The following is a 60,948-nucleotide window of genomic DNA, read 5'->3' as shown; positions in this document are numbered from 1 at the left end:
CTCAAAATTCTTCTGGAAACCAGTTCGCTACTCTTCCTGTGGACGTGAGCGAGAAGGAAGAAGTTGAACGACGGGAAAAGTTGGCACCCATTTTTGTGAAAAAATCGTCATCGGATTCTGTGCAAAAGTGGCTGACCGGGTTTATCAAATCTGGTGCTTTACGAGCTTCCATTCGCTTGTGTGCTGTTGGACTTAAAATTCTACTACCTACCAGAAAGGATTACAACTACGTTCGGGATTTCCTGAACAACACAAAGATTGAATACAACAGTCATGACGATCCAGGTAAACGCCCCATGAAACAGGTCCTCCGTAGTCTGTACGACATTGATGTGAGTGTGCTGAAAAAAGAGCTCAAAACCAAGCTCAAAACTCTTAAGTTGAACGTGATCGAAGTCTTCAAGATGACGAGACACAACACGGACATCATCCGATGGAAGGTTGGAGCAGATGGGAATCGAACCCAGAATCATCCGCTTACAAAGCGGACATGTGAATGTGAACAGTTAATAATAAAACGAAAAATACAACAAAGGTACCACTTAAAATGTAAATGAAATGTTATTTTTATAAGAATGTTCAATAAAGACATATTTAATTTCAAAAACAAAAACATATATGAAATTCAGTATTTTAGTAAAATTTCACACCCCTCGTCAATTACAGAGCTGTGCGCTATTCTTTTTCCCCAGCCGTTGTAAGGTTCCCTCCCTGCGGCTGAGCTTGCCACTTTTTGACATTCCGCGCGTTTCTCCCCATCTTCTTTGCCTCTGCTGCGACAAAGTTCGTCGTTCGGGCCCGCAGCGCAGCAGCTTCGCAAAACAAAAGAAGTTCGCTCCCGGAAAAGAATCCATTCGTCATCGTCGGATAAATACGTAAGTTTTTGGCAATTTTCCCAGCTTTAAATCGGCGCAAAACGCATTGTTTTCATTGAACTCAAACCGTAACGATGTACTCCCGGCAGGATCTCCTACTTCGGCAGCCCAAAATGGACGTGGACGAGGAAGAGTTCGAGCAGCCCACTTCCAGCAGCAGCCGCGGCGAGCGGAAGCGGTTCGAGGTGAAGAAGGTAAAGTTTTGATGATTTTGACCGGTTCCGGATGTTAGCTTTAATGTTTGTTTTGCTTTTCCAGTGGAACGCCGTCGCACTTTGGGCCTGGGGTAAGTTTCGAAGAGGTCTAACCTCGAAATTTGCGCTTCCGGGTTCGGATCCGGGGACGATTCAAAATGGCCAACAATTTACTAACAATCTCGAACATTTTGTTTCAGACATTGTGGTGGACAACTGCGCCATCTGCCGGAACCACATCATGGACCTGTGCATCGAGTGCCAGGCGAACCAGGCATCGGCCACCTCGGAGGAGTGCACCGTGGCCTGGGGCGTCTGCAACCACGCATTCCACTTCCACTGCATCTCGCGGTGGCTCAAGACCCGGCAGGTGTGCCCGCTGGACAACAGGGAGTGGGAGTTCCAGAAGTACGGACATTAAGCTGAGGCGCCCCCGGAATCTGTTTACTAACTTATGGATCTTAACGGAAAACACCTTAAATTGGCAGAGCTGGGGAAAATTACATTCAAAACTTTAGCTTGAATAACTATTTGAACCGGGTTGGTACGTCTTCTTTCGTGGAATTTCTAAAGTTACATTTTTGGATGCAATTTTCTCTAGTATTGCTCTTGCTTGGCTTTGTAAAAGAAACAAATTTTCAAATGAAAATGATACGAACGAAAAGGAGATTCAAAATAAAATTGCTAGCCTTAAACAGCTCTGAAAGTAAACAGCGTTTCAATTTATCAAATGTAGCAACGAACGAAAACTTTCAAAAACTTAAATTCACCGAGTTTAACCGAGTTTGATTTAGAATTTAAAAATACTCAACGAGCAAACGAGTCTGCCTTAAACAACTCTGGTAAAGGTTTGTTAATTAGCTTAAGCGTAAATGTCTTGGAAAAACTTTTTGCTAAGTGCGTTTAGCCTGCTGAGTGGTGGGTGTCTCTACTGGAAAAGCTTGCAGAGTGGCAAAAGTTCGGTGTGGCATATAGCATATTTTCAGGCGTTTTCTTAAGTAGGGGAAATATACTATCCTCGTCATATGGTGAGTTTGACGCTCGATTACAGCTCCAAAAATACTATTTAGGCTATAAACTTACCAGCAACAGCACCGTTTCAAGTAAGCACGCAAATTTATGCCATTTACTGGGCAAAAAGATCAAATTTAATGCACTTTTGTTCATAATTTTTATATTGCGAGACCATTCCTCATCATTTTGTTGGCACACACACCCTGTAAAAAGTTTGACAGTTCTCAATCTGATTACTCACCCAAGTGAATCGGTTGGCTATTAAATCGACTAACCAAAAAGTCGACTGAGTCGGGTTGAATAGGTCTTACATTCTTCGAAACGGCTATTAAAATCGGTTTTGGTAAAGCATGATTGGAATCCGAGTGAATTGATCGGTTAGCACGTATGCTAAAATGAGTTGAGTTAGAACGATAATTTCTACAACATTTCGTCGGTTTTAGTTATGTAAACAAACAAGTTTGGATTTTCTGTCATTCTGTATCAGCGGTAATAATTTTTTTCAAACAGTTTTTCAAAGAGTGTGTCCTGTTCACGCTAGAGGATGTTTACATTTGGCATGAAAGGGATACACTCTTTGTTTACAAACCCACAACGGCCCTTTGGCATTGTTTTGCTAGAATTTAGCTTAAGAAATTACGTGATGATTTTCGAAATCGAACATTTCCATTATTATTTAAGCTGCCACAATAATGATGAGTAGGTGGACCACGTGACGAAATAAGAAGAGAAAAATTGAGGAGTTCGACGAACTCTACCAACATCATTTGAGCGCAATTCAAGTTTCGTTGAACCAACCAGAGGTGAGCCATGCGAGAAGAAATTGTGCTTCCAGAGAACCGAGATGACGAGCAGGAGTCTGAAGGAGATGAACCCGTCGACCACAAGCCTACGCTACCGTTTAAATACCGTTTAGCACAGTTTGTTTCTGAGTTCCGTCTAAGGGCCGGTATGCTCTTCGAAAGAAAGGGGGTCAAGAAACAGCTTTACGAACGGCAGAACAAAAGAGAGGGAACGTTTTCTTGGGGCTTTTCTTCACCCTCTCTGGCTTGCTTTCGCTCCCGCTGCTGCCCATTTGAAATTTTTCTTGACCGGTTTCTTCCGAAGTACATACCATACATAAGTGTTGAAGCCACCCGAACGTTGCTCGTGATACTGCGGGAAGAAGGCCTTGATGTTCCTAGAAGCCGTATGACCCTGCTCGAAACCCCACACGAATCTATTTCTCCAAAAAGATATACTACAATTTCGGGATTCAGGAGTGTCTGTCCCGTCTTTCCGAAGACAGAAAAGTTTCAGCGATGCAGAAGATTTTGCTGGACGTGAACATCGATGGTCTCCCCCTAGCAAAGAGTGGCAGATGCGTGTGCCCGATTCTCGCCGCGTTCCCTAACGTACGGGACATATCACCTTTCGTAATTGGCTGCTATACTGGTCTGAAAGAACCCGCCAACTTTGACACCTATCTGAAAGATTTCGTTACTGAAGTGAACCAAGAGACGGTGTCGTGATGAAGCGTGGAGACGGAGCTAAACGGGTTGAATTCAGCATCCGGTTATTTATTTGCGACCGTCCAGCCACGTGTAAGGTTAGCAGCGTGGTTTCCCAAGTTAGTAAACATGGCTGTCCGAACTGCGTTCAAGTTGGTCAACGAGTTAACCAAGTGACGGTCTATTCTACAACAGCATGTACCCCGCGGGACGATCATTCGTTCCGAAGCCGGTCAGACCCCGATCACCACAAAGTGCAGACGAAAAGTGGTATTGAGAAGATCGAGGGTTTGGACATGGTTGACCAAGTGGGCGTCGATCCTATGCATACCTGTCATCACGGGGTGACGAAAAGGATCCTGGAAGGTATGTTGTGAAAAACGAAGAAACCGGGATACGTTGGCGCAAGACTGGCCAAGGCAATCCGCATTGAAGCTGGAACTTACATTGACAATTTGCGTGCCTTTCTACCTTCGGAGTTTGCCCGGCGTCCGCGATCGTTCGAAGAGTTACCCAACTTCAAAGCAACCGAGTTTCGTCTATTTGACTCATACGTTGGACCCTTGGTAACGAAACAAATTTATCCTGCACAACTACATGAACATTTCATGCTTTATTTCTGTGCCAAAACTTAAACTTCATGAAACAAATAATGAGTGAGTAACGTCATGATTCGAAATCCGGACACTTAGTAGCATATCATTTTTGTTATAGCTGACAAAAAATCATGTAATAAGTTAGAAATGAAGAAATATCATCAGGATGTAGTATTAATAGTCAGTTTTAAGAGCATGCATGCAAAATATGTCTTTTCTAAAAAAAAATTCATCGGAATATGAAAATTAAAATGACTTGTTGTGCTTCGAATCCCGGACACTGATAAAAGCTGATTCGAAATCCGGACACTTTTGCTTCGAATTCCGGACACTCGTTTTTGCTAATGAATCACACAAATTTGGACTGAAATGTTAGCGAAAGGCATTCTTTAGGTCTCAAACAAGCTGTTAACATCAAAACAATCCATATTTTATATAAAAATTTGCTTGAATTTAAGAAATTAAAACCATAAATTTCTGCTTTGCCTCCCTGATGCTTCGGACGCCTATGAAATATTTCCCGTGAAATGTTTCGCATTTTTGGTAATCTTATAATTTTATTTTATTAAATTTTTTGACATTAACTTCAGCGTTCAAACAAACTTTAAATGAAAGTTGATGTTGGAATTCATCAAATAACACAGTTTTGACATTTATAATGCGAACTTATATCCAAATAATTGATAAAACAAGATGAAGTGTCCGGGTTTCGAAGCGTCCGGGAATTCGAATCATGACGTTATATTTTTCGATACAATTTTCAAGTCATCTAACAATATTATTCTATAGACGATATTACATTCACTCCGAGCACCAACTCCGCAAACATGGTGTTCCTCGCAAAGATCAGGATTTACTCTGCACGTAATCGCCAAAACAAAAAGCTGGAAAAGTCAGCCGCCGTGCCATCCGCAAAGAGAGCGCGTCTGGAAACTGTTGAGGAGGCGAGCTGAAGTTTACTTGTTAGAACTCTCGTTTTAAGTTTTGTTAACGTCTAATCCAGCAACATTGAAGGCACCGTACTACGCAAACCGATGATTTTATGTACAAGATAATCGAGTAGAAGCACGAAAGGAAAATCGGAGTTGATTGTCCATTCTGTGAGCTTATCCTAGTCACATTCACATTTGGGAATTTAGCTGATGGAGTTTTCGGAGCACTATACGATCAAAAAGAACTGCTCTTCCGCCGGGTAACCTAGCCAGCTCGAATCGATAAGACGGATTGGTGCTTTTGCTTAGGTACTTTTATTGTTTGTTTAAACTTAACCTTCTCTCTCTTTTAGGCCCCGATGGGGTATACGATGGAGGGCCTAAGGAATTTGATCATTAATGACGCTATAATTCAACAGCTAATTGTGCTCTAAGCTATCCATTCGTCGTTTTGATTATAGTTCCGTATATAAAAACATCTGGGCAAAACGGATGTCCAACATCTGCATATTTGATACATGCGGACGTTCTTCAAACTAGAGCTGGACCTTCGGATTTCCGGATAATTGGTTCAACTTTTGTTGATCACTTCAGAGAAAAGGTGCAGTGTTACAAGGATTATCATTATTACGTCCCGATTTGGGAAAAGGTGTTTCATCTTCAGTCGTTTATTTGGATTGCTATACTACGTATATAGCTTTTAACTTTTTTATTTCAATTTGTGGAGCAGACTTGACCAACTTGTTCTTCTGGGGACCAGGAATTATTGAAGGTTAAGGTAGCTTGGATGCGGTAAAGACTGCAGCGAAGAAGTTCGGAGGAAGTGTCCTGGTGTAAGAGGTTCCAAGTCGTTTAGGTCGTCTGATATTTGTGTGATTGGTCGAGAATTCATAATACCTTCGACCTGAACCAGCAATGTTCTCATGTCTTCGATGGATAGAGTTTCCTCCCCCAACACTCGTAGCAGATGATTTTGGTTACCAGATCAGTCCTTTAGAAGTTTCTTTTTAGCTATTTCGGTACCAAAACATTCTTGCTGCTAAAAAGGCTCAAATCTTATTCCACGGTGCTTACGCTACTATTTACAAACGCACAACCACACTGGTTTACTATAAATAAGTTAATTCTAACAGTTAGCCGGAACCCTAGTGATGGTCCCCACCCTTGACCTTGTACGTTGACTTCCACACTTCGAACAGACAGATCGTCGAGTGGAACCGGTAGAAAATGGCCAGCGGCATCGAGACGTGCGTGATGACGGTCCACGCCCAGGTGCCGAAAAAGTCCAGATGCGACGGCCGGAAGCTCGCCCGGCCCTTGATCAGCGTGTTGATGAACCACATGGCCATGTTGGCCACGAGCAGGAAGGTGACAATTTCGCGACCTGGTTTGGTCCGGTGTTGTTGCGCGCCTCGGCACTTGCGCCACACGGCGTTCAGGATGAAGAGCGTTTGGATGGAGGTTTGAACGAGGCTGAACAGTTCCGCGATCATGCCCTCCTGGGCACCCGGGACGTTGTTCTGGATCGAGAAGTAGCTGCCGACGATGCTGAACATTCCGTACACGTACACTCCGGTTTGGGCCAGCACCAGCAGCGTACAGTCCAAACTGACGGAGCTGGCGTGAGGATCGTTATGCTTCTTGCAGTACTTGAGGTCGCGCATCTTGATCATGGCGGCCACGACCGCTGCCGCGGTCACGGTGTAGAGCAGCGTTTCGGCGATGGTGACCTCTTGCAGCGCAAAGTACTCGTAGCCGGGTTCGTCGTGCAGCACAAAGTACATGATCAAGCAGATGATCGTGAGAACGGTGATGATTATGCCGCCGAACATTCCGCGATGTGCACGAGAGCAGTCTACCGAGAAGTGGTGCGCACTCTTGCCGGTAGGATGATGATGGTTACCCTGGTGTCCATTGGTGACCACACTGTGTAGCCGGTGCGAGGTTCGCCGGGTACGATCAATCTCCGCGATCGTTTTGACCTTCTTCCACATCTCGTACAGAATGACGGCGCAAATGAGCGAGTACTCGATCGTACAGGGGAATAGGAAAGGCGAGGCGTTCTGAACTAACGAGCCCATGATGTTGGTCCGCTGACAGTCGATGTACTCCGAAAGGTCAGTGGAGCCCACGGGGGATCGCTTGGAGTGGCGGGCTGTTCCGTTGGCTAGCAGGAAGGCTCCGCCGAAGTCTTCTTCGCTACTTTCCTCGCTGGAATGAGCAGGAGAAGCCGTGGTTGTCGTTGTAGTCGTGGTTGACAAGATCTGGTGGGTGATGTTGACCATTGCTGAAACTGGAGGATCGTTAGAAAATTGTGATCTTCATGAGAAGTGACCACCCCGCACTTACCAATCCTCGGGTGTTCGGCCATGTGGGCCAAGTGGTGAATCTCGTGCTTGGTTTCCTCAACCAGGATGTAAAGCCACTCGCACAGGTTGGTCGCGATCATGTGCATCAACCCGAACCGAGCAAACACCTTGTGGCGGGCCATGTCCAGCTCGGATGTGTTTAGGAAGATGAACTGCATCTGCACGATCGACAGGATCATTCGGGCGGCCGGGGTCAGGGCCACGAAGATGCTGTGACAGCCGGGTGAAGCGTGCAGCTCAAAGTACTGACCCAGCTCCAGGCCCGAATAGACCATCGTGCCGATGCCGAACGCGATCGCTCCGACGCGCAGGTAAAACGAACCGAAGTGAGGGACACGCTTCTTGACCGGGAAGGTGTTGGTTTTTTCCTCTGTGGACAAGAGATTACATTGAAGAAACGATCAACCCGTTCACCAAACACCAAACTTACGATAACTCTTAATCAGCGTCATCACCGCCCTGCGTCGCATATTCGACGCGTATACAAAGATCACGAACGTGATGCTCACACTGTACAGGTACAGGTAGAAGCCCTGGTACACGTTGGCTGGGATCTGCGACGACAGGATCTCCGTCACGGGAAGTGCAATGCCGAGGATCACGATGACCTTGGCGTACAGCGCCGACAGGGCCGTACTCAGCGCGTCACTGCAGGGAAAGAAAAAGAACAATGGTTGAGCAAAGCCTGCGCGTGACTTCCTCACAGCACAGTGTACCTACTCTCCGATTCGTCGATTCTTGCGGCGGGACTCGAGGGCCAGCTCGCAGTGGGCACCACCGGATCCGTGGGGCACCTGGCTGAGCGAGCCCTTGCTGCCCATGTTGGAATCGGCTCCGTCGTGGCCTCCCTGATGGGACGAGGATCCACTCTTGCCCCGGCCGGGTAGCCAGGCTAGCGAACCTCGCCGCAGGGCGGACATGATCGTGGAAGGTCGATGGGTCGAAAGCATTTCCTGCATGGCCACCGAAGATCGGCGCCGTCCGTTCGAGTGGTTTCCATTGGAATGGTGCGGCTTGCCCGCGGAAGGTTGCTCATTCTCCGGAATCTGGTCCAGAATGGTGGCCGAGCCGTGGTGGTTGTACTTGATCGGCATTGGGGTCGGCGATGGGGAGCTTTTGGCAGTCAAAAGAAGACCAGATTCATCATCGGTTCGGCCGCCGCTGGGACTTGAAGACAGGTTGAAATCGGTGTCCAGCGTTTCACTAGAAAGAGGTAGAAAACAGAAGCTTATAACAATCTGACTTATCTTGAAGAGAAACCGGTAAACAACAAGTGCACCGTCTCGTGCAGGCACAAGTCTCGTGATAACGGCCTCAAGGCTTAAGGTGAGACAATACTTGGCAAATATGATAACCGTCGTATAATCGCAAGGAATTGATTGTTCCAGTGAGATATTTTTGGAGCATGGGCGTTACGTGGCAGGAAAAAGTACTGATATGGCTGCTATCGCGGTATCTGGACGTACTTTATTTACACGAGTAATGCGGTGACGAATGCGGTGTTGTTGTACTTTGTGCCATTCTAGACCCGATCACGAGTGTGATTGATTGCCGGCTTGATGGCACGTACTGCCGATACTGAACGGTTGGAGATGGTGCAATAGTCAGCATCTTTTGCGTAAGGGAGATGATTTTCTTTTAACCTGTGGACCGCTTCTGAGGTGTTCTGGTTCCATCAAGATTTTTGAGATGCACAAAAAGTGTTCCAAAGAGTTCAAAGTGTTGGCAACGGGTCAGAAAACTTGGTAGAAATGTGTTGTTACGACGGTAGACTCCAAGATCTATTTTCTTTGATACTTTGGAGGGTCCAGGACTTTTTAAAGTGGTTAACAGAGTATATAGTGTAGGCTCTAAGATCTGTTTTCCATGGCACTTTGGAAGTCCCAGAATATCCGAAAAGTGGTTCAAAGGGTTCAAAATGTTCCCTAAGGAACTTAAGGAGATGCAACTGAGAAAAAATCGATTCAACATTTTCGAACGTTTTTTGTGTTTCTCCTCTGGCCCTACCCCAATTAGAACGCTCCCTAATCTAAGCTGAGAAATGGGGTACCTTTCAACAGCGGGGTAAGGGTTTACTGGTACATAGGAGAACGAATTAAGGGGTTTCATAAATGTAAATCGGCAAAAATTTCAGTGTTTTTTTGAGCACACACTCAAATTTTTATTGAATCTGCCGAGATATAGCTACCGTTAGTGGGGGTGACATTGGGTCAAATGAAACTAAAATGATGCTCAAATACAAAGATATGGTAAAAACAAGTCACCCAACAGTGTTTATTGTTCGAGGGAATCGTATTGACATGCTACAATGTTTGAAGTAGATATTTTCAAACATTTGGGTAGTTTTCGAGCAATTCTAACAAAAATATTAGAAAAATGATTTTTCGAGAGGTCATATTAGGCCAAAAACGTACCCCAACTTTAGACATCTGCCAAAATTACAGGATTTGTTCTAGGAACGAGATTTTTTCAGCGAAGTCATCTTAAGATGTCCCCTACACAACCCTTTTAACAGAATTCAGTTGCATTGAGAATAACCTGAGAAATTGTAAAATCCGTAAAAAACACTTTGACCTAATCTTACCCCCCAGACCCAATGTCACCCCCACTAACGGTATTTGAAATTTGCAGTTTCAAAAAACGGGTGCCACGATATCTCAACACTGCTTTGAGATATCGTGGCTTCCGTAAATCAACTAGGTGTTAAGAGAAAAACGCCCACAAAGTCTGACAGATCGCTTTGCGTATGGCAGATTTTTGGAGCTTAATCGTCTCTTACTCAGTCAAATCATGAAATATCTTCATGAAACTTTCAGGAGTGCTTGAAATCATCTTTTTAGTGGATTTAATGAATTTTCTGTAACATGAAATTTTGTGATTTTCTACTTGTATGTAACCCCTTAAGCAGAAAAAGGAAAAAAAATGCAAAATATTCTTCGAAATAGCTAATAGATGAGGGATAGTAATTCCAATATAACATGACAAATTCTCAAAAATTTGGCTTTTTTTCGAGATTTTTTATTTCGTGTTTTTTTAAATTTTGATGGAAGTTTATTCATGCCTTTTTTCGTAATGAGTGTTTCCATATAATTTTGAAAGTCATATAAAATAAGAATGCCCGAAAATGTGTATCCGGAGAGGGGATTTTGTGTCTTCAGCAACTTTATAGATTATGATTGGGACCATCCATAAACGACGTGGGAACTTTTTTTTTAAATGAAAGCCCCCCTCTCTCTCTCGTGGGCAATTTCCATACAAAACAAATCTTTCTTATATGTAGCGTGGACAATATTTTTTTCTTTGTCTAATTTTTAAAAAAACATTTTAGTGAAAAAAACATATATTCATCAAAAATTCACTCAAATTCAAATCATGTTTATTAAACCCAAACATGCTTAAATGATTCTAACCGCAGAGGAATGCATTTTTAATTGATTTCAACTGATTGCACTAATTTTTTTTTATTGATTTTTGAAGCTTTTTTTTTTTAAAAAAATGCTTGCTCCTTGAAAAATCGAGCCATTTTTTTAAAAATAGGGTAGGGCTTCGGCTAAAGCTTTGTAATATTTTTGTAACAGCCTTGATCCTCCGATTTCAACATTTCGACGTCGTCGTGCTATCTTGTCGCACCCGCCATTTTGACGTTCCGAGAAAAACGCGTTTTAATGTTTGACCTTGAATATTCAAAAACGAGAGCACGCAATGTAAACAATAACATACACGTTTTTTTTGGCTCACCATTCTGTGCATTGTCCCAAAGTTTGGTTGAAGTTGGTTGCTGGAGTCCCGAGTTATAATTATAAATGTTTACGGTAGTCTAGCTTGAACGTGCGACAAACGCATCCTGACTTTCCTGGCCTGAAATCCCTTTGGCCTTTTGTCGCACTTACATGAATTTTCATGGAGTGACAAGATAGCACGACAAGATTGAAACTACTTTCATATGTAAAGTGACAAAAATGCACGGAGTTTTTTCGGTTTTTGTTGAATATCTCAGGATTGAAATCGAATTTTGGGGATCTGTGAAGGTCAAAAGGTGAGGCATTGTGAGCTGCACAAAATGGCGTTCTTAACTCAATTTGGCCCAAAATGCACGTACGACAAGTTAGCACGATGGCGACGATTTCGTCTGCCTGAATCAGATGGTAGTCAATCAGATTCGTAATCTAACTGTAATTAGTTCGAATTCCTAAGGAAGGTTCCTAACTGCTAAGTGAGCAATTCTCTACCAAAACCGGAAATGGATTTTATTTGTATTTTTTGATTTGGCTCAAACTTTGTGGGGGCCTTCCCTATGACCAAATAAACTATTTTGTGTGATTGGTTCATCCATACAAGTCTCCATACAATTTTGGCTGCTGTCCATACAAAAATGGTATGTAAATATTCAAACAGCTGATCAATTTGGTGTCTTCGGCAAAGTTGTAGGTATTGTTAAGAACTTTTGAGAAAAAATAGGTACATGGAAATTTTTTATGCAGATTTTTTAATCAACTTTTTTTTCACTAAAACTCAATTTCCCAAAATACGTATTTTTTGATTTTCGAGATTTTTTGATATGTTTTAGGGGACAAAAATCCGCAACTTTTGAGCCATAGAGAAACATGGTCAAAAAATCTGCCGCGGAGGTTTGAATTTTTGAAAAAATAGTGATTTTTGGAAAAATCGAAGTTTCATGCAAAAACAAGTTTGACATTATTTTTTAATGCAAAATTGAATTTGCAATCGAAAAGTACTATACAGATTTTTTATAAGGGGCTCCGATCTCAAGATATTGCCACCGAAAGTTTGATTTTAGCGAAATATTTGCAGTTTTTCAATTTTTAATTTTCAATTTTTTTTCAGAAAATTTGCTATAAAATTGTCTAATGGCCTATCTACAATCACTTAGCTTAGAACATCTAAGTAAAGTAGTTACTTAGGAAAGTCTGCAACTTACGTTCGTCATCCACAATCAACTTAGAAAACTCGCTGGGCTGATATACGTTGCTATGCAGTTGTTTGTTTACCTTTGATATGGAAACGTCAACTTACCGTAGATTTTGAAATTTTCCAAACCAAACGTCAGTTTCTAATTTGATTACTTTTCCATTGTAGAAACTCAGATTCATTTCCATCGATTCAAATTCCTAAGCTAAGTGAAATTTTCTAAGCCAAGTGATTGTAGATAGGCCATAAGAGACATTGAAAATTGGACCTCGGGTTGCTGAGATAGAGTCGCTTTAAGAAAAAGAAACACGAAAATTAAAGTTTTCTTCATCTCACAAAAACAACCCACCATTTTCTAATGACCATATCTCAGCAAATAGGTAATGGTCCGATTTTCAATTTTAATAGATTAAAAATTTTCCGATCTTTTCGAAAAAAATATTTTTTTTAATCAAGACCAGCATTTTAAATGGGCTTAATATTCAATTTTTGTTGATAAGTTGATACATTTTTTTGTAATTTTTTTTCCGTGTACTTATTTTTTTTCAAAAGTCCTCAACAATACCTACAACTTTGCCGAAGACACCAAATTGATCAGAAAATTCAATCAAAAGTTACAGCTGTTTGAATATTTACATACCATTTTTGTATGGACAGCAGCCAAAATTGTATGGAGACTTGTATGGGTGAACCAATGACGCAAAATAGCTTATTTGGTCATAGGGAAGGCCCCCACAAAGTTTAAGTCAAATAAAAAAATACAAAAAAATAAAAAATGCTCGAAATCGGCCGATTTCGTAGAGAGTTGCTCAAGTAAGTTTTAAGGTCAGTTCATAAAAACGTAACCACGACGTTCAAATTAATATAGAATACTTATATTTATTATTATTTCCAAAAATGATTTATTAGAGTTTTGATGATATTTACAAATTACTCACATTGAAACGTTTGAAATTGTATTAATTATTTAATTTTTTTGGACAAAATATTTTTGCCCTAAAATGGGAATCGAAATACAGTAGTTGTTCGGTAACTGGGCGTTGTTTAACTGGGCTGCTTTTTAACTGGGCGCTCGATAACTGGGCTGTAGCCCACTTAAAAAGCAGACAAACGTCAAAAAACCAAAACAAACAGAAATGACTGAGGGGTTAATGGATGCCAAGAGCCTTTTCGACCAAAAAAACTGTTTTCAAACATTTATTTAATTTAAAGTCACAATTAAAGAAATATGAAAAGTAAGCATTGTAAATAAATTTGAGAAATTTTTATTTTTATGATTCATCAGGAAAATATTATGCATCGGTGGTCCCCTCGTTATTTTTCGTTCAGCCCAGTTAGCGAGCAGCATTCGGTGACTGGGCTACGTTCTCAGCCCAGTTACCGAACAACTACTGTATTAATAAACTATTATTTTTTTATTTACAGAAATAAAAAAAGATCAGTTCAAAAATATTTAAAATCAAGCTTAATTTTGAAAAAGTATAAAATCCCTTTACAAGTGGTCGACGGGCCATTTTACATGATCATTCAAAATGGGTCTGCGGGCCACAACAAATCACATCGCGGGCCACATTTGGCCCGCGTTCCATGCTTAGGTCACCCCTGTTTTAACCTCAATGAAATATTGTTTTTTTAATTAAATATAGTTTATTTAAACTTTCTTTTTATAATAACATTTGATTTACATAACAAGTAGTCAGTTGTTGTTCTCCAGCTTTACTTGGCTTATCTTGATTTTAACACTTTTAATTTTTATAACTATTAATGTAAAAAAAAGCCTATTTGAATTTCATTGTTGTGTATTATCAATGAACTTTTCCCCCGTTTCACAGCTTCCTGTTAGATAAAATCACTCAAATTGATTGATTCGTATTTGTACTGATAAAAATAAAATCCACTTCATTTGCATCCCAATCGCAGCCTCTCGAAGTGCTTTTGTTCTTAAAATCTCAAGTTGACACCGTTTTTTTAAATTTATCACCAAGCTAATTGAAAACGAAACACTCCACTTAGCTCCACTCCACACTCGTAGCTGAAGCACTATACTCAATCAACACGACAAACCAGACTTGACCAGTTTTTTTGCGCCACTTTTAAAAACCAAGTGTTTTTTGTATCATTTCTATACTTCTTTATCTTATTGCAGAACCAACCTTGGCAGATAGCTTCGTTTGTTTAATTTTTAAAATAATTCACTTGCAAGAACTTCCGCACTTTAAATCACTTGTAAAACAATTAAAAGTGCACTTTTTCTAGTCTTTTTTTTTGCAATTCGAGAACCTTTCTCAGAAGTTAATCCTTCACGCGTGAGACCTAAACGGACACTGACCAGCCGACTGCACGTTTCGGGAGTCTCCAGGTGTGTGAGGTGTGCTCTCAACTGCTGAATGAGACTCAATCAAGGTGCGGCGTGGAAAGGGGCTGCCCAGCAGTCGTTTGGTGTGTGATACCGGTCACACTGCTGTCATGTTTGATCTCTTCTTTTTTTTCGTACGGTAGTCAGTCAATGACGCACTCGTAAGTAAGTAGCCGTAAGATAACCAAGAAGTTGAATTGGTCTAATCTAGATTTTAAGGTGATGTGAAGCGTTTAAAATAGGCGAGGCTTTTAAAAGCAAGCATTTTGCAGTTTTTACAGTAAATTCTTTCTTGAATTAAATCGTCACTTAAAGTAATATTTGTTAATTTAATTGTAAATTTAGCCAAGACACCCACCGACACGTTAGTTTAACATTGCCGAGACACAAACTAAGCAAGGTCCAACTGACAAACAAACTTTTTCCAGTCTCTTCTGTTTCAAGCTTCATAGATTATCTCTTCAAATTTGTCCGTTGATTCCCGGTATCGCTGTCGCTTCTGAATTGTTAACTGTACTAATTCTAATCGAATTGATCTGTTCGACTTCTCCGAATGCAATTGTGATCCATAAAATTAATAGCCACCGCTGCTGTCATGTGCTGCTTTCTTGGGAGTCTAAGCTGTAAATCTTTACCACCGTGTGCAGTGATAAATGGTGGACAAACAAGAATGACGGCGTTGCATTGATCATTATTTATATTGGACTGTGTGTTAAATGGCAGCCACAGGATTATAAGTTGATCACGAGGATTTGGGTAGAATTAAAGGTTCGTTCCTAATAAGGTAGGTGACATGTGCCAATTTGCTGCTATGGTAGTAAAGAACTAATTTGTGCTAATTTATCAAACTCGGATCTTTTGAAGCAGTTTACATTTGTAATGTTTTCTTTACTGTGCTCGACAATAAACTCCAAATTAAAACTAATTGTAGGTAATTTGTTTTACATTTAGATGTTAGAAAATAAAGCAGTTTTTGAATTGTTTGTTGTGACCTGGAACTTTGAGTGATAAATCAAAGTGATCTATTAATAATCCTCGTGCAATACTGATTTACGGTTCAAGACGATACATCGTCGTGATCGAACTAACTTCGCATGAACGACGTAAATTTCATGCTGTAACGATTAATTATTTGTGTTTTGTTTTTTTTTTCCAGGTTTGATATACATCAGCTATCATCAAGAAAATCTTCATAAAAGATGAGATTCACAATGGAAGACCCAACGATTTGGTTTTTCGTAGAAGAACAAAAGAGGACTGAAAATTGCGTTTTATTTTTGAACTTTTTTGTTTTCAAAGTAAACGTCCTTTTCAAAAACATATCTCTAGATTTTAAATATCTTGAAATATATTGCAAATTCTAATACCTCAAAAAACTATTTAAAACTACTGATATACCATTAGTGAAATGATGAAATCTTTAAAATATATAGCCCAAAATAATTTCACAAAAACTTATATAATCCACCTATGTGATTCGTGCCAAGGTTGTTAATCGATAAAATTGTCGTCGATAATATTATCGCCCGACGATAACAATAAATATTATCGTTATTGTCGGGACGATAACGATAAATTATCGTTTCGTGAGGTTAAAATCTTTCTAAAATCGATTAACTCAACCGTATCATGTTAAATTTTCTATGCTTTCAATAGTTTTATTTGAAAAATATTAAAGTTTTCACAAATTACTATATTTTTTTCGAAAATACTCAAACAGTGTTGCAAAAGAGTGATAGAAAAGCTATCAATAGATTATCTCTGCACCAAAAATATCCGAGAGTATAGCAGCCGTCACTATAGCTTGTGAGATCTCTTCTTGTGTCTCTTGATTCCCAGCGATGCCATTCTCTCTCTATCACTCCTTCCCTTTTCCTCGACTATGCGCTCTCACCGCTGAGTCTCTCAATCTCTCCGAAAACTGCAATGAGAGAACGCGAGATGGCGATTAGAGCCGACCACGCATGACGCCCCTTCAAACTGCGTTTGCAAAATTGGTTTTGTGGCGGCTTTTGTGGTTAAACGCTGTTGCGGTAGGATGTTCGTGGAAGCGAGAATGAGAGAGAAAAGGAAAATGTCAATCGCGAGTGGGTAAACACGAAAACGTGTTCGGCTATGTTCGTCGCTGAGAGTTTCAATGAAGAGAGAAGAGCAGTTGTATTTGAGGCATGAATATTCAGGCGAGATAATTGTAGTTGCTGAGAGCTGATATTTTGATATTTTAACAACCCTGTACTCAAATATAAAAAATTTACAATATGGGTATCAAACAAATTGAAATTTCGTTTGCTTTTGAGCAATTCTCTACGAAATCGGTCTTTTTTCTTCAATTTTAATTTTTGTATTTTTTAATCCGGCTGAAACTTTTTTGGTGCCTTCGGTATGCCCAAAGAAGCCATTTTGCATCATTAGTTTGTCCATATAATTTTCCATACAAATTCGGCAGCTGTCCATACAAAAATGATGTATGAAAATTCAAAAATCTGTATCTTTTGAAGGAATTTTTGATCGATTTGGTGTCTTCGGCAAAGTTGTAGGTATGGATACGGACTACACTGGAAAAAATAATACACGGTAAAAAAATTTGGTGATTTTTTATTTAACTTTATCACTAAAACTTGATTTACAAAAACACTATTTTTAATTTTTTTATTTTTGATATGTTTTAGAAGACATAAAATGCCAACTTTTCAGAAATTTCAGGTTGTGCAAAAATCACTGACCGAGTTATGAATTTTTAATCAATACTGATTTTTCAAAAATCGAAATTTTGGTCGTAAAATTTTTCAACTTCATTTTCGATGTAAAATCAAATTTGCAATCAAAAGTACTTTACTAAAATTTTGATAAAGTGCACCGTTTTCAAGTTATAGCCATATTTAAGTGACTTTTTTGAAAATAGTCGCAGTTTTTCATTTTTTTAAATTAGTGCACATGTTTGCCCAGTTTTGAAAAAAATATTTTTGAAAAGCTGAGAAAATTCTCTATATTTTGCTTATTCGGACTATGTTGATACGACCTTTAGTTGCTGAGATATTGCAATGCAAAGGTTTAAAAACAGGAAAATTGATGTTTTCTATGTTTCACCCAAACAACCCACCATTTTCTATCGTCAATATCTCAGCAACTAATGGTCCGATTTTCAATGTTAATATATGAAACAATTGTGAAATTTTCCGATCTTTTCGAAAAAATATTTTGGAATTTTCAAATCAAGACAAACATTTTAAAAGGGCGTAATATTGAATGTTTGGCCTTTGTGAAATGTTAGTCTTGATTTGAAAATTCCAAAATATTTTTTCGAAGAGATCGGAAAATTTCACAAATGTTTCATATATTAACATTGAAAATCGGACCATTAGTTGCTGAGATATTGACGATAGAAAATGGTGGGTTGTTTGGGTGAAACTTAGAAAACATCAATTTTCCTGTTTTTAAACCTTTGCATTGCAATATCTCAGCAACTAAAGGTCGTATCAACAAAGTCCAAATAAGCAAAATATAGAGAATTTTCTCAGCTTTTCAAAATATTTTTTCAAAACTGGGCAAACATGTGCACTAATTTAAAAATGAAAACTGCGACTATTTTCAAAAAGTCACTTAAATATGGCTATAACTTGAAAACGGTGCACTTTATCAAAATTTCAGTAAAGTACTTTTGATTGCAAATTTGATTTTACATCGAAAATAAAGTTGAAAAATTTTACGACCAAAATTTCGATTTTTGAAAAATCAGTATTGATTAAAAATTCATAACTCGGTCAGTGATTTTGCACAACCTAGAAATTTCTGAAAAGTTGGCATTTTATGCCTTCTAAAACATATCAAAAATAAAAAATTAAAAATAGTGTTTTTTGTAAATCAAGTTTTAGTGATAAAAGTTAAATAAAAAAATCACCAAATTTTTTTTACCGTGTATTATTTTTTTCCAGTGTAGTCCGTATCCATACCTACAACTTTGCCGAAGACACCAAATCGATCAAAAATTCCTTCAAAAGATACAGATTTTTGAATTTTCATACATCATTTTGTATGGACAGCTGCCGAATTTGTATGGAAAATTATATGGACAAACTAATGATGCAAAATGGCTTCTTTGGGCATACCGAAGGCACCAAAAAAGTTTCAGTCGGATTAAAAAATACAAAAAAAATCGAATGACCGAAATCCTAGAGAACTGCTCTTTTACAAAATATTGGATTTTTTTTGAAAATACTGAAATTTTCGCAAAATGCCTTATTTTTTCGAAAATACTTATATTTTCAAAATATGCAATACGGGTATCAAATGAAGCGAAATTTTGCATGCTTCATACATACATTTGAATTGTGTATGCTTCATATGATACAAAATTTTGCTTCGTTCATACCCAATCCCATATTGCAAATTAAAAAAAAATGAGTTTTTTTTTTAAAAAAAGGTATTTTGGAAAAAAAAGTATCTATATCTATATATAAAAAAAATTTCGACGGTTTTGTTCGAACGCGAATCAGTTCAATACGGAGCGTCGTATCGAGGTGCTTTTTTTGCGTTGAGTTTAAAAGATCCAAGGAAGGTTCTTACGCCAAAAAATGACAACTTTGGCCACTCTGGAACCGATTCCAGAAAATCTGCAGATTGTATGGGAAAAGCTGCGTAAAATCAAATTTTGATCGCAGGAGGCTAAATTAGCAAACAAGCAAGAAACGTCAGGAAACCAAAAATGGGCAGGACGAAGTTTGCCGGGAAGAGCTTGCTTAACAAAAAAAAAAAATAATAATAAAACACTCAAACAAAATTTCGCTTTATTTGATATCCATATTGCATATTTAAAAAAATTGAGTATTTTTTTTGCAAAAATACGGTTATTTGTGAATATTTTAGTATTTTCCATAAAAAGACTCTACTATTGTGAAAAAGCATACAAAATTTTGGTTTATTTGATACTGCAAATTATGAAAATTTTGGTACTTTCGAAAAAATACGATATTTTGTGAACAATTTTGAGTAATTTATTCTTAGTGAAAGCATTGAGCATTGATATGGTTAAATTAATCAATTTTAGAAAAAAAAAATAAAATGGGTTATCGTCCATTATAGGCGATAAGATTATCGCGGATAGAATTATCGAAATAAATATAATGATAACGATATATTATCGTTATCGTCCCGATGATAACGATAGAGCTATCGTTATCGTAATAGAGCCTCGATAATTTTATTGTTAACAACCTTGGTTGGTGCCTTCCTTATTTTATTTGAGTAATTATTTTGAAGATTCTGGTTCTTTTCCGATATGTGGTCCCAAAATTTGTAAAAGTGCATTTTTTTGTTTACAAACATGAAAATTAATGTTGTATGATGCAATGGTCTGCATTCAATTGGACGATAGTTTGACAAGAAAAAAGTTTTTTTTTTAAATCTCGATGAAACCTTCTGGTTCGATTCCTTCGACAAAATTAAGAATCTGTGTCAATTTTGAGCTGTACACGGAGAAAAAAGAGTTCCCAAAATCGTGAACAAGTGTTCATGAAAATGGGAACCACGAACAAAGTGTTCAAATGCGTACGTTTTTCAAATAATTACTGCAAATTTGGCGGAACCGAGGTCACATCTAAGGGTTAATCACTTCGAGTATACTGCTTACGGCGTATCATACGCGCATAATATTAATCGAAATATTAGCATGAATATCATACGCGAATAATAAACACGTAGTATGTCTTCACACCGTATGTACTCCAATATTGGCTTCATTGGTCATCATCAGAGGTGATTTGACCATTGGGTCACATCGCTTGTTTGCTTATAATCTTGTCAGAAGATTTGGCCGCTCAAGTTTGAAGGTATGGAAAAAATCTTCTCATGATCACTTGTTTCATTAGCATTCTTAATAGGCAGATTTTGTAGATTTTGCTCGGTTCTAGAGGTCGTATCAATGTGATCTATTTTACCCCAAATCTCTTTGTCGAAGAAGCGATCATTTGATAATCTCTGCACCAAAACATCAGAGAGTGTAGCGACCGTCACTGTAGCTTGTGAATTTTATTTTGTGTCTCGTGATTCTCAGCGATGACATTTTCTCTCTATCACTTCTTCCCTTTTCCTCACCTATGCGTTCTCACCGCTAAGTCTCTAAATCTCTTTGAAAACTGCAATGGAAGAACACGAGACGGCGATTAGGGCCCGACGACGCATGACGTCCCGATAAACTGCGCTTGCGTTTTGTGGCGGCTTTTGTGGGTAAACGCTGTTGCGATTGGATGATCGTGAAAGCGGGAATTAGAGAGAAAAGGAGAATGTCAAACGCGAGTGTGTAAACACAAACACGTTTTCGGCGCTGAGAATATCAATACGGAAAGAAGAGCAGTTGTATTTGGGGTGTGAGTATTCAGGCTTGATAAATGTAGTAGCTGAGAGCTGATAGTTTGATATTTTTACAACCCTACCTGTGACACATTGGTGATAAACTCGCTTTTGAATTAAAATGATTTAGCAAAATTAAGCCGTCCATGTACAATGGAAATAATTTGCAAAGGCACAGTTAAAATGCGCACTCTTAGACTTGTAAACATGATAGTTTTGTTTTTCAAGAAACTTTTTTCCCTGCAATAACGGAGGAACGTGCTAATCGTTCATTTATCATCTAGCACTAACGTCATGCAGGGCTCAAATTTGCGGTCAATTACCATTCACCATCGCCGCCGCTATCCGAATGCAGTCGACATTCTCCGCCAATCTTCTCTCCGTCGTCATCATCACCATTCTCTCCCCCATCGGTTGCTTGGATGATCTCCGGCGACCATGTGATAGCAGCCGCCGACCGATCTTCGCCAGACAAAGCCTTCTTCGTTTTTTTCGTCGCAGCCACGATCGTCTCCTCTGGTAATGGGGAGGGGGGTGGGGTTGGCCCGAGAGGATCACTGGAAACTATGAGCAACCGATCGGACCCGAATGTCGACGCTTTGGCCACCGACGTTTCACCGAAAACTTCCGACGCGGTCATTCCGGACCCGAGGTTTGTGCTGTACTAAAAGGCCGCCGGTGGAAATGAGTGGCTTTTATAAAACACACACACTCACAGGCACAAGCGGCCAGTGTTTCGCACTTTGCCAAACAGTCACACAGTGTGAGAGATTAGCACAACCCCACCGCACCACACCTTCGAGAAGGATGTGCAATAGTGAAAATTCTGGAACACCATGTGAAAAGGGCGAATCGTATCATAAATTAGCTGTTCAGGTAATGTTTTGAAATATAATGCATTCTTGAATGAATTTCTCCCAATTGTTTCAGTAATCCGTCCTTTTCAAACGTTATTCAAGACTTTTCCCCCGATAACAAGACCCTTGTTGGTGGACTCTTATCACACGCGATTGACACGATACGCGAGGCTTGTGAAAAAATAAATGTTGTTACTCATTTACTCTCTCCGTCACACACACTCTCGGTCTATCTGTCTTCTGTTCATCAAGTGGAATCAATCGATCGATAAGTACTTAGCAGGTACCCTTTTATCTGAGATGGGAAATTGCATCAATTTGCAGTGTTTTTATTTGATTTTATTGACTTGCAATGGCATTGATGCGTGTACTTGACTGATTTTGTTCGTTTTTTTTTTATCTTGTGTTATTACTATTGACTGATGCACGAAATGATTTGTTTACCTTTTTTGGTACCCTCCGCAAACGTCAAACCATACAAAATTGCTGCCGGATCTCTTCCGGGAGAGATCCGGAAAAAGATCCGGCAGCAATTTGTATCGAGAAATTAAAAGTGCAACATGGAGTTAAACTTTGTGTCAAGCTGCTGTGAAGTTTTCCAAAACAGTTGCGAAAGATTCACTCCATGTTACCGGCTCACATCTCTCTTTTTAATTCCACGATTGGTTTGACGTTTGCTGAGGGTGCCGAAAAGTTTGGTTATGTTCTGCTTGCAAAAGACAATATAGCTTTATGACGTTTCGCGTACGCACAGGAGCGGCCGTGGCTGACTGGTTACGGTGTTCGCTTTGTAAGCGAATGGTCCTGGGTTCGATTCCCATCTGCTCCCAACGAGAAAGTATAGGAAATATAAATCTTGAAACTCTGAACATGTACGAAAAATCAAAGTCGCTCGAGTCGGGGTTCGATCCCCCGTCCTTTGGATTGGTAAGCAAAAATGCTAACCACTAGGCCATCGCGACTTGGTGAGCTATGACTGGAATTAGGAATACTGTTACCACCATCAACTATATACGCACACACACACACACACACATGACGTTTCGCGTACGCACACTAGCCATTTGGTTTTGCTGCCTGACAAAATTAAACCTAACTTTATTTTCGTGTACGGACGCGCAATACATATGCACTTAGATTACTCTATCGAGCTGTCAAATCTGCAACATGGAGTTAAACTTTCTGTGAAGTTGCTATGAAGGTTCCCATGGCACTTCGAAAAGTTTAACTCCATGTTGCACGCACACACTCTCACTTTTAATTTCTCGATAGTGTACGTATTGTACGTTAAGTTTATGACAATAGGTCTATTCCCGTACTTGCAGAATTGCAGAATTTTTGCAGCTTCTGCAGAATTCTGCAGCCAGCATAAGTCACTTTCTTCATGTGTGTGTGTGTGTGTGCAACCAACCAAACGGGACCACGCGGCCGCTTCTTACAAATTGAGATGTTTCCATGTATTTTTAGATCTACATTCTATACATGCAAATAACTCGCATAGGCATTTGGAAGGTGTTAGCTCTGCCGAGCTTCGGTGACCCATTTCTACGCTGGCTAGCCGAGCGCAAGGTACTTCAGCTTTATCGACAAGCCCCGCCCTGAAGAACGTTTGCACCAATCGGATTCAAACGTTATTTAGAACTTCCGAACCCTTGTCAAATGGACAAGGACCCAGCGCGTATATAGTTGATAGCAACAGTTTTCCTAATTCCAGACATAATTTACCAAGTCGCGATGATGGCCTAGTGGTTAGCATTTTTGCTTACCAATCTAAAGGACGGGGGATCGAACCCCGACTCGAGCGGCTTTGATTTTTCGTTTCTGTTCATAGTTTCAAGATTTATATTTCCTATACTTTCTCGGTGGGGGCAGATGGGAATCGAACCCAGGAACGTTCGTTTTCAAAGCGAACCCCGTAACCAGTCAGCCACGGCCGCTCCCAGCCAGCATAAGTCACTTTCTTCATCTCTCTATTTTGCAGAAGTTCTGCAAGGAGAGAAGCGGCATAAATTTTGCCTGGGTAGCGCGTTCCAGTACCTTTTCTGCAACATTGTACACAGTTGACTGAGTTGAGTGGATTTACTCAAATTGGGTATTCTTTTTTATTTCAAAATATTAAAAAAAAAATGTTGACAAAAAAGGTAATTGAAAGAAGTTTACCTCTAGAACTGGGACGTTATTGTTTTATGCAGCACAACATTTTATTTAAAAAATCAAGGATGTATCATTTATTAAGTAACTAGAAATTTATTATGCTTAGGTAGAAATCATATATTAGAAACAACTTAAAAATTTTACATTAGGTAAACAATTTTATAAATGAGAGTGGCAGGTACGTTTAATAAATATGATAAAAAAAGACAAACAAAGGTTTTATATAGAAGGGGCCATAAATACATGTTTGAAAGCAGAATGTTTGAAAGATTATTCAGGATAACATAAATAAATTATGACTGGATGTCACATGAAAGTACAATGGTGACGCAGTAAAATTGACAAATAAAAAAAATGGTCACAAACTCAAAAATTAATTAAGCAATGTGGAAATTAAGAAATCCATAATTAAAAATATAAAAACTTTTAAAAAACAAATCAGATATTTGAGAAATTTAAAAATGCAAATAATTATATCAGAAAAAAAAGATCTTAAGGAAATTATAATTTCAAATACAAGTAATATAAAAAAAATTCCGTAAATCCAAATTTTTAAAACTCAAAAATAAATAAAATAGGAACAGTCAAAATTTTCATTCTCTAAATTCTCTAAATTTGAGTTTCTAACCTAAAATATGACTTCAAAAAATGTGTATTTATAATGATTCAATATGACATAGAAAATAAAAGTTCAAGAATGTATGAATTTAAAAATGTAAGAACTTGAGAATTTTAATTTCATGAAAATAACATTATTTTTGGTTCATATAAGAATACATATTGGCAGCACTGTTAAAGGTATAATTTATTATTTGCCAATTAAATTTACCTGTTATTTAACACACATGTTTAGTATATTCCGAGGTATATTCAAAAATTATTCATAAACAAATATTTATTTGAAATTATTAAACTCAAAAGAAATGTGTCTTTTAAAAGTTTTTAAAAACAATTTGTTTTTATAGTACAATTTTTTGTTGGGGTACTAGCCGTGCTGTAATACTATGGCTTAAGTTATCAATTTTTTATCAGATAAAAATATAAACACTAAAAAAATCGCTATATCATTTACATAAATGAACTAAGCCTGCAATCGTTTACAAAAAAAAATCGTTCTCAATAAAACCAGACATAAAAAAAATAACCCATAATCATTTTTTATTACAACTTATAATAAAATGCTTAATTTCACCCAACTAGCAGATTTTATGTAAGCAACATCCATCACACCAAATTGCAGTAACTTTTCAACAAGAAAGAGAAGAGAGAGCTTGCAGAAAAGTACGGGAACGGTTTTGCTGCAACTTCTACCTCTCTCACCGCAGAAGTTCTGCCTGAGAGAAAAGTTACTTTTGTTGCAGAAAAGTACGGGAACGCTCTGCTGCCGTTTTTGTGCAGAATTGCAGAATTCTGCAGTACGGGAATATACCTATTATCTTGAGATTGAGGTGAATCTGAATCAAATCTTCAAATCTTCAAATCTTCAAATCTTCAAATCTTCAAATCTTCAAATCTTCAAATCTTCAAATCTTCAAATCTTCAAATCTTTAAATCTTTAAATCTTTAAATCTTTAAATCTTTAAATCTTTAAATCTTTAAATCTTTAAATCTTTAAATCTTTAAATCTTTAAATCTTCAAATCTTCAAATCTACAAATCTCAAATCTTTTAATCTTTAAATCTTCAAATCTACAAATCTCAAATCTTCAAATTTTCAAGCTTCCAGGTTTGAATTAATTTAGATATGATGACAATAAAATAAATAATTACCTGAACGTAACCGAATTCTTTTTGTAGTTTTTGCAGGATCCACTTCCGCTGCCTCCTCCCCCACCACCGTTACTAATACTCATGTTCACCTCGCGGCAACTGCCGATGGCACGTTCGTTTTAGTGTAGGTACTCGTTCGGCTAATTGTCGTTCACACCAGCGACGATTCTTGATTTTTCCTTTTTCAGCATACACACTGACGTCGACTGCAACTGCAATTCACTTAAAAACTCAAACATCAACGACTTTTAGCATTAGTATCACACTTGGACACGCACTCTTGCTTATGGTCAGAGGAATTTTCTACACAACTTTGTGTTGAGCACATCGACTACCCCACTACCTGCTGGTGACTCTGGTCTTAATTACACACGAACCTAATTGGCGTCGAAAAGGAGTTGGCGCGCGCTGCCGCAAACACGTTCGTGAGAGCTTTCGAGGATTGAGATAAGTATTTGGTGTGACGACGTAGACATTAGTACTGTGAGCACTTCGATCGCCAATCGGCAGATTGGGGCGGAATTATCTTCACTAACCTCCCCCGTCAGATATGAAGCTCTTTGTATGGCCTTCAATTGCACAGTGAATTAGCACTAAAATTGGGGTTTAGGACGGGAGATTTTGAGAGAGACCCTCTTATTTTTATGGCTAAACCTTACACAGCAAAAAAAGTAGTAATCCAGCTGCGTGTAAAAGACCTGGGTGTAAAATAAATTGTGCATTATTTTATGAAATTCTTGTAACCGTTGGTTACAATTCTGGATAATTGAAGCTTCGCCTCAGCATTTTATACCACTTACACTACACTACAACAGTTTTGATGGGGCGAAGCGTATCAGTGTAAGCGAGGCTGATGTCCACCTGTTTCCTGCGGGCGCATTTGAATACGTCACAAAGGAAATGGTGGGAAAAATGGACTTGGGAAAACAAATGAGGGAAGTCGATTTGGGGAAAATCGCTCTCTTCCAAACAGGCGTCCGAGTGGACAAGTCGTGCTCCCGCGAAGGGTCGTCAATCGCCCTTCCCATCGGCGGAACCAGGAGGTTTCCGCGAGCAGCTCGTCCATCTCGGATTGGTCGGCCTGGGTTGCGTAAATCCCGTGCTGGTAGCTTCCCACGTCTAATCCGTAATAGGACCACCCCGTCGTCTGGCGCCTCCCGCGCCATCACCGTCAAGGACGACCACCCTCAGGCCGCTGGCCTTAACCGCAAAGGAGGGTCCCCTCTCGGCACGCCCGCATCAGTGGACTCTGGGGCTGCCGATCAGCCAATGAGGGAAGACGCCTGCCCATCGGAACCAGCAACGCCCGCTGGTCGTCCATCATCCCGGTACAGAAGCCGGAAGAACCGACGCCGCCCAAGGAGGCCGGCGAACAACGCTGCATCTGGCGCCGAAGTCCAGACTCGCAGCCAAGAACAAAGGGCCGCCGCATCCGTCAGCAACAACAATACCCCCCCCCCCTTTGGGGCAGTTCCCGCCGCAGAGTGGAGGTTGGACGAACTCCTCTGCCGGCCCGCAATCGCCGGAGGCGAACCATCAGCTGAGCGGATCACGGTATGTTAGCCCCTGAAAAACCCACACTTAACACACCCACACCCACACGAACCAAAACCCCAAATAAAGTGTTGTTGAAAAGTGGAAATCCTTCCGTGTTTTTCTGTTGTAACCGATCCTCCCTTGAATCACCTAGTAGTTTGCCGACCCTGGGATTACCCGGTTTGAGTCTTGTGCTACGCTGGCCAAGCCATTACTTTCATTCTATGTAATATTACACCCTGAAATATGTAGACCATCAGGATGGGAAATCTACTTGACCAAAATGTCAAGCTGATATATGCGTTTATCTATTCCTTTTTTTATTGGTCTGATGGCCGAGCGGGCTAAGGCGTCAGTCCTAACTGATGGTGCTGGGTTCCAGTCCCGTCGGTTGCAACTTTTTTTTTGTGTTTACAAAAATTGTACATGCAGTGTGTAATATTAAGTGTCTTTTTTGACGAAGGTGATGTGCATGCTTTTGCATGCGATTCTACCATCGGATTTTTTGCTGTGTAACTCTATAGCCAAAAATATTTTTTTAAATCGTCGCATTCGACTGTTAATGGGACTTTCTATCGCTCCTGAATGTTTCGTCAAGATTTTTTATGGTCGAATAAAAATTTGTTTTTAATCATATCGTATCAAATCATTTCATACAAAAATATAGATAAAATAATTCGCAAATTCGTGGTGTGCAAGCGTTAAGCTTGTGTCATTAAAAACAAGTTTACTCTGAAAGCAATTAAAATGTTTTGATTAATGAATTCCTTCCAAACCTAATGACTAAATTTGCATGCCAAAGTGACAATAAATCACCCTAATGTTCTTGGGATTAACCTTCGAGTGTTGTCCTTGTGTGTGATTATTTTTTTATTAATTTAATTAGATTGATTCTTAATAAGCAACATGGTGCTCGTCCATACTACCAAACATTTATTTGATAGTCTGCGTTAGTGCTGTTTCAAAAATAACAGTTTTTTTGCAATTTAAAAAAAAAAATGAAAACACCTCCGAATATTTTTTTTTCTATAATTCAAAAGTTGAGTAGTGTTTTTCGCAAATCGATATTGCTTTGTATCTTTTGATGTGGATGAAACTTTTTTCTTGTATCCCCTGAGTCAAAAAAGTCATCTGGCATCATTTTTGCATACATTTTTGGGGGTTGTTCATACAAAACGGATATGAAAATGTATGAAATTCTGTATCTTGACAAAGAATTTTCTGATTGATTCTGTGGAAAAAATAGCTACTTGAAAGTAAAATAAAAGATTTAAAAAAATAAATTTTTAATTATGTTACTAAAATTTGGATTTACAAAATACGTATTTTTCAATCTCCGATTTTTTCTATTTTTTTAAGGGGACTACAAAATACATCCTCCAGCCATACTGCGCATGATGGTGCAAAATCTGGTTCCGGATATATGAATTTTCAAAAAAATAGCTTTATCTATAAATCTGGAGTCTGCCTGTGTGGATCAATCGGACCGCGCACTGGACTCACAATCCAGAGGTCGCCGGTTCGAATCCCGGGGCGGACGCAAAAAAATTCTAAGTGTAAATATAGGTATTCGGTGCCCTCTCCCCGTGCCCATACCTTCACACTTAGGAGACCCGGGAGGCGGAGTCTTGTCGCAAAAAGAACGATACACGCCTGTCTGCCGTTTTACGGCGATATGATGTATAGGCCATTGAGATGATTTTGCTGTAGACACGATTTTCTGTTTTTGTTCATTTTTTCAATTCAAAATGACTAATTTGAGGTCTGCTCTGTAGAAACTGTTAAAAAGTACAATAAAAATGTGGCCCCTACAAAATTTCTTGTTTTTTCCTATTCTCTACGATTTTAAACCATAAACATCATTTGGCCGAAAAAATAGCAATAAAAAATCACTACTTTTCCTGCCCAATGATGTATGTATACATTGCTCGTTCAAAGCGATCAAAGCTGGCTTTATTTTTTGTGCCAGATATTTTGATAGCTGAGTGGAACCCGTAACGCAGTTGGGGGGAGGGGGTCGGAGGCCGTGTTATGCTCCATACAAAAATTTTAAAATTTGTATAGAAATTTTGTTACGAGGGGGATCTAAAAATCTGATTGTTTGCGTTACGTAATAAAAGGACGCTCCCTTAGCGATTGTCTATGCTCCATAAACACATTTTTTGCAAGAACAATTGTCAGCAAGGGAGGTGGGTGGGTCTAGAATTTTCAAAAAAGTGTCTACGTGGATGTGGATAAGGTGTCATCCATTAAGTACGTCACATTAAAATCAGCCAAAATTTACTCCACCCCCCTTTGTCACGATTTCCCTATGCTTTTAACACGCAACGTCACGCTTTCTCAAAACCCCCCTCTTCCCTCAGATCGTGACGTACTTTATGGATGATGCCTAATGGACGTCCCCTTAAGAATTAAATCGAAATAATGTTATAAAATATTGCCCAGTCTTGATTTGGTCCCAAAACCTCAAATCAACATTCAAACAGTATTGAATTTGACTTCTATCAATTCTCAATGTATACATACATCATGATGAGTAAAATTGGCGTATACATCATTGTTTGTTTGCTTAATAAAATGGGCCCCAGAGCAGTTTTTTGAAAAATTCTTTCGTCAGGAGGTAGCTTTTAAGATTCTTTATCAGACTGTACAATAAAATTGAAAATGTCCAAAATGGCGTATACATCATATCGCCGTAAAACGGCAGTGTGGATCCGTTGACGAAACCGCAAGGTTTAAGAGGGCCACATTATAAGGTGTTACGTCGATTCCGTTTTTTTTTCTATAAATCTGGAGCAACATTTGAAAAGGGCGCATAAGCATTTTGACAGCTGAAACTAATTTGCATTCCTTCCCAAGTGATCACGCGTCCAACATCGACCTTCACCAAATCTGCTCATATTTGGCATGGGGGTTGTTTTTGCTCCAAAAACAAAGAATCCCAAGTTTGGTGACATTTGGTCCACCCCCGCGCCCGTGGCACCCCCCCCCCCTTTTTTGAGATTTTTGAAAACCTCATTTTTAAAATGCATTTTGCTAAGAGAAAAGTTTACAAAAAGTGAACTTTTGGGTATGCATATTTGAAGATTTTTTGACGTAGAATCGAATGGCGTACTCAAAATTTACTTACAATGTTGCCAGATATGAAAATTTTGCGCTTTAAGTTTTAAAATGCATTTTTAACCCTTTTGACGAGCACTTACGGGAAAACTGACAGTTGCATTCGATTGCTGAGAGTTTTTTACATTAAATTCAATCAAAACCTCAGGGTAAATTGAATATTTCTTGAGATATCACATTTTTAAGTTGGAAAGCTCTGTATTGCATAGCAAATGTTTTACTTTACCATCAATTTTCAACAGTACATTGTATAGTAGGCCTTGAAACTTGATTTTTTTTCAATTTCTTAACGGAAGCAAGTGAATGTTCCAAAATTGAATTTATGTACACCCAAAATTCAGAGTCGAGATAATCGTTCTCTCAAAATTTATTGAGGGCTCAGTGCCAAAATCGATAGAATAATGGTACCAACTCACACCATCATAACAAATGAGTTCATTCGTTAGTTGAATCAATAAATCTCCAACAAGTGTCATACATCGACTTCTGACTTCTCCTTGGTCACTAAGCTGTGGTGGCCGAGGCAGCTAAGTCATTGGATTGGTTTATCAAAGGTCTCTGGTTCGATTCCCGTTGTCGACACTTTTGGTTTTTTGTTTGACGGATGAACTTTTTTTGCAAATGAACCTCGAGAGAATAGTTCTATCGCCCATTTCGAGCTGTGTTCTCTGCGTCCGTGAATGGTACCACTGTTCTCTCGACTCGAGACCATCATTCTCTCGGACTAGCGCTGCCAGTTTTGGGTGTATGTATGTATGTATGTATTGTAATTATGTATTTATGTATGTATGTATGCATTTGAACCCCCGTCTTGGCAGGACTTGGCGTGGTTCACGGATATAAGAAAATGACAAAATGTTTAATTTCGAGCACTTCAACTAGAATTTTCTAGGTTTATGGCCCACACCCAAAGTTGAAGAACGAGGGATAGTCCTCACGAAAAGAAACGTGAGGAAAGTGCTATTTTGCGAGAGTAAAGTCCTCTCGCGTGTTCATTCGTTCATTGGAACAGTTCATCGTATTGATTGGCTTATATGGACAAATGACCGCCACTTAGTCACCGAGCCATGGTGGCCCATACGGCAAAGGCACGGTTCAATATGTCGAAGGTCTTGGGTTCGAGACTCGGTACCGGTACTTTTTTTGATAGATGAACTTTTTTTGAAAATGAACCCATGAGTAAAGTACTCTCGGTAGTTTCGTGATTTATCCTCTCAGTCCGCACACAGTACCATTTTACTACCGAATCGTGCTCTTTATCCTCTCGTATGCCGATGTTCAGTTCCGGGTGCAGAAGCTAGCCTGAAAATATGAGCTCATTCCCCCACGTTTTGGATTCTTTGTTTTTGGGGCAAAAACAACCCCCATGCCAAAAATGAGCAGATTTGGTGAAGGTCGATGTTGGACGCGTGGTCACTTGTGAAGGAATGACCCACCTCTGAAATTAAAAAAATAGCATTCGAGATTTTGCCTACAAAGATTCGAAATTTTAGGTCAAATTCTCACTGGGTGGTATCATTATGTTTCTGAAAAATTAATTGCACCAATATATTTGTCGGAGTTTTGTAAGAAAGGCTCTATTTCACCTCTGGTGATATTAAATCTGGTTTTTTTTATTGTAAAATTGAATTTGCAATTGATCAGAAAATTCACTCAAAAGTTACAAATCGACGTCGTCGTGCTATCTTGTCGCACCCACCATTTCGACGTTCCGAGAAAAACGCCTGTGGCCAAGAACCTTGAATAAACAAAAACGAAAGCACGCAATGTAAACAATAACAAACACGTTTTGTTGACTGACCATTCTGTGCATTGTCCCGATGTTTGGTTAAAGTTGGTTGCTGGAGTTCCGAGTTATAATTACAAATGTATACGTAAGTCTAACTTGTACGTGCGTCAAACGCGTTCTGACCTGAAATCCCTTTGTCGCACTTACATAAATTTTCAGGGAGTGACAAGATAGCACGACAAGATTGAAACTTCTTTCATATGAAAAGTGACAAAAATTTTCGGAGCTCTTTTGGTTTTCATTTAATACCTCAGGATTGAAATCGAATTTTGGGGATCTGTGAAGGTCAAAAGATGAGGCATTGTGAGCTGCACAAAATGGCGTTCTTAAATCAATATGGCCCAAAATTCACGTACGACAAGTTAGCACGACGGTGACGAAATGTTTGAATATTTACGTATCATTTTTGTATCGACAGCTGCTAAAATTGTATGGGGACCTGTATGGATGAACCAATGTCACAAAATAGCTTTTTTGGTCACAGAGAAGGCCCCCACAAAGTTTGAGCCAAATAAAAAAAATAAACATAATTAAAAATGGTCGAAATCGTCCGATTTTGTAGCAAATTGCTCTGATTTCTTTTACATTTATATAATTCGGTAATTTAAACATCTGACTCGTACATTTTTGAATTGCTGCTAAAAAGAAAAAAAAATCATAGAGTTAACCGGTTTTAAACATTTCAATAAAAAACAATTCGACGAATCATCTTGGACTAAAACCCCCGAAAACTCGCTAATCTTATCCATCACAAAGCACACAACGTCACACATTATCATAGCCCACAATTCGGGTTGTTCAAAAGCACCCTCTAATTGGTAGGACCAACAAAGCTTGACGACGCTCATGACGACTTTTGGTTATCACTTCCCGCCCGTTCAAAGCACTCCAGTTTACACACACAAAAGAAAACTTCGGCGAGTCATGGACCACATTTTTTCGCGATATTTTGGCTCGGTGTGCCAAAATTGATAAAGCCGCGATAATTTTCGCAGACACGTGCGCCTGCAAATCAGCTGCGCGACCGAGCGACTTACGCGTGGTGCGACTGAAAGCTCCCGCAAAGCTTCACGACCGGAGACAACCGACACTACTGATGTACTGACGGCTGGTGTGGAAGCCCCGCAGGTGACGGCAGCTGACGACTGTCGCGAGGAGACTTGCTAGCGCCGCAGGCTGCAGACCTCCACCCGGAGCAGCAGAGGAGGCTATAAAAAAATACAGAGTTGTTGAAAAGTCAAACTACTAAGCTCGAACTATCGGGGGGGCACTGTGGAAAATATTTGATGTAGAACTCTATTGAAAAATATTGATTTGAAACTGCTTGAAGATACTGGCAACATGTATATCAAGTGAATGCATGTAAGTTTGAATTAATTAATTTCATTTACATTATAAAATAAACTTTTTTGTACAGTGCCGCTTCAAGCTGCAACTAAAACGAGACAGAAAGGTACAAAACCCGTTGAAGGCGGTCTACCAGTAAAGCCCAATGTTTGCATAGATAAATTCAGAGATAACCGGCGCGTTGTCGTCGTTGCGTATCGCCTCAAGTGTGGCGGCGGCGGCGGCGGCGGGATTTACAGTGAATTAAAAATCGATAGTTCAATGAGCAATTGAGTGCGTGTGATTTTAGAAGGGATCATGCAGAGTACTTCAATGTTCGACTTTTGACTTTTAGAAGGGTTTGTGCTCTGATTCGATTGTGTTCTTTTGTAGTATGCCAGTCTAAACCAGAACCTCGCAGGGGTCACAGAAAGTCACATTGTTGCGCACGGACGACTTGATTTGATGAATGAGATTGAGCACGTTTGCGCGTATGCAAATTAAGTGGTTTACGCACGTTAATTATTGAGCTTTAAAAAACGGAGCTACATTAGGAGAGGCTTGTAAAAGTTAGTAAATTGTAAAAATTTAACTAGTGTAAATAAATTCCTCAAAAATGTAAAAAAGAGCAAATAATTGAAAATGCTGCCATTATGCCAAATCAAGTATTCCGAGAAAAACGCGTTTTAGTGTTTGTCACCAAATCTCCGTCGAGGCAACTTCCTATAAGAGTGGCATATTAGCCGTTTGGTTTTTCGCATCGGCAGCCAAATATAAAGACTATTTTAGTGATATTCAAGTTTCAGAAGATGCATTGGAACATCCTCTACCACACATATGTGGAACTTTAGGTTCAAAAACGGGGACAGTACAGGTGCTGCCTCTCGGAGAGCTGCAACTTTTCTACCAGTTTTTATGGCAGTTTTGCACCGATGGGTCGTCCATAGTGCGTGTAGTAAGAATATTTTGAATTTTATGAAATTATCAAAAGTAGCAAATTATGTACTATTAGTTTTGGATAACAGCATGTATTTCCATCCAGTACATAATGTTGACTCAACGGCACTTTGGCGTGCAATTTAACTTCATCATTTTTGACTGAACTCTTGTAATAGAACTCGGAAACTTTTGAAGGGCTAAAGATGACTGCCAAAATCACGCTAAAATCGGCCAAAAATAACCCCCCTTCCTCCTATATCACACTTTGTCACGCTTGTTCCAACGTACGACACATTTTGTTGATTTTTTGAACAATTTTTGCATGATATATAAAAAGGATTATTTTCAAATTTGGAGTTCATTTGCTAGTTTTAAATTGTTACAGGTTGTATATAGATTTTTATTTATGTTTTGTTGAATGTTGTAATGATAGAAATCAGAATATTTTTCTTAAAGAAAATCTGATCATCTATCATCAAAAACTCTGTTTCTTAAAGCCTTGTGTCGTGTTTGATCTATGAGTGAAGTTTAACAAACATTAAACTTTTTCTAGATATATTCTTAGACTGAATTTCCAGTATTCAAGAAATAGTCTAGCGTGCCGTCACGGTCTTACAGACCCCCTCCCCCCTTTTCATACTTTGTCACGCTTGTGACAACCCCCCTCCCTACTATAGCGTGATGTATTTTATGGATGACGCCTTGCCGTGAATGCAAACAAGGTTTCCAGGCGGCAAAATAATTTTAGAGCGACGTTCTGCCAAACCTGGTTATGTTTTTCTTGTAATGATAGCCGATTACAATGGTTGATTTTAATGTGCCTTGGACAATCTGTTACAAGGTATCATTGTCAAGTAGATTCTAATAATTGCCAGCAGATGTAACTAATAAGTAAAGCTTATTTTAATATGACCTGTCGATGTAATAAAATCTCATAATAACACTCATATAGTGCAAAACATATTTTTTCTAACTTGAGATGTTTTTGATAATGATCTTGATAATGATACTGTAACAATATGTAACCTATGTGTTTTTCTTTTACTACTTACTTATTTAAAACCAAATTTTAATTTTCTAGTAAGTTTCCCTATAATAACATTTTCAAAAGTTACTAAAATGACAACATTCCATTTTTAGTTCAATTTTTAAATTATTTTTTTTTTACAAAATTTTGGTTGATTTTTACAATGTCATAGAATCGTAAACAGATACCGGCTACATGAAATATGCATTGACCCCTCGTCCGATCAAAACTGGTATACTGAGAAGATGCCTCAAGTAAACAAAATCGCAGCATGCCAAGATTTGAATTTTCATTTTTCTTCTCGCACGCCTCTCGTGTCAGCCGTTTGTTTTTGCAATTTATATACTTTGCATGCTCCAAAATGCCGGAAAAATCTGTGCAGTTAAAAATTGCATATTCAATTATCATTCTATTCCTTTGGGAACAGGTATTTGGCTAGTGCTGGTAAAATGACTTGAATTCTGTGACATCGAACAAAAATAAGGGATGACGTCTTCCTCCAATCACCCATTCGCAATATCAAAATCTGCTCCTTTCCTTTTTATAACCACGATTTTATCAACCCATCAGTGAAATAACGAGGGTGAGCAAGCTTTAACTGTTGAAGAAGAGCATACAAAATGAAGTGTTGACAAAGAAATTGCGCCACTAAAGCAACATAATCTCCACAAGTCGATCATGTTTGGAAACATTGCTTGAATTACGCAGAATTGGTAGATAAAAAAAAACAAGGTCTATCTGTCAATCTGGGAGTGGTATAAGAGATTCAAATTTGACAGTTGTGTATGCTGAGTAGGCTGTGACTAGCTTGGACAAATTTACACTATACCAGCGACAGAGCTGAACAATCGTCCCACTTTTTGGGCTGACAGGATGTATGGAGTTCCAACCATGTGTCTACCATCCGGTGTTAATAACTCGTTTTTGACAAAAGTGGATATTAGCCGGTGGGCAGTACATTTGAGTTATATTTTAACGCATTTTTTCAATAATATCAAAATTTTAAACTCTTATCTCATATTGTTAGACCGCGTTGCAAATATGTTTCAAATTGTTTTTCATCCCGTTTTCCGGGAAATTTGTATATTTCCCGAAATTGAAGCGAAAGTATACAATAAAAAATTTCTTGAACAATTTTTTTGAAAATGCTTCGATAAAAAAAATTAAGAGGCTCAACCTAATTTTGTTCAACTCAATTCATTTTTAAGTTCATATAGAATGAATCTAGGAAATCTAGTTTTTTTTCGTGAAAACTTAGCACGTAGCCTTATGTGTGGGACAAACTTCAAATGTGTTTTTCTCAGCATGCTGTTTTTGCATATGGGACATTTATGCGAACATGGGCAGTTTATTTTTGATAATATTAATTTTTGAAGCATCTGGAAATCGCTCTAGCTTCATGAAAATAAACTTTTACAATTTAGAGGGTTAATTTAAAAAAATGGAAGACTAAATTTGCAATGATGTTAATTTAACGTTTAATTTAAATTATGTTTTTGTGCTTTGAAAAAACTATCAACCGAAGTCAATTATAAACCTGAAAATCATGTGGCATAATCATACTAGAAAAAAGGTATCCAAAAACTGCGAATATCTTTAAAAACTTGGTCCAAATATTTGAAAACAAAGAGTTTTTTATTAATTTGTATTTATTCAGATTTTCTTTCCCATGTACATTCATTCACTGAAAATAATATTGAGTGTTCAATCACAATCGGTGACTTTTCACCTTAATTTTAAATACTGTCAACTTTCATTAATTCATGAAATATTGTTGCTTTCGGTATTCAGCGATTTCAAATGTAGACAGTCCTGCATTTACATAAGGAAAAAAGGGATACCTTAAAACTAACTTATAAACTATATAAAGAGCGGAAAAATATAGAGTTGTTTGAAGTAAAACAATCACAAGAAGTTAGATTTTTAAGGAAAAGCTATAAAGCATTACTGTTTTGTTAAAGAGCTGAAACCAGTTTGACTAGTTTTAGAAATGTCGTGAAAATCATAATTTCTGCATTTTTTTTCTTTTCAACTTTATGTGTCAAACCACACTTTCTCAAACTGGTCACTTTAAAAGAAATTTTATGATTGTTAGTATGGATTCCGTTTACTCACTGTTTAAACTTTTTTTTTAAATAAGAAAGGCAAAAAATACTTGTCAACAAAAAATAACTAAGATCTTTTATTTTATTTGTTGTACGATTTTAGTTTATAAAAAAATAAATATCTACATCGTGCTAGGGTGATTCGTAAAATGAGTAGTTCTCTATGGAACCGCATTTTTTCTTTAATTTTAATTTTTGTATTTTTTTATCTGGCTGAAATTTTTTTGGTGCCTTCGGTATGCCCAAAGAAGCCATTTTGCATCTTTAGTTCGTTCATATAAATTTCCATACACATTTGGCAGCAGTCCATACAAAAATGATATGTGCAAATTCAAAAATCTGTATCTTTTGAAGGAATTGTTTGATCGATTTGGTGTCTTCGGTAGAGTTGTAGGTATCGATATGGACTACACTCAAAAAAAAAAAAAAAAATAAATAATACACGGTAAAAACAAATTGGCGATTTTTAATTTCACTTTTTGTCACTAAAACTTGATTTGCAAAAAAAAACTATCATTATTATTTTTTTTTTTGATATGTTTTAGAGGACATCAAATGCCAACTTTTCGGAAATTTCCAGAATGGGCAAAAAATCTTTGACCGAGTTATGATTTTTTGAATCAATACAGATTTAAAAAAAATCGAAATATTGGTCGCAAAATTTTTCAACTTCATTTTTCGATGTAAAATTGAATTTGCAATCAAAATGTACTTAAGTGAAATTTTGATAAAGTCCACAGTTTTCAAGTTATAGCCATTTTTAGGTATTTTTTTTGAAAATAGTCGCAGTTTTTCATTTTTTTAAATAAGTGCCCATGTTTGCCCACCTTTGAAAAAAATATTTTTGAAAAGCTGAGAAAATTCTATATATTTTGCTTTTCAGAATTTTGTTGATACGACCCTTATTTGCTGAGATATTGCCATGCAAAGGTTAAAAAACAGGAAAATTTATGTTATCTAAGTCTCACCCAAACTACCCACCATTTTCTAATGTCGATATCTCAGCAACTAATGATCCGATTTTCAATGTTAAAATATGAAACATTCGTGAAAATTTCTGATCTTTTCGAAAGAAATATAAAAAAAATCAAGAATTACATTTCAAACGGGCCAAACATTACATAATAAGACCCTTTTGAAATGTAATTCTTGATTTTTTTTAATATTTCTTTCGAAAAGATCAGAAAATTTCACGAATGTTTCAAATTTTAAAATTGTAAATCGGACCATCAGTTGCTGAGATATCGACATTAGAAAATGGTGGGTTGTTTGGGTGAGACTTAGATAACATAAATTTTCCTGTTTTTTAACCTTTGCATGGCAATATCTCTCGTGGCGCAGGGGTAGCGGCTTCGGCTGCCGATCCCGATGATGCTATGAGACGCGGGTTCGATTCCCGCCTTATCCACTGAGCTTCTATCGGATGGTGAAGTAAAACGTCGGTCCCGGTTTCTCCTGTCTCGTCAGAGGCGCTGGAGCAGAAATCCCACGTTAGAGGAAGGCCATGCCCCGGGGGGCGTAGTGCCAATAGTTTCGTTCGTTTCGGCAATATCTCAGCAACTAAGGGTCGTATCAACAAAGTTCAATAGAGCAAAATGTAGAGAATTTTCTCAGCTTTTCAAAAATATTTTTTTTTTCAAAAGTGGGCAAACATGCGCACTTATTTGAAAAAATGAAAAACTGCGATTATTTTCAAAAAAAAAGTCACCTAAAAATGGATTAAACTTGGAAACGGTGCACGTTATCAAAATTTCACTAAAGTACTTTTTGATTGCATGTTTGATTTTACATCGAAAAATGAAGTTGAAAAACTTTTGCGACCAATTTTTCGATTTTTTTTGAAAAAATCTGTATTGATTCAAAAATTCATAACTCGCTCAAAGATTTTTTGCACAACTTGGAAATTTCTGAAAAGTTGGCATTTGATGTCATTTAAAACAAATTTAAAAAATGAAAAAAATAGTGTTTTTTTGCAAATCAAGTTTTAGTGACAAAAACTTAAATAAAAAATCACTAAATTTTTTTTACCATGCATCATTTTTTTCAGTGTAGTCCATATCGATACCTACAAATTTGCCGAAGACACCAAATCGATCAAAAAATTCCTTCAAAAGATACAGATTTTTGAATTTTCACATATCATTTATGTATGGACAGCTGCCAAATTTGTATGGAAAATTATATGAACGAACTAAAGATGCAAAATGGCTTCTTTGGGCATACGGAAGGCACCAAACAAGTTTCTGCCGGATTGAAAAATACAAAATAAAAACGAATGACCGAAATCTCAGAGAATTGCTCAAATGGCAATTTTCGTCATCATTCGCAAAAATCACTTTTTTCAAAAAATCATATCTCCGCGTCATTTCATCCGATTTTAGCTGTCTTAGACGCAAAAGAAAGGCAATTAGCCATTTGAAAAAGTCGTATGAAAACTTAGAATGGTGTTTTGACCGTGTCTGGACCAAAGAGCCTTTGTCTGAAAATATTGTTATCGGTTTTCTCGGAAAATTTCACATTTTATTAAAAAAAAATTGGCGCTTTTTTCAATTCCGTCGTGAAACTACTCGTGAAAGTACCGTCGTACTACTACTGAAATGGGTGCTGAAAAGTAGAACTTTTCAGCACTTGTTTCGAAAAGCAACTCTTTTCAACATTTTTTAGATTTAAACGATTTATTCGAGGACCCCGTGGCGCGGTGGTTAGCGGCTTCGGCTGCCGATCCCTCATGTGTGCTAAGGGGCCCGGGTTCGATTCCCGCCCATCTCCTCTGGGTGTTCTGTGTTTGTCCCGTTAGTTAGTAAATTCAGTCTGAAAAGACGGTGTGATGTCTATTATTGACAAAATACATTAAAATTTTACTTAAAATTTCACTCAATGGGTGTTTTTCGGAATTGCAAAAAATGTTGTATGGAACTCGTTGCAAAACTTGATTTTTTCAGCACTCTTCGTATTTATCCAACTCGGTGAACCTCGTGGATAAATGTACGACTCGTGCTGAAAAAATCCTATTTTTGCAACTTGTTGCATAAACTACTATTCCGAGATTACGGTTCCTCCACAGACCGTTATTATGTAACAAAAATCCACCCAAAACAATGATTGTACATGGTTCCTGGGACTATTCTGCACCTCTGGGCCGAGTTTCAAAATATTTGCCGGCAGAAATTTCGAATACGATCAGTTTTAGTGTTTCGAGTAGAACTTAAGAAGAAATCGCATGTAAACTGTATAGGAATAGATCAAAGTTTCAATGTTTTAACTCGAAAAAATTACTGGTCAAGGTTTTAATTGTTCTAACATGTAGCAGAATGGAATAAAATAAATTTACAGCACTAACTTAGCCGGATTAAGCCTAAGTCAAGTAACTTAAGTATATTATTTACAAGTTTTAACCTTAATATTAAAAAAATCCTACATCAGGGAATTTTAAGTCAAGGAAAACTAGATTGCACAAAAATAACTTAAAATGTGGTGACTTTGAGCCAATAAGTGACTTTGTGCCAACAAACGCATAAAGATTGCTTTGATTAGCTGGATATTTCAAAAAATCAAACCATCCACATTAACGACCCCCCGGGTCTTTTGTGGTCTCTATTGCAAGTTTCTGCTCGAACCTAGGAGTCCGAAGGCTTGAATGGGGAAAGCACCCAAACCTCTTTCTACTCCAAGGAACCTTCCACCCCAGTGTTTGAACTGATGACCTTTTGGATTGCGAGTCCAACCGCCGCCAGCGATTCCACCGGAGTAGGTTTGGTTTGGTGTGTTGTTTATACTTATGGCATGGAGACGACTCCTACACCTGGAATGACTTAACGGCCTAACAACCAAGGCCGGGATTGACATTTTACTTCCTCATCCGATGGATGTAACCATTCGGCCACGCACTGCCACTTATGATATTTATGTTAATTTATTTATTTGTAGACGTAAAAGTACAACAAATTTCCCTTAACATGTCATGTTCCAAAAAAAATTACAGTCGAGTGTTTTTTTTTTCGATGAAAAATACGTTTTTTCGGAATTCTGAATACACCATCAAATCGGGCGTCTAATTTTACATAAAAGTCCCTTTGACACCAAATTTCTATCTCATCACCGTTTTATCTGAATCAAGTTGAAAAATTGCTTGGTGAATAGTGCTTTAAGTGCTTTCAAACAACTTATCAAAACCAATAGTGCATTATAAGAAACTAATAAACAATTACAAGAGTTGAACGTTTTCTTGTGATATGCGTTGGAATTGAATTAAAATTTGTTATGAGCATTTGTTGTTCAATAAAAATCTTTTTTGACATGATTGAATTTCGCTGATTATTAAAGATTGAATTTCGCTGAAGATTAAAAGTTTTATTGTTTATATATGACAGTCAATTAACTTAGTTCCTAAAATTGTTTATTTTAAATATTGTATCCTAATCGTTGAGAACCAGTGTCCAACACCCAAAGTTAAAGAACGAGGGGATAGTCCTCCCGAAAAGAAACGTGAGGAAATTACTATTTTGCGAGACCTCTCGCGTGTTCATTCGTTCATTTAACAGTTCATCCTATTGAGTGGCTTATATGGACAAATGACCACCACTTAGTCACCGAACCATGGTGGCCCATAAGGTAAAGGCTCGGTTCAATATGCCGAAGGTCTTGGGCTCGAGTCTCGGTACCGGTACTTTTTTTTGATAGATGAACTTTTTTGGAAAATGAACCCATGAGTAAAGTACTCTCAGTAATTTCGGGATTTATCCTCTCCGTTTGCACACAGTACCATTTTACTACCGAATCGTGCTCTTTATCCTCCCGTATGCCGATGCCCAGTTCTGGGTGTATTAGACAACCAAACTATCAAAACATCAATTAAAATTCAGCCCACTAACAGTTGGGCGTTGAAAGGCGCACCATTAAGAAATACTTTTCCACAGTTCAAATTCCAATTAATCTTACACAATTCAATTTGTTTGCCCTGGACCTGCCACCAAGCAGTCTGTCTATAATTAATGAAATCCGATTTTTTTTGCTTCCAAATCGCACCACTTTACGATTCGTTTTGCAGCCCCCCCTCGCGAATTCAATAAGCATTAGAAGCACTAAACGACAGAACACCTCCTTCGCGCGAACTCCTTCGGAAAGTTCAGCGTTCAACCGCGCAGAGAGCATAAATCAAACGGGCATCAACATTTTAGTGACCAGAACGGACGCAAACCTGTCGCCCTCGGTGACTGGTATAATGATATAGATTTGGCCGGGCGGCGGCGTTGAGCCAACCCATTTGGTCAACCGGCGTGATAACCGGAGAGGTTGCACCTGGTCTTGGTGACCGCAGCAGCAGTAGCCAGTGGCTGGGTTGACCACCACCACTTTTGGGTTGTACGCACATAGAGTTGAACCTTTGAACGAGGGCACGGAAAAAATTAAGCTGATTTTTTCGATTCTTAAACTACAACATTTGAAACTAACATCTAACTTCTTGATAAATGAGACGAAATAACTGTAATCAAATCATGAAAGCCTAAAAAACACCATTCCGTGTGACAGCTATGTCGGCACCCTGCTGGGTAGACGACTCTATTCGTGTCGTTAGGTTTGATTGAACGTTGTCACACGCTGAGTCAAATAGCTGCGATTAGAGGAGTTGCTGAAATTAGTACTGACTGGGTGCACATTAGTAGTGCAAACCGTGAAAGCCAAGTTTGTTATAATTTGTTGCACATATTTGTGCTAATTGGTGCTAAAGGGATCAATTTTAGAGTTAGTGACACCTCAATGTTTTAACTTTTGTAACTTAAATTTAGCTCCCACAAGATTTACATAAATCAACAATCAAATAACACCAACAGGCGCGGAAATCTCGAACGCCTCTAGCCCACCAATAATTACTGGTTTTAAATAACTCGTCGCAAGATTAGAAGCCGCTGCTACAGGCCGTAGTAGGACACTAAAAGGGCCATTATTTGTCGCCACGGGACCGCCCCGTCGTCTGTCTGCCAATAAGTCCCGGGGTGGTGACACCCCCTGGGGCGCAACGCAACTTAGCGAAACTGCAGTCAAGGTTTGGCGCTGGGTTGAAGTCACGCGACCTGAACTAGATCGATCTCGCGAGTGATCGGTTAGGGGAGTGTGCTGCATAAGTGGGAACAGTTTGATTTAATCATGATTGAATATGGCAATTTAAATTTCTTTGAGAGTTGAGATTGGAATTTCAAATTTGTATTGAAATGTTTAAACTTATAATAAGAACAAATAAGCAATTTATTGATTTAAACTTTCCGGGGGACTTCCTAATGACCAAAGAAGCAATTCAAGTCGTCATACAGTTTGGGTAGCTTTCCATACAATCATGGTTCGTAATAATTCAAAAATCTGTTAGCAGCAACATCAAATCATTGGCAAAGTTAGTTAGAGCAGTTCAGAAATAATAGTTATGCTTTAAAAATAAAATTCCCGGGAATTCCCGGGATTTCCCGAGAAAAATATTTCCCGTTTCCAGGGAAATTTGTAAATTTCCCGGGAATTCCCGAAATTTAAGCGGAAGTATACATTTTCACCACTTTTTGCCAAACTTTTTGAAATAAAAAGAAAAAGTGAAAGAACTCAACTCACTGATAAGTTCAACAAGTTAATAACAGTTAATAATTCACTTTTTTTTTATTGAACTTAGAAGTTCGTCTAAAAAAAATCATGTCAAGGTTTGTTTCAGATGACATTAATTACTTAAGCAATCACAACTGTAAATAGATCTTGTTTATTTGTTGGGCAACAAAAATTACGATATAATGGATTTTTTAAAAATATTATGATTTTGGTAGGTTTTTCGAAGGAAAATTGTTGTTATACCAAGTAAAAGAAAGTACCTCTTCTTGAAAGATCAAAATTTTGTTCTATGTTTTTGTTAACTATTACCAAATTGGATGAACATTGAATTGGTATCATTAAATGTCTCAAAAAGGGTTGTGCTAGAAGAATTAGGTTAATTTGATTTAAAGTGTACGAGAAATTATAGTTTAAAGTTGAAAATTTATAGATCACTACAGCTACACGGAGAAAAAAGAGTTCCCAAAATCGTGAACCAGCGTTCATGAGAATGGGAACCTCGAACAAAGTGTTCAAATCCCATGGTACGATTTTGAAAAACGTACCATGAAATTTGAACAATTTGTTCGAGGTTCCCATTCTCATGAACGCTTGTTCACGATTTTGGGAACTCTTTTTTCTCCGTGTACCAAGACGTAAGAGGTTTAAATATGAAACTACTAAACTATTTATTTGCTATGATTTTTTTTAACCGAAGTCATTTATTAGGCTGCATCATAAAAAATAAATGAAACCCCAAACCTCAAAAACTTGCTCCAAATATTTGAAATTTGAGTTGTGATTGCATAAAAATGGTATTTCAAGTGCAAAAGATGATTTTTATGCAAATTCAATGCTTATCTATTTATTCATGAGCTCAAACAGGTAAGATTTGGTCTGGACATATCTTCTGCATTATTAGCCATTGCTTTTAAAATTAACAAATTTCCCGGGATCTCCCGGGAAATTTGTTAAAAATTTCCCGTTTCCCGGGAATTTTGTGACCCCGGGAAATTGGACGCTCTAGTTACTCATTTTTTAAATGACAATTTTAATCAAAGTCAGAGTTTAATCCCCAAAATCCGTAATTTAGATTTTCGAATGTTTAAGTGAACCAAAATTGGCATCTTGTGAGCCACAGAGGAGTATGGGTAAGTTATGATTTTTTTTTTGAAAAAATCTAATTTCATGCAGTAATTTTTAAACAAGTGTTTCTCAAAATTAAACTAAAAATGTTTAATTTTGAGAAACAAAATATTATCAATTTTTCGATTTTGAACGTATTTTGCAAGTATGCCTATTTCGTTTTTTTCAAAAAGCTGAAAAAATTCATATCGCAACATTTGCTTAAAGTAAATCCTAGACCTTACTCCTACCCAAAAATCGTCCAACTCCGAATGAAACTTACTTGAGGATACCGTGGAGATTTTCCCTTATCCCTTTAAAAAAGTGGAGCATTAACACTTCCCGTCTTCCAAATCCTCTTCGGCAATGAACGGTTGTCATGGTGGCGAGAATTTGTATCAGGTGGAGTTGGTTCTATTTCCAACTATCAATTCCTAGGCAACTTTGGCTTAGATAATCATCACATCGCATGGCGAAATCCAGCCTGCAATCCACTACAATCACCGCCTCCTAGCGAAGCGGGAAGCTAAAAAAAATCAAATTGATTCGTGTAAACCAGTGGTTCTCAACCGTTATTAATTCATTCCCCCTTGGCTGAATTTCAGGAACATCATTCCCCCTTTAATATACCATTTATGGGTATCATTGCAGAAATGTCATAATTTTGGTATTAATGTTTGCAGAAACTTTACTTTTGTCACAACATTAATTTTTTCTTCACTCGCAAAAACGAATCAACGCAAACATTCACAAATATATATTTTATCAATAGCTTCCCAGTTTAAAAAAAATACCTAAGAGCAATTCTCTACGAAATCGGTCTTTTTTCTTCAATTTTAATTTTTGTATTTTTTAATCTGACTGAAACTTTTTTGGTGCCTTCGGTATGCCTAAAGAAGCCATTTTGCATCATTAGTTTGTCCATATAATTTTCCATACAAATTTTGCAGTTGTCCATACAAAAATGATGTATGAAAATTTAAAAATCTGTATCTTTTGAAGGAATTTTTTGATTGATTTGGTGTCTTCGGCAAAGTTGTAGGTATGGATACGGACTACACTGGAAAAAATGATACAAGGTAAAAAAAATGTTGGTGATTTTTTATTTAACTTTTTGTCACTAAAACTTGATTTACAAAAAAACACTATTTTTTATTTTTTTTTTAGTTTTTGATATGTTTTAGAGGACATAAAATGCCAACTTTTCAGAAATTTCAAGGTTAAGCAAAAAATCATTGACCGAGTTGTGAATTTTTGAATCAATACTGATTTTTTCAAAAAATCGAAATTTTGGTCGCAAAAATTTTTTAACTTCATTTTTCGATGTAAAATCAAATTTGCAATCAAAAAGTACTTTAGTGAAATTTTGAGAAAGTGCACCGTTTTCAAGTTAAATCCATATTTAAGTGACACTTTTGAAAAAATATTTTTGAAAAGCTGAGAAAATTCTCTATATTTTGCATTTTTTAACTTTGTTGATACGACTCTTAGTTGCTGAGATATTGCCATGCAAAGGTTTAAAAACAGGAAAAAAGATGTTTGTAAGTCCCACCCAAACAACACGACAATTTCTAATATCGGTATCTCAGCAACTAATGGTCCGATTTTCAATGTTGAAATATGAAACATTCGTGACATTTTCCTATCTTTTCGAAAAAAATATTTTTAAAATTTTTAAACCAAGACTAACATTTTAAATGGGCGTAATATTGAATGTTTGGCCCTTTTGAAATGTTGGTCTTGATTTGAAACTTTTGGAAATATTGTTTTACGAAAAGATCGGAAAATTTAACAAATGTTTCATATTTTAACATTGAAAATCGGACCATTAGTTGCTGAGATATCGACATTGAAAAATTGTGGGCTGTTTGGGTGAGACTTAGAAAACATCAATTTTCCTGTTTTTAAACCTTTGCATTGCAATATCTCAGCAACTAAGTGTCGTATCAACAAAGTCCGAAGAAGCAAAATATAGAGAATTTTCTCAGCTTTTCAAAAATATTTGTTCCAAAAGTGGGCAAATATGTGCACTTATTCAAAAAAATGAAAAACTGCGACTATTTCGAAAAAAAATACATAAAAATGGTCATAACTTGAAAACGGTGCACTTTATCAAAATTTCACTAAAGTACTTTTTGATTGCAAATTCAATTTTACATCGAAAAATAAAGTTGAAAAATTTTTGCGACCAAAATTTAGATTTTTTGAAAAAATCAGTATTGATTCAAAAACTCGTAACTCGGTCAATGATTTTTTGCACAACTTGGAAATTTCTGAAAAGTTGGCATTTTATGTCCTCTAAAACATATCAAAAACTAAAAAAAATAAAAATAGTATTTTTTGTAAATCAAGTTTAGTGATAAAAAGTTAAATAAAAAAATCACCAATTTTTTTTCACCGTGTATCATTTTTTTCCAGTGTAGTCCGTATCCATACCTACAACTTTGCCGAAGACACCAAATCGATCAAAAAATTCCTTCAAAAGGTACAGATTTTTGAATTTTCATACATCATTTTTGTATGGAACATTATATGTACAAACTAATGATGCAAAATGGCTTCTTTGAGCATACCGAAGGCACCAAAAAAATCTAACAAAACCAAATCTAACAAAACCAAAACAGAATTGACATAGAATAAAAATACTTTCAAAAACTTCTCATAATAAAAATAAAGGAAAATTTGCTTGAATTTATATTAAAAATAAAAGTTAAGTTAATTTTTGAAATTTATTACAAAATATTCTCATGTTTAAAATAATGTGAAAATTCACAAAAAAATATTAATGAAATTTCATTTTTCAAAAATTGCTCATGTTTGAGACAATGCAAATAGTCAAAAAATATTAACATGTATAAATAGTACTATTCAGACCAATTTCACGGAGTTTTCTATTCTTTTCGATAATTTTTTTTTGAATTTTAGTTTTTGTCAGCTCTATTTTTGAATCACCTGCAAAGATGAAATCTGAAGAAATAAAAATTTCAAATATATTGTGAATACAAAGAGACGAGTTGTTCCTTTTAATTCCGCTATATATTTTAATATCTTGACAGATACGTATTTCGTCTACTACTTGCAGACTTCATCAGTGTTCTGTTCTCGACTGAAGGTTCATCGCTGGTGTATCCATATTTGTAGTTACTGTAGGTACTACCTCCTCGTTCTTCTTTGTGCCTGTATAGGTAACAGCTTAAACAGCCACGTTGAGCCGTTACCTGAATCCTTGTTGAGTAAACGTTTGTTGCCTGCCTTGAAGATTTCCAAACATTCAGCGACAGCCAGCTTCGATGGGTTAGTGATGTGTCTTAAGATGACCGCGTCGCTAGCTGTGATGTTATGTTTTTCCTCGATGATGTGTTCGGTTACTGCTGACTTGAAATGGGGGACAAATCCTTTCCTGTGATATGAGCTACATTGGACAAACTAAGAGATTGCTGCAAACCAGGTTGGATGAGCATATACACACATATGTCAAAATTGCCATGGAGGAAAAACGGAAAGGATTTGTCCCCCATTTCAAGTCAGCAGTAACCGAACACATCATCGAGGAAAAACATAACATCACAGCTAGCGACGCGGTCATCTTAAGACACATCACTAACCCATCGAAGCTGGCTGTCGCTGAAAGTTTGGAAATCTTCAAGGCAGGCAACAAACGTTTACTCAACAAGGATTCAGGTAACGGCTCAACGTGGCTGTTTAAGCTGTTACCTATACAGGCACAAAGAAGAACGAGGAGGTAGTACCTACAGTAACTACAAATATGGATACACCAGCGATGAACCTTCAGTCGAGAACAGAACACTGATGAAGTCTGCAAGTAGTAGACGAAATACGTATCTGTCAAGATATTAAAATATATAGCGGAATTAAAAGGAACAACTCGTCTCTTTGTATTCACAGTAATGCATTCTGCTAAAACGCTCAACCAAACCACAATTCAAATATATTGTGAGCTGTAATGCTTTTAAAAGTACAAACAAAGATTTATATTTTTTTACTAAAACGAATTGGATTTCTATCACTTCGTCATTCCCCCCAAGAATGGCCAAATTCCCCCCAGGGAGAAATTCCTCACCGGTTGAGAACCACTTATGTAAACATTGAAGATGGGTCTTCTCGTTCATCAGATGCAGCCCCTCAAATACAAATAAACAAAAAAATTTAACCCTCTACAACACAACCCCGCCATTAGACGGGCTTCAATTTAAAAAATCGCCAAAAATCCATTTTTTAACCAATTTTTGATCTTTGAAAAGCATTGGAAAGAAAAACTCTTAAATTTTCAGAAAATTTATTGGTCGGAAGTTTAATCTGTGTTATGTGACTTTGCCAATGTTTAGAATATTTCCGTTTTTTAGGGGTTAACTTTGGCTGTGTTTTTTATTAAACATATTTTTGTTGCGTTACGTAATAAAAGAACGCTTCCAGAATAGAAAAACTTATCCCTTGTCCTCTCGTCCTCTTTTCCTCTTGTCTTCTTGTCCTCTCTTGTTCCCTTTTATCCTCTCTTTTCCTCTCTAGTCCTCTATTGTCCTTTATTGTCCTCTCTTTTCCTCTCTTGTCCTCTTTTTTCTTTCCTTGTCCTTTCTTGTCTTCCCTTGTCCTCTTTTATTCTCTCTTGCCCTCTCTTATCTTCTCATGTCCTCTATTGTCCTGTCTAAATCTTTTTTTTTTGCGTTACGTAATAAAAGAACGCTCCAAAAAAGAAAACTTGTTCCTTGTCCTCTCGTCCTCTTGTTCTCGTGTCATCTTATGAAATTTAATTTGTTAAATTATTGATATAAATTTCTTAGTTAAAAAATACAAATCATTTTAGAAAATTGTAAGATTACTGTCCCTCATCTGTGTTTCAATAAAAGCATGGCATTATTCTGCTCAATCGAATGAACTTGCGTCAATCTAACCAAATTTTCTTTTCAAACCCAAACAATCCATAAAAAAACTGTCTTCCAGCAATTTTGATGCCAGACAAAATTTACTGCCATTGTAAACCTACTGGTTGCTCGCTTTTTGGTAATTAGACAATCTTTCGTTTTATTGACTGCACGAGTATATTATCATAACTCTGACGTAAAGTTAAGCGTCATACATAATCGCTAATCTTTTACAGTGTAATAAAGGTGCATTGCATTTTTTCATTGCATCTTTTTATAAATTGTTGATTTTTCGGGTGCGATTACTTCTATGTCTATATTTTAGCAGATTCGGGAAGATTTGTGTGATATTTGCTAAATTAAAATTTCAGTATCTTTAAAATTTCAGGTTTACTGACTGTTTGAAAAAAAAAAAAAAACATCCAAATTATTTTAAGCTCATTTTTTTCAAAAATTTGTTGTCTTTAAATAGCTGACTAAATTCTTATTTATCACGAGACAGCTCAACCAATTAGTCATAATTTAACTCATCTAAGGGGTTTTACTTCACATTCGCCACGGTTCCATTCCTTAACTCCAACTCTACTGGGATCGGCTGCTCGATTACCATCAATTACGCAATAAAAAGCGGCGCAAGCATATTTTCATTAAAAATCATTCCACTCTCACGCCCAGTTTTGCCGGTGGCGCAGCATCAGGAGAGAGAAAAAAAAGAATCACAAAAGGGTAAATAAAAGTAAATAAACATGTCATTTTTTGTGCTCGCCTATAAAGAGAGTAGGTATCGGATGCTGGCGAATGATTTGAAATGGTTTTAATTTTTTTGTCGTTTTGAGAAAAATACAAATGTCAGTAAATTTTCGAAGCAAAAGTTTTCAGAATAAAAGCATAAATAACTAAATTTAGGATAATTTTATAGAGTCTTCAAAATGGCGTCGCGAATCGTATGGAAAAGCATAATCCTGTTTCGAATTCATACGAGCCCATAAATAACATTTTGCAATCATATGCACTTGAGCCGATTTCTTCTCGTTGCCTCAATGAAAGAAGGAGGTGGGTTTACACTACGGTGAGTCATCGTCATTTTGATCAGGAATAATGAGAATGGCGTGAAATTGTTAATTCGATTTATTTAACTTAAATCTAGGAGTTGACATAATATATTATTGAATAATTATGTTTTTTTAAGAACCACCCTATTTCAAAACAGATGAAAATACTGTTCGAGATGCACACTAATTAATTACCATTTGTGTGAGTGTGTTCAAAATCAACCTTTTAATGTCACTTTTCTTTCAACCGTACGCCCAACCAACTATCAGATCATTTATTATAATCTTGACATTTATGAGAAATGCAGCCTCTGTTTTTTTGCCGTTGTTGCGCTAAACCCCAGCCTTTTGGTTGGACGTCACGTGACTTCGTTAAGGTGCAAGTACGCTGCATGTGATCGCGAAATATCGTCATCGATCGGGTTGGACTCTGTAATCAGCGAAAAAGTGCCGCCGGGTAAAATGTCAACGGCTGGCGTTAAGTGGCAGATATTTTTTTAACCACAGTAATGACCGGTTCAATCTGGTTCAGTCATAATAATACACTTAGTTTGTGGCAGTAGTACCGGTTGAGTGTGGCGACAGTATTTACTGTGGGACTGATGTGCATTGCACCCTCGCAGTAGCTCATTCTAGAGCTAGTGCAGGTATAGTTAGCTTAATTAATATAAAAAAATCTTATCTCTTCTTTACTTTAAAATGTCCGTTTGCATCTCTTCTTTAAAACTGTAATATGGACCAATAAATAATTGAAGACCCCAGCTCACAACTCATGATTTCAACAAGCTGTTGTAAATTGTACACGCGTATAATGCTATTAACATGAACAGCAAATGAAGTGTACTGCTTGTCCAATTTATTTAGCTTATTGTGAATATTTTGTCATCACAAAACACAAAACTATTTCTTTGAGTTTGACGAAAATTTGATTTTGTTATGTTTTTCTTACATACAAAGAATGAGAATTTTGATTTGTTTGATAAATTGTGGGTTTTTTTTTATCTCCATGAACAGCAATTTTTTGCTATAAGCTTGTCCAAAAAACTCATTTAAGGATCCCTTTGAAAAGTTTTGATCTAAAGAATCGTTTTTCCCAAAAGAACAGAAAATGTTAAGAATGATTTGACATTGAAAATGGGACCATTACTTTCTGAGATATTGGCATTTGAGAATTGAGTGTTGTTTATTGTTACTTATATTCGACTTTTCAATACAAATGCTGATAAGTTTAACTTTATAGCAATCATTTGAGTGCTGAAAGTAGCATTTTTCATCGCAGCTTTAGTTAAAAAAGTCTATTTTTCTCGTTTTCGTTACTTTCCTGTTTTTGCGCGTGGCGCGTCGAAAAACTCAGTTTTTATTTTCAATAAATCATACCTTGGAAACGTACTCCGAGCAGGGGCAAATAACACGGGAATACCAAATTTTGGTATTACTTGGGCAAATAACAGAGACCAAAATGTGCCCTTGGTTGCCCAGTAATAGATGGTAAAATACCATGAAATCATACTAAAGTCTTGTATGTGGAAGGGCACAACAATACTAAACCATGTTATTCCAAGGGGAAAATAATACCTCAAAATAAAACCAAATCAATACTAAGTTGAGGTCTTCTGGATTTTTGAACATTGCTTGAATACCAAAACTTGATATTGACATGGTTTTATTTTTAGGTATTCCCGCGCACTTGGATAATCAGATTTTGCTGTTCCTGTGGTCTTCCACATACATGATTTTGGTATGATTTCATGGTATTTTACCATCTATTACTGGGTAACCAAGAGTACATTTTGGTCGCTGGTACTTGCACAAGTAATACCAAAATTTGGTATTTTCATACCATTTTTAGTGCCGCAGTTGCAGTTAATGAAAAAACGGAAATGATCCATATGCAACAGCCAAATCTACTCACCTGATGATTCCATGTTGTTCTTAGTGATATTCTTCACCACACCGAATGCATTTGTCATTGATGAACGGCCTGTGCTTGAAGTTCTTGAAGCTTCTGAAAAATAACAAGATTGTAAAATAAGGATTGAAATTCACCAAAATTTAATAATCTGTTGATTTACTCGTTTTTCAAAGTATTTTTTTTATCTGAACTTAGAATTTCTACGTTTAAAAAAAATCTTAGAAGGTATATCAAAAAAATATGAAAATCAGCTTTAACATTTTTGGGTTTCAAGTCAAATAAAAATCAATTATTTCGTCAAAATTTATAAAAAAAAATTTCGTAGTTTCAGAGGAATTTGATTAAACCTTTCAATACCAAAATAATAATCCTTTCAATACCAAAATAATACCATAATGTGTCATCCTGACTTAGAAAATTTTCCTCAATTTCAAGTCATTTCTTTAGAGGGTATATCAAAAATGTTTAAAATCAAGTTTGAAATTTCCGGTATTCAATGAAGGCATTCGCTTTGAGACAACATTTTAGCGCAAAATTAATTATTTTGTCAAAATTGGTCAAAATTTTCTATAGTTTCAGAGGAATTTGACAAAATACTGTAATACCAAAAGAATACCAAAATGTGGTGTTCGACCATTGACAGCTTCTGCAATTTTGGAATATCAAAACAATACCTTAAATTGGTATGATACCACATTTTGCTCTTGCATAATCCTTAAGACAAATTTTAAAGGGTCCAGGAATACCAAAATTTGGTATTGATACCAGAGAAAGGTATTATTACGCATTTCCCTTGTTATTTACTCATGCTCGTGACGGTTCGACATCGACAGTTTTGTGAAATATTCCGAGGAATGCGATAAAAATATTTTCAGACATAGCCTCATTGGTCCAGACACGGTCAAAACGTCATTTTAAGTTTTCGTGAGACTATTTCAAATGTTAAGCTAGATTTTTGAAACTTCTTACTATTTTCTCAAATAGCCAAACCTTTTTATTGCGTCTAAGACAGCTGAAATCGGATGAAATGGCGCGGAGATATGATTAAAAAAAAGAAATTTGAAAAAAAAAAAATGTTTTTTTGCGAAAAATGACGAAAATTTGCATTTTTTGAACCACTCTAGCATGATGTAGGTCACCTTAATGTTCAAACAAAAAAATACGGGTCTATTTATTTTGGCCAAGGAACCCCAAGAAAAATGTTGAGCCTGATCGGAGATCTTTTTTTCGGTTTAGGCTCTTTTCAAATGAAATTGCTGCATAATGAAGAAGTGCAATATCGTTTTTTATGCAATATGATAAAAAACGACACAAAACAAAAACTTTAATTTGATTTTTTTCTTTTTAAGGTCAACTGTAAATGTTCATAATTAGCGGACACTAGCTTTACAACGAATGCCCGATTTTTATTCCAAAAATATAATTTAATACGCAAAACACAACATGACTTATTGACATCAAAAAAGAAAATTACTTCGATACAGCGAAATTGACTTACCTAGAATAAAAAAAAAACAAAATTATGAGTTTTGCTAATATGCTTGAGAGGGGATATGAAAATTAAACTTATCTTGAAAAGGTTTGCTCTCTTAGCAATAATAAATATTTCATTCCTGCTAAGAATGTTTCAAGGTTGATTTTGGGGTCCACATTTTTTGGTTACTCTCAATTATAGTTATTGGAATTTTGAAAAGTTAAAATTCACACTTTTAGAATAAGAAGATTAGAGAAGCATTGGTTTATCCAAAGCCGGGACCGTGGTGTAGGGGTAAGCGTGGTTGCCTCTCACCCAGTCGGCCTGGGTTTGATCCCAGAAGGTCCCGGTGGCAAATTTTGAGACGAGATTTGTCTGACCACGCCTTCCATCGAACGGGAAGTAAATGTTGGCCCCGGACTAACCTAAAAAGGTTAGGTCGTTAGCTCATTCCGGGTGTAGGAGTCGTCTCCCTGGGTCCTGCCTCGGTGGAGTCGCTGGTAGGCAGTTGGACTAACAATCCAAAGGTCGTCAGTTCGAATCCTGGGGTAGATGGAAGCTTAGGTGTAAAAAGAGGTTTGCAATTTCCTCAACAATCAAGCCTTCGGACACCTAGTTTCGAGTAGGAATCTCGTAATTGAGAACGCCAAGGCAATGCTGTAGAGCGAATAATTTGATTTTTTTTTTGGTTTATCCAAACTTGAAAATCGAACATTGAACATCTAATGTTCTAAACAATTTCGAACGTTTCAAATGTTTTTTCTGATTAAATTATTAATTTTGGTTCATATTTATAAGCATAAAATTTCCCGGGAGTCTCGACCAAATTTTCCGGGAATCGAGAGGTCCACAAATGACCGATTTCCCGAGAATTCCCGCTCGTCACCCTCTAGTTTCATGGAATTTATTGGATTTGTAACCACTGCAGCTGCTGAAATTTCGAGGGATACAAAAAGAGCTCTGTCTTTGCTAGACAGCCTTTAAGGGTTATGTGTGAAATTTGAATAAAGTTAGCCTGTGTTAATTGAAATGATTTATTTTCCGTTACATAAATTAGATACTACCTAGTAGCACACCTTATTTAATAACTATATCACACAAATTCTACACAAAATGTACAAGTTCTGCTTGGTAACTCACATCACCTAGTTTGAATCATACCTCACTTTGTACGTATTCTTCCAGATCTCAAACAGGCAGATCGTCGAGTGGAACCGATAGAAGATGGCCATCGGCATCGAGACGTGCGTGATGATGGTCCACGCCCACGGCCCGTAAAAGTCAATCAACGTGGGCCGGAAGCTGGCGTTCGTCTTGATCAGCGTGTTGATGAACCACATGGCCATGTTGGCGATCAGCAGGAAGGTTATGAGCTCGCGTCCGGGCTTTGTTCGGTTTTGCTGAGCTCCCTTGCAGCGGCGCCACCAGGCGTTCATGATGAACAGGGTTTGGAGGGAGGTTTGGATGAGGGAGAAGATTTCGGCGTAAACCGAGTACACGGTGGCGGAAGCGGTGGACCCGATCGAGAAGAACGTTCCGATGATGGAGAACATGCTGTAGATGTAGATGCCGACTTGGGCGAGGACCAGTAGGGTGCAGTCGAGGCTGATGCCGGCGTCACCCTTCTTCTGGGAGAACTTGAGATCGCGCATTCGGTGGATCGCCCATACGACTGCTGCGCCGGTTAGCGAGTACAGGATGATCTCGCTGATCGTCACCTCCATGGTTGCGATTCGTCGGTACGGTACCTCCTTGTTCAGCACAAAGTACATGATCAGCACGATAATCGTCAGCACGATGATCAGAATCCCGCTGAACATCCCTCGCTGCGTGTTCGAGCAGTCAATCGACAGCAGGTGGGCACTCTTGCCGGTGAGGCTCTTCCGGGAGCACTTTCGCGAACCATTTCCGGGCCCCGAACCGCGCAGCTTTTTCCACATCTCGAACAGAATGACGGCGCAGATGAGCGAGTACTCGATGGTGCAGGGAAACAGGAAGGGGGCCGCGTTCTGAACCAATGACCCCATTATGTTGCTCCGATGGCACTCGACGGACACGGACAGGTCCGAGATGGATCGGCGAACCAGATGATGGTCGTCGTGATGATGGCCGGTGCCGTTCGATAGAGCTGCAATTGAAACGGTGTGCGAGGCAGACAGTTGAGCAATAATTTTCAATCAATTAGACGCGGACGAGACGTGGCACGTGATGCGTGCTGTGACGGGGACAATTAAAGGGTGATTTCGCGTGAACTGGTGGGCTTTTGGGAATGGCTGGTGATTGCACAGAAATAAACAGGATTTGGTGCTTGGATTTGTGTGGAATACTACAATTTTATAGCTTTCAAAATGTTATTTATGTGATCAAAAACGTTACTTTATCCACTTTTAGCTAGTTGGAGCTTTCCTCACATTCATAAAATATATTTGGCCAAAATATAATCAATAAGGATAGTCGATAAAGCTCCATGTGTCCCGATTGACCCCAGTTTACGGTGATTTTATAGCTTTTCAACCGTAAACTACGGAAGGCAAACATCAGAAGAAGGAAGATTTCTCACCGTGTCCCATCACAGTCAACAATTTCACATATTATTGCTAGGATTCTTCTTACCTGTTGCCATCGGGGGGACGATTGCCGGGGTTGATTGGTGCGCCGCCGCGTGGGCAATGTGGACAATCTCGTGCTTGGCCTCCTCGATAATCACGTACAGCCACTCGCAGACGTTGGTGGCCAGCATGTGCATCAGGCCGAACCGGGCCACGTACCGGTGCCGGTCCATGTGGAACTTGCCGTTGCTGAAGAAGATGAACTGCATCTGGACGATGCAGAGGGCCATCCGGGCCGTCGGAACTAACGCAATTAGAACGTCGTGACACCTTTCGTCGACTGTTGAACAATATCGGCCACATTAGGAATGGAAATCGGTTAGCAAATGGTGCGTCAATTTGAAAGTGTTGCCAGCCAATTCAGACAGTTTCAAACTCCCTCGGGGGAGACGGATTGGCCTGACAGTTGTGCATTTAAGCAACGATTCAACTTACGTTTCAGCTCGAAGTACTGGCCAAACTCCAGGCCCGAGTAGACCATGCTGCCGATGCCGAAGGCAATCGCTCCGACGCGCAGGTAAAACGACCCGAAGTGAACGGGTTTGGGCTTGAGCATGTCCGGGAGGCCGGTTTGACCCTCTGGAATTTTAATTATTAATAATTGATTAGTTGATTCGTTGAAAATTGAAAAGGCAAACAACTTTTTATAGAATTCCAAAAAGCACTTTTGGTGAAACGTTTATTTCCCTAATTCAGTTTGGAGTCCGTGTGCCATTTCGATTTTTTTTTTGCTTTATTATGTTGGCAGAAACTTTTTTTGCAACTTCCGAAAGCTCAAAGAAGTCATTTTTCGGTAAATGCCATCTATTCAGAAAATTCTAGCAAGGGAAAAAACATCGACCAAGGCAAGGTTTTTTGAAGAAAAATAGCCATTTTCTAAAATGTAAAAAAATACAAAGTTTCAATTACTTTATTTTTTAATGCTAAATATTTTTTTTATATGAAATAAAAACTTTTCATAATCCAGTTTTACAGCTTTGGCTTGTTCTACAAATATTTAATGGGGTTTTCCAAACATTTTTTCGATTTTTTCCATGCAAACTTCACGTTCGAGTATCAATGGGTAAATGCTGACCAATTTTGCTCATATTTGGCCTAGATTCCTGAAATAGCCCAAGGAAACAATATTCAGCTTGTGGAGTGAAGTTTAAGAAAAACGTCTCATATTTTGGGCACCCAAAGATGCAAAGATAAAAACAGGAAAAAATTGAGTTTCATAGTATTGCCCAAAAAGCCTTAATGTTTTGATCACCTCCTCAGAAGCTAATGGTTCGAATTTCCAATGTTGAAAAAAAAAAATTAAAATGTTCTGCTCTTTTCAGTAAAAATTGTTTCGCAGTTTTAAAAATTAAAGTTTAACCAAAACTCATTTTTGTAGAATGAAATTTTCAACATAATTTTGTCAGTGGTTTCCAGAAATTTGTGTTTGACAATTTAGGTAGGTTTGCCCTGAACGGCATATTTTTAAAAGTAATTAACCCTCTACTGCCCAAATTTTTCTTTCGAAAATTTTTATTTTTCCCGTGTTCAGGAGGTCATTTTGAGCAACTTTTGTTCTACGAAAAACTTTATTTCTTTTGTTTTATGGTTTTCTCGTTTCATTATTAGTCTTTAATATGCGTTTATATTGTTTATTTATGTTTTTTTGTAGTATTTGGCCTATTCTTCAACCTCCTATCATTACATTTTGCCTTCTAGTTATTTCATGTTTTTACAGTCACTTTTTCAATTTTTTGCTTGTTTCTTTCAGATTTTTTGCTATAAAAAGGCACCATTATCATTTAAATTGTAAAAAATGCTATAGAGGCATAGTCTGCGACACAAGAAAATTTACTGCAACACAGTCAAAGTTTTTACGGGACAAACTCATTTAAAAAAAACATTGGCAAAGTCTCATAAAAAAAGTAAAACTTCCATCCCAATTTTTTTTTCTAAAATTGTAAGTGTTCTTCTTTCCAATGCTTTCCAATGATCAAAAGTTGGTTTAAAAATGGATTTTTGGCGATTTTTTAAATCAAAGAAAGTCTAAAGGCGGGGTTGGGTTGTAGAGGGTTAATAACAAAGCATGATCTAAAAATAGTTAATATCTTCCGAAAATTTACCAAAACGTACCTCGCTACGTTAGACGAGAAACGTACGTAAACAAAAAGTCAGATAAGCCGCCGAGGGAGACAGTAAAATGCAGTCATAAAACTAGGTAAATAAAACAACGCTGTGACAAATCTTGCTGATGACGGCTGATCCTGTCTGGTCGGGCTGTCTGATCTCCAACACGTGTTTAAACTTTTGTTATCTAATCTGCGGAAAGTTAATAGACTGCAATTGTATCCCAATAACACAGTTGTAGGGGGTTTGCTGATAAGGATCACGAGTGACGTAATAAGCTCGGACAGTAAACAAAGAATTGCATTGCTCTGTGACGGAGGCAAGTTATAAAACAATTTTGAGAAATTTTGATGAAGGTAGATTATGAACAGTTAAGCTTCAATGAGCTAGTCGAAATGTTTGCCAATTCAACACAAAAATTGTCTAGCGCTTACCGTACTGCTGCAGCACGTAGCTGAGCCGGGCTCGGTGCCGGAACCGGGCCGCGTACATGAAGCACACGAACACCACACTCACGACGTACAGGTACAGGTAGAAGCCGTGGTAGAAGTGGTGCGGCGACTTGTCCGACACCACGTCCGTGATGGGGAAGGCCAGCCCGAGCACGATCAACAGTTTGGCGTACAGTGCCGAGATGGCGGTACTGAAGTGATCCCTGTGGAGGTGGAATTTTGAGGTTAGAATTGGTAGATGTAAACAACTTAACGGTCCACTTACTCTGCAACGGCTCGATTTTTGTTCCTCATCTCAGTGACAATCGGAGGTTCTGGCACCTTAAGGTCATCCTTCATCTTATTAAGGGACAGCTTACTGCCGTGGCGCTGCAGGAACTCCACCAGGTGCTTCTTCTGGACGTTGAACGAAGGTCGTCGGAGTCCCGCAAATAGTGACGGTCGCCGCGACGTACCATCGTACTGTTCGTCCGTACTGAGCAGGCTGTTTCCGGTGTGGCGTCGACTTTCGGGACGGTACGCAAAGCTTGCGTTCGGGGTAAGCTTTTGGGGTGATGCGTCCGGTCTTGGCGGTTGCGTGACCACAATTTGAATGTCCGACTGGGATGAGTTGACATTGCTGCGAGAAGAAATTTAGTAAACTTTTTAAAATAATCATTCTTGTCAATAGAGTAACTTTAAACAGCGAATTGAGGTTATGTACTTCAAAAACAACAATTCAACCCTGAAGACTCACTATGTGGTCTTCTTCAGGGTCAAACGCACATGTCAAATGTTTATAAATTACAAACATAACCTCAACTCTTCAAAATTCTTGGACTTATTACTGCTTCTCAAAGCGTCTCATCTGCGCAATATCACTGTCCATTGAAGAGAACGAACACGAACTGTGATAATTGAGATCTTCCACCGATCTTAAAATCATTTCGCTACACCTTTCCGAAGAAAGAGACAAAACCTTCAGCGTCGATCAACGTTTCACTTGGGACTGAGCTGGCTGGCCGTCCAAATTCCGCCCGATCCGGTAGCGGGTAGTGAAAATGCTAATTCAC

The 60,948-nt window shown here is 37.8% G+C and overlaps 3 protein-coding genes across 9 annotated transcripts in view; 1 reads left to right on the top strand and 2 right to left on the bottom strand.

Moving 5' to 3' along the window:
* Positions 1-726: 726 nt before the first annotated feature.
* LOC6045947 (RING-box protein 1A) lies at positions 727-1,780 on the top strand. Its single transcript, XM_001863192.2, has 4 exons — positions 727-875; positions 965-1,069; positions 1,134-1,161; positions 1,270-1,780. Exons 2-4 carry the CDS (start codon positions 989-991, stop codon positions 1,488-1,490), a joined length of 330 nt encoding a protein of 109 aa, XP_001863227.1. The 5' UTR covers positions 727-875; positions 965-988; the 3' UTR covers positions 1,491-1,780.
* Positions 1,781-6,134: 4,354 nt separating this feature from the next.
* LOC6045951 (proton channel OtopLc) lies at positions 6,135-33,434 on the bottom strand. 6 transcript variants are annotated; one of them, XM_038261452.1, is made up of 6 exons: positions 33,363-33,434; positions 25,881-26,102; positions 8,191-8,673; positions 7,901-8,118; positions 7,451-7,840; positions 6,247-7,394 (listed from the first exon to the last, which is right to left on the bottom strand). In XM_038261452.1, exons 2-6 carry the CDS (start codon positions 25,961-25,963, stop codon positions 6,247-6,249), a joined length of 2,322 nt encoding a protein of 773 aa, XP_038117380.1. In that variant the 5' UTR covers positions 25,964-26,102; positions 33,363-33,434. The 6 variants fall into 6 exon arrangements, with proteins under 6 accessions (XP_038117371.1, XP_038117380.1, XP_038117385.1 ...); XM_038261457.1 differs by having other exon boundaries at positions 33,227-33,422; XM_038261463.1 differs by lacking the exon at positions 33,363-33,434 and adding an exon at positions 26,258-26,314.
* A 22,315-nt stretch (positions 33,435-55,749) lies between these two features.
* Positions 55,750-60,948, bottom strand: part of LOC6045950 (proton channel OtopLc) — a 17,041-nt gene continuing 11,842 nt past the window's right edge. Inside the window, exons 1-6 of one of the 2 annotated variants that reach the window (XM_038249078.1) lie at positions 60,724-60,890; positions 60,162-60,515; positions 59,879-60,099; positions 57,774-57,917; positions 57,343-57,618; positions 55,750-56,857 (exon numbers count right to left, since the gene is read on the bottom strand). In XM_038249078.1, coding sequence (XP_038105006.1) covers positions 55,875-56,857; positions 57,343-57,618; positions 57,774-57,917; positions 59,879-60,099; positions 60,162-60,515; positions 60,724-60,821 — 2,076 coding nt within the window. In that variant the 5' untranslated portion in view covers positions 60,822-60,890 and the 3' untranslated portion in view covers positions 55,750-55,874. Of the gene's footprint in view, positions 56,858-57,342; positions 57,619-57,773; positions 57,918-59,878; positions 60,100-60,161; positions 60,516-60,723; positions 60,891-60,948 lie in introns of those variants that run through there. The other variant, XM_038249077.1, reaches the window with a different exon arrangement.

The sequence above is a fragment of the Culex quinquefasciatus genome, chromosome 1, assembly GCF_015732765.1.
Source record: "Culex quinquefasciatus strain JHB chromosome 1, VPISU_Cqui_1.0_pri_paternal, whole genome shotgun sequence".
NCBI lineage: Eukaryota > Metazoa > Arthropoda > Insecta > Diptera > Culicidae > Culex > Culex quinquefasciatus.
This window is presented reverse-complemented; position numbering and strand designations above follow the sequence as displayed.

What these genes read in the sequence shown, in the direction of transcription:
- LOC6045947 (XM_001863192.2), top strand. Translation starts at nt 989, where the DNA reads ATGGACGTGGACGAGGAAGAGTTCGAGCAGCCCACTTCCAGCAGCAGC. An exon ending in AGCGGTTCGAGGTGAAGAAG is followed by an intron (nt 1,070 to 1,133) that starts GTAAAGTTTTGA and finishes TTGCTTTTCCAG; the next exon opens with TGGAACGCCGTCGCACTTTG. An exon ending in CGTCGCACTTTGGGCCTGGG is followed by an intron (nt 1,162 to 1,269) that starts GTAAGTTTCGAA and finishes ATTTTGTTTCAG; the next exon opens with ACATTGTGGTGGACAACTGC.
- LOC6045951 (XM_038261443.1), bottom strand. Translation starts at nt 21,740, where the DNA reads ATGACCGCGTCGGAAGTTTTCGGTGAAACGTCGGTGGCCAAAGCGTCG. An exon ending in AGCGGCGGCGATGGTGAATG is followed by an intron (nt 8,674 to 21,423) that starts GTAATTGACCGC and finishes ACCTCTTTCTAG; the next exon opens with TGAAACGCTGGACACCGATT. An exon ending in GACGCTGATTAAGAGTTATC is followed by an intron (nt 7,841 to 7,900) that starts GTAAGTTTGGTG and finishes TCTTGTCCACAG; the next exon opens with AGGAAAAAACCAACACCTTC.